At 34.0% G+C, this 61,335-nt stretch overlaps 2 protein-coding genes and 1 long non-coding RNA gene across 3 annotated transcripts; 1 reads left to right on the forward strand and 2 right to left on the reverse strand.

Moving 5' to 3' along the window:
- The first annotated feature begins 12,556 nt into the window (after positions 1-12,556).
- LOC107871147 lies at positions 12,557-20,638 on the forward strand. The gene is made up of 4 exons (XM_016717961.2): positions 12,557-12,997; positions 18,443-18,614; positions 19,847-19,971; positions 20,112-20,638. The coding sequence occupies exons 1-4, from the start codon at positions 12,911-12,913 to the stop codon at positions 20,493-20,495; spliced, it is 768 nt and encodes a 255-aa protein (XP_016573447.1). The 5' UTR covers positions 12,557-12,910; the 3' UTR covers positions 20,496-20,638.
- Positions 20,639-24,423: 3,785 nt separating this feature from the next.
- LOC107871148 (probable inactive serine/threonine-protein kinase scy1) lies at positions 24,424-42,406 on the reverse strand. Its single transcript, XM_016717962.2, has 21 exons — positions 42,082-42,406; positions 39,942-40,040; positions 39,638-39,789; positions 36,903-36,975; positions 36,246-36,368; positions 35,719-35,827; positions 34,052-34,131; positions 33,860-33,941; positions 31,857-31,996; positions 31,633-31,743; positions 31,387-31,503; positions 31,167-31,256; positions 30,523-30,576; positions 30,279-30,353; positions 30,042-30,117; positions 29,716-29,815; positions 28,216-28,285; positions 26,313-26,386; positions 25,807-25,919; positions 25,411-25,662; positions 24,424-25,131 (listed from the first exon to the last, which is right to left on the reverse strand). Exons 1-21 carry the CDS (start codon positions 42,205-42,207, stop codon positions 24,761-24,763), a joined length of 2,487 nt encoding a protein of 828 aa, XP_016573448.1. The 5' UTR covers positions 42,208-42,406; the 3' UTR covers positions 24,424-24,760.
- Positions 42,407-46,662: 4,256 nt separating this feature from the next.
- Positions 46,663-48,877, reverse strand: LOC124898755. The gene is made up of 2 exons (XR_007055523.1): positions 48,785-48,877; positions 46,663-46,960 (listed from the first exon to the last, which is right to left on the reverse strand). It is a non-coding gene; the product is annotated as an uncharacterized LOC124898755 (long non-coding RNA).
- Positions 48,878-61,335: the final 12,458 nt, after the last annotated feature.

Raw genomic sequence — 61,335 nt, forward strand, 5'->3', positions numbered from 1 at the left:
AGAATCATTATATATTGGGGCATGGTATGTAATTAAGTGAAAGTAGGTGGGTTTTTTAGTAATTACATGAGGCGACGAAACCAAGAAAAGAAATATGTATATATATATATATATATATATATATATAGTTTAGTTGTACGCGCCTCGCGAGTGTACCTCACTTTAATGAGTTCAAACATTACACTAAATAAGATATTTGTTTAAATTATAAAGACGAATACAATAATTAAATTCAACATCTTTTGAATATGTAAAGATGAAAAAATTATTTAATTAAACCTAACATTTATCAAAAAATCTACCACCTGTAAACTGCAACAAACCAATACGAAGATAGAGAATAAAACAATACAATTAAATCTAACCTTTACACAAAAATTTTCTCAAGGCCGTCCAACCGTTATTTAATACCCGTAAACTCTAATAAAATAATATGATAATAGATATATCAAAATAATACAATTAAACCTAACCTTTGCACACTAAAAAATCTCAAAGCAAAGATATCAAAACAATACAAACCTAACCTTTACCTAAAAAAATTCTTCAAAGCTGACCAACATTTATCTAGCACCTGTAAACTATAAAAAAAAATAATATATTAAAATAGATATCAAAATAATACAATTAAACTTAAATTTTATACACAAAAATTCCTCCAAACCGATCGACATTCATTTATAACCTGTAAACTACCACAAAATAATAAACTAATAGAGATATAAAGACAATACAATTAAACCTAACATTTACATAAGAAATTCCTCAAAGCTAACCGGCATTCATTTACGACCTGTAAACAACAACAAAATAATACAATAGTAATCACAAAGTTTTGATTTTGATGAATATAATTCTTATCTGAGAGAAATTTTGATCCTAAAGAATGACTTAAATGAAAACAAAGAAGATATATATATACACACATGTTGAATTCTATTATATTGACAAAAATAATAAAGAAGTTGAGGGTTAAAAAGTTAAGCATCCACCAATCTAGACATTAACCGAATCATTGAAACATACGTCCTTTGTTTTATTAAGTTGTAAATATTGTTTTTCCATGCAATAGAAGGCTAGAAAACCCTAATGAATGCAAGAAGAAAAATCTAATTAATCATCAATCAAAATCAAAACAAAAAGAAAATATAGAAGTAGAAGAATCACATGTATGTTTCTAGTAAAACTTATCAAAAATACTATTTAAATAAAATTGTTGATATTCTTTTTTATATAAGGTAAAATTCTAATTGATATAGAAGTGTTAAATATTATCATTTTTTGCTTGAATCCAATAATTTTTTTTCTTTCCATGCATTATTTTTTTGAAAGAAAATATATTTGCTTCCTAAAATTCTTACCTTAAAAAGTGGTAGGGCTTTTTTTTTTTTTTTTTTACCGTGAGTACTTTTTTACAAAAAAATAAAATTTTGATTCTTAAATGTTTTTTTTATCCTTTTCACGTTAATTTAATTCCTTTTAAAGATTTTAGCATAAACAATTTAACGTGCATCTCAATATTTATAGAAGTATTTCCTTAATAAGATTCTATTTTAGAAGTATTTTTTAATTCATCAAAGAAAAATATTAATTAATTTTCTTTCCATATATTTTAGGAGTCCCATGTATTTTAAGAGTATAGTTAATATAATAAAAATAATTAAAGAATAAATTAAAGAAAATAGTGAAAAGACAGTTTTGCCTAAAGGACAATCTTTTAATGAAGGGCAAAAAATTCAAATCACTTTTCTAAGGATGTTCACAATTTTAATATAATATAGATATAGATTATAGATATATATTAAATGTTGAACATCCTAAACGAAATTTCTAGATTTGCTACTGGCAATGTCCTTACCATGTACTCTTGTGAAAGACATCGTCCTACGTGATATGTGATCCCAACAACCTTGTGGTAGTGTCCACTCTTCAATTCTCTCACTCTCCACAATAAGGAACACATGTAATCAACGTTTCCACAAGCATCATGGTCAAGTTGTAAAGAATATGCAGAATTTAATTTAGTTAATTGAATGATACCAAGCACCCAATGTAAGTCATCAATATATGTGTAAATAACTTGATAACGTACCATCAATGAAACAAAGACAGTTTTTGTTGGCAACATTGATCGGTGTCTTCAAGAATAGATGATACGCTAGATAAAAGTCATGCACGCAATGTTGCATTGATATTCATATTCACCAAATATAGAAGAGATTTTTTTCATCAAGTAAAATTTTTTTCCACCAACAAAAATAACTATAATTATGATAAAAACTCAAAGCAAACCCTATAACAAAAGACTCCGAAACTTGAAAAAAATAAAAAGTTAATGACCAAAAAGTACTACATAATCTATTCTTCTAAATATTAAAGTATTGTGAAAATCATTTATATGGCAACCTATGCCATACCAATAAAATAGTCCTAAACCTAATTAAGGTAATACCAAAATTCGAATAAAGAAAATATTACATAATCACTAATAATAAAGTATACTATATAAAGTAGTCATAACTCCTAAACCTAAAAGATATCATAATCTAAATGAAGAAAAGGCACTGGTAATAACATAATTATGTAAAAAAAATTCTAATTCAAAAGTAAATCTTAAAACTAAATAAACAATAAATAATAAAAAGACATAAATTTTGCTTACTACTCTAACATTAAATTGTTGTTTTTTCTCTTTTCATGGATGAAATTCTTTTATAAATAGATGTGCTTTTCTAATTCTAGTAAAATTCTTTTTTCTTGTTAGTTGTTGCATAGGACTAAAAATCATATTGCAACTTGTTACAGAAAAACTAACACAACAAACTTCCTACCCAATTCATTTTTCTCGAATTTTTCTCTTAGCATATATTTTAAAATTCCATAATTTTAGAAATATATTTTTCCTCTTACCATATATTTTATATTTCATAATTTAAATATTATAAATAGCTAGAAATTTAATTGAGACAATAATAAATAATATTATCTACTGCGGAGTGTTTTAATGAAGAGCAAAAAGTTCAAATCATTTTTTAAAATTTTTAAAATTAATTTATTTTTGAAATATTTGTTTCCAATAGTATATTCATTTTTTTTTAAAAAAAAAAAAGAGAAGATTTGTTTGTAAGAAAAAGCTTGTTTGACCAATAATTATTAAAAAAAAATAAAAAAAATTGAGTAGCACCCATGAGAAGTGAATAAACTTACCATCTTTGACTTCCTTCCAAAGTGAAAAACTTAACTCAGCCACCAAGGATAACTAAATAAAAGTACAAACAAAACCCATAAAGTGTTAACCATTCAGCACACTCATGAGAAGTGAATAAAGCTCCCATCTTTAACTTTTTTCAACTATTTCACTTAAATCAAATGCTGAATATAGATGAACAAAGTTATAATCTCACAAATTGAATGCAAGAAACCAATGTAAACAAAGCAAAGAAAGAAAAAGAGTTTTATTTTTAAGACAAACTTATTAGATGTTAAAATAGAAGAAAAAAGAGAAGTTTCGAAAGAAAAAGTGAGTGTAACAACCTCATCGAGGTATAAGTATCATGGGACGTCAAAGCCTCTGAACGATATGATGCGCTAACCCAATTATCATGGGTAATTTCTCGTGGCATACGTATTTTCCCCCAACACATTTTTCCTTTTGAGAATTCAACATCATCATCAACAATTCCTGAATTAATAGTTGTTTTTGGTTTCTCTAATAAACTCTTGGGCTGAAGATGTCAACCCTTTTGACAATTCAACACCATCATTAATAATTTTTGAATTAAAAATTATTTTTAACTTCCCTTATAAACCTAAGATGTCAACATTAAAGATGTTGAGAGTGGATGTGCACCCAGATCTCATCCCTATCATGTGCGATAGAGATATTATTTTTGATATACTCTTGACTAAAAGTGAACGTTATCAAAGCAGGAATATTGTAAGAAAAATATAAAAATCAAACATCATGATATAAAAGAATTGATTTTATAATAAAACATAAATAAATAAAGAATTTGATATTATATTTACCTATCATGAACAAATCTAATCGCATAATTCTAGCATACAATCTAAGTCTCGTCCCTTCACCCTCGCATTCTTCAAAGTCTTCTTTACTGCAAGAGAAGATGAAAATCATCAAAGACAGAAAATTATGTTGAGAAATAATTCTTGTTAAAAGAACTCTTATACCATACTCGTGTATCTTATTTCATAACCAAAACATAATAAAAATATAATTAAATCACCTACCTAATTCATAGATCAAGTAAAAGTGTAAACTCAACCAAAAAGATACACAACTCCATTGATACTTAAAACTTCAAAAAAATATTCACGTATGTTTATGTTAATATGCACCAATATAATTTTTATGCGAATAACTTTAGAATAAATCACCCTAACCCACTTTCAATGGAGAAAGGATCAAGTAAGATGTCGTTTATGAACTTCACGTGCTTTCATTTTACGTCTATGCTCTAAATGATGGCGTCAGTCGTATCTCTTCATATAAATATAAGATAGAATGGTGTATTTATTTTAGAAGTCCAATTATGGTATATTTAAGATTCATATATTTTTATTTCTTTTCATATATTTATTTTATGTTCTTTTCATATATTTGTAGGTAATTTAATAACATAATAATTAAAGAAAAATAGTAAAAAGATGATTTTGTCTAAAGCAGAGACTTTTAATGAAGGGTAAAAAGTTCAAAACATTTTTTAAGAGTTTTCACACTTTTAATATATTATAGATTATGAATTAAGTAGGTCTTTTATAATAAAAGTCATCAACTGTATTATCTATTAAACAATGAAATAATTAAACACAATTCCATCAGTAAAGATTGCCACAATAAAGAGCAAATTTATTTGTCATCATTGTAATAGAGATGTAAGGGGACTGGATAAATAAATATATAATTTTTAAATCAATCGCTGGTGCAGTCAATAAAAAATAGAAAATGACTTCTATAATATTTACCATCGACGTCTATAAACTATCACAAGAATTGAATTGGTAACACAATGCTATCAACTATATTATCTGTTGATTTAATATACCATAATTATAATAAATTACAGTTTAAATAATTAAAATAAATAAAAAATAAAAAATAAAATGATCTTCTTCTTAGCCGAGGCACAGATATTTCGCTCTCTTTAAGGAGATTCAAGCCCACTACAACATATTCTATATCAATCCAGCAATATATTTCTTGACTTGTCCCCTCCTGGATCCAATAATCCATCAATGATGTACAACTCAAGCAACTCCGAATTAGTTGAAGAGTTCATAGCTCCACCATAAGAACACCTTCCTTCAACATATAAAAACTCTCTTTGTATAGTGAATATGGTTGTAGACTTAGAATATTTTTTTTGTCTCAACTCTCTCTTGCACTTATATGGTTATCCTCTTTTGTATAGTGAATATTGTTGGAGATTTAGAATACTTTCTTTGTCTCAACTCTCTCTTTCACTACTATATTTTTCTCTTTTGTATAGTGAATATAGTTGGAGACAGAGAATATTTTCTTTGTCTCAACTCTCTCTTTCACTAATATAGTTTTCAACCTTATTATTTTTTCCTTATTACACAACAAAGAAAGAAACACCTCTATTTATAAGTGAGGAATTCTTCCATGTAATGAATAGGATGAATGAGGGATAGTAATGTGGGTAGATAAATAGTCTTGATGTTACATATGTTAGATACAACTAATGACCATGGAGTTACAAGAAACTAATGGTCATATGAGTTACAAAAAATAATATGGTAGATAATGGACAAATAAAGTGTAAGAAGTTATACGAGTTATCAAAATATAATAACACCACTTTCTTCACTTTATGTCCTTAAAATATCATGCAAATTAAGATTTTAATTTTAATATTAAAATGCATAATAATACCAACATTATCTATAAGACAATGAAATAACTAAATATAATTCCATTTGTAAAGATTGACACAATATAGAGCAAACTTGTTTGTCATCATTGAATTGCCAAATATATGTTATCCAATCATCCATAAAAAATTAAATCATTAAAAACAACAAATCATTAAAAATATTATTTGTTTCAAGCTACCAAAGTACATGTTATCAATTGTTTTGGCTGACACCTTTCTTATCATTGAGTTCTTTAACAATGTGCATCAGATGCACTTTGTTTTCATCTTTCTTCTCCTTTTCTTGTACTTCTTTCTTCTTATTTTCTTTCTCCTCATCTTCCTCTACTCCTACTTCTACTTCTACTTCTTCTAATTTCTTCTATGTATTCTATTTCTCCTCCTCTTGTTCATTTACTTCTTCTTCATCAACTGTCTTTTCCTTTCTTCTGATGATGATGATTTCTTCTCACCATCTTTTTTTATTTCTCATCCTTTTCTTCTTCATCATCAGTTGTCATCTCTTCGTCTTTTTTTTTTTATTTCTTATGTTCTTCATCTGTTACCTTCCCCTCTTATGTTTCTTTTTCTTTCTTCTTTTCTTTTATTTTTTCATCTGTTGCTGCAATGTCAATTATTATGACTATGAGTTTTTTGAGATTTAATTGATGTTGGATATAAGGGAGACTGTTAACACGTACTGCATTGTTTTGAAAGGAATACAAAATTATGCAAATAAATTAATTCAGAAGAACAAAAAATAAATTAGTTTATCTTGATCTTGTTACTTCATCTTGTTCTTTTCAATTATCCTCAACCTCTCATGTAACGCCCCGAGTCTGTATCCCAAACACTCCACGGTGCTCATAATACCGAAGGACCATAAGCTAACCCATGACTAGTACCTATTGCAATCACTGAATAATAATACTGTATAATGCAAAAATTAGGTAAAAATTTGCCATAAGGTTCAAAACTGAATCATATACTGATACGTAAATACTGAATATCGAACATCTGACAATCATATCTGAAAACTAAATAACTGTCTGAAATAATCTAGTCTAAAAAGCCTCTAACTGAAATATCTGAAAATGGAGTTGATGGGTAAGTCCCCAACTAATCCGACTACTGATGATATACTGAAAATACTGAAATAACAACTCTGTCCTCAAACTGTGAGGACTCACCACTAAATCTGCTTCTGATAATCTGGGTTGCTAGGTATGGTCAGGAGCCCGTACGTCTGAACCTATGATATAAGACATCATAGCACAAAAGAAAGGTATGCGTCAGTACTTTGAATGTATTGGTATGCTAAGTGGTGTAGGCTGGTATGCATGGGTTCATATGCACGAACAATAACTGACTGAGTAACATGAATATAACTGACTGAGAATATATGTATATATGACACTATTATAAATACTGAATATGCAATGATATGCTCATAATTAGACATGTTGTAACTAAGATTTATGTTAATATTGGGTACTGAATTCCGATAACTGAATGATTGGTATCTGAGTTTACTGATACTGAGTTACTGTATACTGAATGACTATTTCTGACAGTCCTAATTCTGTAGAACTGAACTGAGTTCTATACTGAGCTAGGTGACTGTGTCTGACAGTCCTGATTCTGAAACTGAACTGAGGTTTATACTGAGTTTGAAACTGAAACTGTGGGAGTGTTCTAAAATTGAAACTGTGGAAGTGTTCATCTTTGAAAGTGAAACTGTGGGAGTGTTCTAAAATTGAAACTGTGGGAGTGTTCATCTAACCGACATACCCCGATTATAAACTGAGTTGGGGTCCAACCTGTGACCCCAATTGGAAGGGTATTAGCACCTTGCACAGGTATACTAACAATGGCTATGAGTTAACCCTCTCTGACATAAAGCTCTTTAACCCTCTCTGACATGAAGCTCTTTCGTCAACCTTCGCTGGAAGAAAAACTCGTATGAGATGTATCAATCCTAGACTGGCAAGACGATATCTCAACCTACGTTGGATACATAGTTCCGTAACGCAGGGATTGCTACTAAGGGTCAAACCCTTTACTGGCAGGAATACCTCCATCCCTAGGTTTACTCGGTGCTGACTTCTACTCCTAACTGAATAGACACTGAACTGATTTCTAGTTTGTACTAGGCTTGACTGAACTGTTACTGATTATGATGTCTATCTGAACTAAACTGAGTTCACTGAGTTCTATTAACTGACTGAGTACACTGAGTTCTATTAACTGACTAAATATGCTGAGTTCTGTAATTGACTGAATATGTTAAGTTCTATAACTGTCTGAGTACTACTGAACGTGATATTACTGAGACTATTCTGAAACTACTATAAATCTAGGTAAACAGCTAGATTGTCGGGTATTAAATACCCCTAGGACTCGAAAGCATAAACTGTAAAGCATAGCATGATCGTGAAAAGCATTATAATGTTCATAACTCATTCATAGAGACATTTTATCAAACACTTGTAGGATATAAGCTTGTACATATGCTAGCATGTCATGATTTTCCCATTCAATCCACATGAGCAATTTATCAAACACTTGGGGAACATAATCTATGCACATAATACTAATCAACATGTAGGCATCACGATTTCCAATCCCAACTTACAAATTCAAGGGCTTTAACATGAATTCATAAAATACTACACACATGTCAAATAAATTTATATGAATCTTGTAATAAATCATGAATTAGAAACCCAATTATCATCATAATCATGAATACATTCAAGCCCAACATGAAATTCATGAATTCAATAAACTTGAAGTTTTAAAAGAGGTTCTTGAACTCCAAGGGTGGAAGGAAACCCTTGGATGAACACCTAACATACCTTGGTGCTTGAATTCCTGAAGATTGATGGTGAATTTCTTAAATCTTGATCTTGACTTTGATGGATTAATGTTTGTTCTTGAGAGAATTTGAGAGAAAGTGAGTGTATTTTGCTTAATGAGGGCTGAATTTTGTGTCTTAGGGGTTGATTAAGGGTGAGAAAATAACCCAAATATCCCTCTGGACACGGGCTTTTAATGACTAAAAGCGTTCCCAGTGACGCACAGCTCGACGCGCCGTGTCGATGGCATCAACGCGATGACCAATGCGCCACGTCGAGTTCGTGTTAGTTCACTGGAATTGCACTGAAAACTGGGGGAAAATTAACTGTCGATGTGATGGGCGACGCGACGCGTTGAGATCGCATCGACCCACTATTTTGGTCACCTAAACTTGATTCAAACAAGGTCCGAACAATCCGAAACTCACTCGAAGTAACCTACTGACATTCCTGATCATGAATAAACCTAAAAATCGATACTTTAAGGTCATAAGGGTCGTGAAATAGGATCGCCAACTTACTAAGGCAAAAATACTTCTAAGTATAAACACTTAGCTGAAATTTTTAAGTCTGAGACCTCTTTTCAAACTCTAAAGGACTGAGTTAAGCTTACAATTTTACGGGGTCTTACATCTCAGCTCTAACATAAGAAGCAATATCCAACATAGTTTCATAAGAAAAGCAACACGTTCACGCAAATCTCCATCATTAGAAGTGCTCAATACAATTTCGTCCACTAGAATCAGCATAATCATAAACATGTGTTGGACTTGGAACATGATTGTGACCATCTAAATTTTCATCTTTATCTACGACCTCTAATTATGAAGTGAGGACAGTCATGTATTTTAACTCCGCTTTTAAGACATCGATGAATGTGTCCTTAACTTCGTCCGTGTATGGTTTAAATATTTCATGTAGGTCTGCTTCATCTCACGGATAGTAGGAATAAGGTATGAGTGCTATAAAAAAATATAAATCACACGATATTCATTAATTTAAAATATTATTATATAATAATAAGTAAAATCTTACCTTTGTATTGTTCCCTCTATACTTAAATGTGCCATCTTTCATTAAGTTGTCGCTCTTCGATGTGTGCCATATAAGTAGACGGAGAATGGACAAAAGAGAATCCATTGACTTTCTGATATACTTTTCAAGATAATAAAAAGTCTCATATATCCACACCTGCAATCAATAGAAGTATAAATAGATCTGTAGGGTCTATGTATCACTGAATAAATAGGTAAGAGTCTGTAATAAATCGATAAGATGGTAGATAATAAGTGCCAGAAATGTCAAGGAAAAATCGTATAAAGCATATGATGCATTATTCTTCTTGACACATGCTTCTTTCTGCTTACTCAAATCAATCTTCTTTTTCAAATAGCTCAACGTTATCCCAAACTACTCTTTTCCCCATGGATAACTCTCGAAGAAATCTAAATCAACTGCCATCTTGATGTGGTTTGAATCCACCTTCTTTGATGAGTCCTTTGCCATCAGTATTGTCACAACTTAAGCCGGGGCCCTCGCCGCAACGGACATCCTGAACTGTCAAGGCCCGAGAGACTCTTGTAACGACCCAATCTACTTATGATATTGTCCTCTTTGGGCCAAGCCCATTCGACTTTAAAATACATCACTAGAAAGTAAGACTTGCTTACTTACATACCCAGCATCCCTCTTGTGTTTTGCCGATGTGGGACTCTTTATCCTAAGTTGAGGTGTTACATACAACCCCCCTTATGGACTCAGTGTCCCTCCTTATGGACTCAACGGACTTAGTATCCCCCCTTATAGACTCAGTATCCTCGCTGAGATTTGCCCCAGCGAATGGAATTTATCTAGACTCATGATTGAGGTTTGTCTCGCCTTACCGGGATTTGCCTAAATTCAGTTTGAACTCTGGCCCACATTGATAGTGCTGACATAGGAGCGAATTTGATACCATTCTTGTCACGACCATCTCTAATACTATTCTTTTCATGACCTGAGTTGGGGCCCTGGCAGCGACGGGCATCCCAAATCATCAAAGCCCGAGAGACCCTTGTAACGGCTCAACCCACTAGTGATATTATCCACTTTGAATCCAGGCCCGCACAACTTTAAAATGTGTTACTAGGGAGTAAGATTTGCTTACTTACATACCCAGCATGCATCTTGTATTTTATTGATGTGGGACTCTTTATCCTAAGTCGGGGTGTTACAAGTATCAAGTGCACGAACCAAACTAAAGAGAACTTCAACTTTTGTTACTTACTCAACCTATTACCTTTGATCAAGCTAATCAATCTTGCAACATTTATATTCTTGCTCTTCGTCATCTTAAAATAAAACTTTTATCATTTTGAAGGACTTTGTTCATTTTTTAATCATGGGGGTATCCTGAACAATTCTACCCCATAATTAAAACAAATTTGTTTAAGTCAAACAAGCCGACAATCGTTCACACATAATCAAAATTTATGTAATTTTTTATTATTTTTGATAGGTAGCAACAATATATAATGAACCATCTGTTCATTGAATTTAAAATGTTCCGACAAATGTCTCAAACGTCCAAAACAGGTTTGCTTAAAATCAACATTGGATTTTTGTTCAACTAAAATCTTTCTAAACTCCCGATAAATCGCCATCCTTGCTCTTACAGAAATCTTCGTTGGAAAAAAACCTAACTCATCCATCCCCGTAGTTAGGTCGTGCAACTCAATGGAAATATCTCTTGCACAAATTGGTAAGGACAAGGGATCATCATCATCCCTGTATTCACTATCTCTCATGTTCTGATCTTCACTGCTATCACTTTCACTTTCTTCTTTGCTTTCCCCTTCACTGTCCTTAACATCATCACTCTCATGTGCACTATTCCTCATATTTCTCAATCTCGACAATGATTTTTAATTCACTTTTTGACTCGAATTCTTCAATTATAATTTTTTTCCTCGATAAAGTTTTGAAAACTTCTTCGGCATTTCGCTTCCTACTGCTTGAAGCAGTCGAACCATCCCCTTTACTTGCTCTATGGACATTATCCATTCATGATTTACAAGTAAAAATAAATTTATTGTGGTCAATCTATCGATCACTGGTCTATTAACATAAACAGAAAAATACCTCAAATCAAACATGCAAATTGAGTAGCAACTATTTCAGAAATCAACAATGCAATTGACAGCAACAAGAACACCTTTAAAATTGATCTAGTTTAGTGAAAAAATTTAAAATCGATAGCCAATATAAATATAAAAAATTAAAATTTTTCTAGCCATTATCTAACATAAACATAACTAAATATGTGGAATTAAGAATGAACTAGAAACTCTCAGATTTCGACTAATTTAATCAAGAATGATGCAATTTTCATAAAAATCCAAAAATCACTATACAAAAACACATAAAAAAATAATAATAAAATGAATCTAAAACTGTTTGGAAAAGAAGATTAAACTTATTGGAACAAAAAAAAGATAAAAGATTTCAACTTTGGAAGGAAAACTGAAGAAATACATTTGAATTTCTTTGTGGTTTCAAGAAAAAACGAGAAGAAAAAATATTTGAGGAGAGAAAAAAGTTGTTGGATTTATTAAATGAGTTTTAAAAAGGACAATATTTATTTATTTAATAAATATAAAGAAAACCTTATTTTATTTTTACAAAATTATATTTTATCTCTGACTTTTAAAAATATTAAACAGACCCCGGATCCCACAATTTTATTCCACTTTTTATTTTTTTATATCTTAATGTTAAAAAATAAATTAAAAAAATCAAATAAGTTTTCAAAATGAATATGATACAGTAAATATTCTCATAGCTTTTGTCCTTTTTTCTCTTTGATTGAACTCATAAAATTCCAACGTATAGATTTATGTTATCGGGTGCTTACCGTCCCAAAAATTTCTTTTCCGAAGAATAATTTATTGTTTCTGGTTGTCGTCGTTGACGCGGTCATTTGTTTACTCTCTTTTTCTACGTCAACCCCTTTTTGGGGTTTTACCTCTTTCTCTTCTAATCTTCCAAATATCTTTGTTCTTTTTCTTCGTTTTTCCAAATTTATTTATTATCATTTTTGCTCTTTCTGGAAACCCATATCCAAAGAAGTTAAGGGGTTTTGAATACAGTGAAGTACTATTACAGTGTGGAGTAAAAATGATGTTTTGGAGATTGGTTGTGTTGCTGATTATGTTGATCTTGATTTCCTTGGAACAATCTAATGCACGCCCTTTAGATAATCAGGTTTTTATACACACATCACGCTATATGATACCTTTTTTTTTTTTGCATATTAAACATCCACCGGTTATTTTTAGCTTAATCAGTTGTCTGGATGACTATTTACGTTAATTTTCTTTTTAATTCTTGGGATCTTCACACAAACAGTGTCTAGCAAATATACATATATTATACATCTGGCTAATTTTAGTTTAATCAGTTGGATGGAGGGGTTTTTATTGATTATGTAGAAAAACACAAGATTGACTGAATATTTTAGGAACAATTGAGGCTTTTATCATTGAGTTTCAAAGGTGGACATGCAATAGCTATCATATTCAAGTGCTATAATATCTTAAATTTGACAATGAGCATGAGTTCTACAATATGTATGACTAATACATTGGTTTAAATACAAACTTTACAATAGCTATCATATTCAAGTGCTATTATCTCTTACACTCCCGATCTGGTTCAATCTCTTCAACACTTCCCCTCAAGCTAGTGGGAGGTGTAATAACCACTCCTAGCTTGCTTCTAAATTGTGCAAACATCTCCTTTGTTAGTGCTGTTGTTGTGTGGATGTCAGCTAACCAATCCTTTGACCTATCAAACCTTGTGACAAGCTGTCGACAGGCAACCTTTTTCCTAACAAAGTGATAGTCCATCTCAACACGTTCTGTTCTGGCATGCATGACTGGATTGACTGTCATGTATAGTGCACTCTAAGTTATCATAGAACAATGTAGATGCAGCCTTTAGATGTACTCCAATGTGTCTGAGGATGTATGTTATCCATGTCATTTCAGCTGCTGTTGAGGCTAGTGCCCTATATTCTGCTTCCACACTGGACCTTGCCACTGCATGTTGTTTCTTGGATGTCCAAGATACACAATTTGCTCCAAGGTAGATGTTGTAGCATGTAGTTGATCTTATAGTCATATGACATCCCTGTTCCCAATCTGCATCAGAGAAACCATATAGCCTAAATGGAAAGTGAGACAAGATCCTCAAACCAAACTGAGTTGTGCCCTTCACATATCTAAGTATCTTCTTGAAAGCTTGATAGTGTGTATTTTTGGGACTTTGCATGAATTGACTTACCAAATTTATTGCGTGAGTTATGTCTGGTCTTGTTAGTTTCAAGTATTGTAGACTGCCAACAATACTTCTATATAATGAAGCATCGATTGGGTCACCTTCAGCTTCCTGCAAGCCATGTTTTTGTGCCAGTGGAGTGGTGTGCTTACTGATTTAGCAAGGGCCATACTAGTTTTGGAGAGTAGTTCTGTTGTATACTTACTCTGATTTAGATGAATGCCTCCAGTAAAGTAAGTGACCTTAATTCCTAGAAAGAAATGCAAGGAGCCAAAGATCCTTCATAGAAAATTCTTTCCTAACTCACCAACAATTTCTGAAATTAGTGCAGTATGAGTTCCAGTGGTAATTATGTCATAAACATATAGGGGCAGTAGAATTGTTCCTCTTTTACAGTGTAGTACAAAAAGTGACGAGTCTGCGTAGCTGCACTTGAATCCAAGGTGAAGTAGATGTAAGCTAAACCTGTTAAACCAAGCTCTAGGAGCTTATTTAAAACCATACAATGCTTTCTTCAGTCGACACACCCTGCCAGGATATCTAGAATCCTTGAAACCTGGTGGTTGAGTCATATACACCTTCTCCTGGAAAAGTCCATGCAAGAATGCATTCTTCACATCTAGTTGCCTGATACACCAGTGAAGGCTAACGACAACTGAAAGAACTATTCTTACAGTAGTGAGCTTCACAACTGGACTGAAGGTTTCTTCAAAGTTTACTCCTTTAAGTTGTGAGTATCTCTTGGCAACTAATCTTGCCTTGTGCCTTTCTATGGATCCATCTGCCTTCAGTTTGGTTTTGAATACCCATCTAGAGCCAACTATGTTCATGCCAGTTGCCTCAGGCACCAATGTCCAAGTATTGTTTAGGTGAAGACGTGAAGTGCATCCATCTCCTCCTTCATAGCTGCAAACCACTTTGGAGAGTTAAGTGCTTCACTCACTGTTTGTGGTTCCTGCACTGTGGATTTCTTGGTTGCAGTAAGAGAAATATGACTCAGTGGCATGGATTTTGATTTTAGCCTTATCATCGTGTGATGAGTTTGCGCATTTGATGTCTCAGTGGCAGGTACTTCTGCCGTCGGAGTCAGTTCCTCTTGATTGTCACTAGTGTTGAAATGCGGTGACGGATCTTCTTCAAGTTGAATGGCCTCTGGGTCATGCACTCAAGGAGCATTTGTTGAATCTCCCTTGATCCAGCGAACCAAGGCGCACTAGAAGTGTAAACTGCAGTAATGTGATCATCTTTGATAGGAATAGACTACTTGACAACACTTCCCCTGTAGATATTGGTGGTGTAGTATTCAACATTTCCTCGGAACATATTGATAGTGCAACACTTGACAACACTTCCCCTGAAGTAGAGTGATGCTCAATTGAGTTTGAGGCACCTTGCAACCTAGAAAAAAACTCAGAAAAGGTAGCAAGATGAGTGTAATCAGTCGAACCAACTAATGGCTCATTTGGTTGAACATAAGGCAGTGTATGTTCATCAAATATCACATTTCTTGAGACAAACACTCTTATGGTAGAAGGGTGATAGCACCTATAACCTTTATGAAGGCTATTGTATCCAATGAACACACATGGATAGGTCTTTGAAGAAAATTTAGTATTGCCTTTTAGATAAGGAAAACGCTTTCATCCAAATATTTTAAGACTGTTATAGTCGGAATGTTCTCCAAATAGCTTAAAGAATGGAGTTCTCATTTTCAACACTGATGAGGGCATTCTATTGATTAAGAAAGTTGATGTCAAGAAGGCTTCAACCCAAAGAAATTTGGCAACTTTGCATGAAATAGTAAGGTCAACCCTGTTTCCTTAATGTGCCTGTGCTTTCTTTCAGTGACCCCATTTTGTTCAGTTGTGTGAGGACATGAGATATGTCTAACAATTCCACAATTGTCAAGATGCTTAACAAAGTCAATATTATTAAATTCACCTCCTCCATCACATTGGAAAATCCTAACGGTTTCTGTGAATTGTTTCTCAACCATCTTTTGAAACTTAACAAAGACTTCATAAAATTTAGATTTCCTCTTTAGTGGATATAACCAGGTTTATCTTGTACAATCATCAACAAATATTACATAGTATCTCATGTGTTGAGATGAAGGGGAGCCTTGAAGTAACTGGTAAAGTTGCTGCCATGTGACCAGGAGGTCACGGGTTTAAGCCTTGGAAACAGCCTCTGGCAGAAATGCAAGGTAATGTTGCGTGCGTGCAATACACCCTTGTGGTGAGGCCCTTCCCCGGACACCGCGCATAGCGGTAGCTTTAGTGCACCGAGCTTCCCTTTTTATCTCATGTGTTGAGATGACTCAACAGGTGCCGGACCCTAAAGATCACAATGAATTTTAAGCAAAGGCTCTTTTTCAATTTTATTTCTCAATTCAAAGTGAAGCGTACATCCTTGTCCTAACTGGCAGCTAACACATACAGTAGGAACTTTATTCCAGTACTTGACATCAACATCAACAGACTTATTACTACAAAGAATCTTCAAAGACTTTAAACTAAGATGGCCTAATCTAGCACGCCAAGTTTTGTTTGAGTTCTTCCACTTCTTGGTTGCAGATAGAGCATAAAAATTATTGTCCTCCAATGCATACAAGCCATCCTTCCTAAATCCCTTAGCCAGAAGTCTCCCTGAGCTCTTGTCCTTACAGCAAATTCAGATTCATCAAAGAAAAGTACACAAGAATTGTCCTTAGCAAGTTTACTAACTGATAACAGATTCTTTATCTTAGGAACAACAAGAACTTTCTCTATTTTTAGTCCAGACTTAACTGTATTGCCAGTATGTGTGATGTCAAATTTTGATCCATTTCCAACTATTATCTTATCAGGGCCAATATAAGGTTGAAGATTTGACAAGTTACTTGTTGAATGGGTTATATGACTGTTTGCACCAGAGTCAACATACAGGGTCTCATCCTCACTTGTCGTGTTCTGCAGATTATCTGCAGAGAATACTTGTGGCAGATCCTCAGCAGTTTGTTAGGAATAGTCTCGCCTATAGAAACACTTCATGGCTGTGTGATTGTTCCAGCCACATATCTGGCAGTTTTCCTTGTCCTTAGCTTGGTTTGCTTTCTCAGCATTTTGAGAAGACTGACCAGCTTTGTTGTTGCCTTGCTCAGGAGGTCTGAAACCCCGGCCTCTTGAGGTAAAGTTTGAGTTTCCTCTTTTGTGAGAGTAACCCCACGACTCTTCCTCTTTGAGCAGCAAGGGCCATGTTGTTATAGCCTTGTTGGACTACTTCTTCCTCATCCTCTCTCGTATCAAACCTCTAAGTGAACTGACAAATTAGTTAAAGGTAGGATATGGTGCTTTTCCCAAACATGACAGTTTTAAAGGTCTTGTGTTTTGGACCAAGTCCTCTAGCAAAGTTGATATCCTTGTTGTCCTCATCAACAAGCATGTGTATGGCTGAGAGGCCATCATATATGCTTTTGAATTCCTTCAGATATTCATCAAGCTTTTTGGATCCCAGCTTGATGTTCTACAACTGTTGCTCAAGTTGAAACTCCTTATCTTTGGTTGCTCACAGGTATGCTTCCTCCAAGCATTCCCACATTCCTTTGGCAGTTGAACATTCCACAATGTGGTACATACTTTCCTCTGTTATTGCGGCAGATATCCAACTCCTAAGTAGCACATCCTTCTCCCAGGCAGTTTTCTCAACAACTCTCCCGGTTCCATCAGTGGCGGTGGATGTACTGCCTGTTTCTGGCTTGGTCTCATTGATTAGATAGGATACCTTCATCACCTGAATTAGTTGGAGTATTTGTGTCCTCCAAATCAGATAATTTGAAGGCTTCAACTTAATGGGACAAGCGGCAATCAAATGGTGTAGCGAGGCAGGTGACAAAAACAAGGACAAGGGGGTTGAGGATGTTGTTGAGGACATGTTTGATCTAGTTTCTGGTAGAGGCAGCGTAGCTTTAGATAGCTCTGATACCATGTAGAAAAACACAAGATTCTCAGAATATTTTAGGAACAATCGAGGCTTTTCTCATTGAGTTTCAAAGGCAGACATGACCTGTATTTAGACAAGTTCAATACACTAAACTGTGACCTAAGTAGACTCTTACAATATCTTAACTTCTACAATGAGCATAGAGTTCTTCAATATGTGTGAATAATACATTGGTTTACATACAAATTCTACAATAGCTATCCTATTCAAGTGCTATTATCTCTTACACTCCTGATCTGGTTCTCTTCAACAGATTCTTCTTTTTTCCTAAATAAAATTGTTAGTCGAAGCTGCGGCTTGGTGCCCTTTTGTTCTAACATTGCCCATGTTTCTGTTATATGCTCTTTTGTTTGTTGATTGTGGAATTTTAAAGAACATATGTTTATTCAGGTAGCTCCATCACCAAGCTCCGTTGCTGCAGCTAACGCGAATTTAGGTACTAATCAAGTCCCTGCAGTTCAGCCAACGGCATCTTTTGGTAGTGGTACTTGTGCCGGAGCATCTAGTAAGTGTCAGGATGATCATGTTAGTATGATTGCCTGCGTTTTTCCTGCCCAGAAAGGTAATTGTGCATTTCCACTTTTACTCGATACAATTATAGTTCCTTGTGGTTGTGTAATTTGAGTTTAATGGTAGCCTTTCTAATTGCAAGTTTACTAGTTTATCCACATTTGGTGCTAAAATTAGAACTTAGCACTTCACTATGGCGTTTATTCTCATTTTCCTTCATCTGTAATGGATGAATTATTAGGATCTATAATGTTATGAACAAAATGCTGCAATTTTCCAAGCAAGTTCATGTGAATATGGGCTCGATAAGCATATTTGGAACTTTCTGGCATGCTATAGCTGTTAAAGTTCCTCGACAACATGAATGGGAGATTACTTGTAAGCCAGATGCTTCACGAACCATATTCAACTATAAGGCATTTCATTGCACTTTAATCACCCCTGTAAAGAGGCGAGCAGGGTAGGATTCTAAGGAGTAGCTTGAATGTTTGTCAGAGTTGCAATTAACTTTAAGTAACATCTTATTTTAGATGAATTTGACTACATAGGAAAAAAAAGGCAGCCCAGTGCACTAAAGCTACCGCTATGCGCGGTGTCCGGGAAAGAACTTGACTACAGAGATCTTTCTAAAATTGTGTTATTGTGTCATTTTGGATGCCTTCTTATAGTCGAGACTAATTGTGGGCCCTTGAAAAGCAAGCTATTCATGGCACTTTCCTCAGCTTTCTTATCAAGACTGGCACTTGGGGCCAAATTTTTTGCCTTCCCAAACTCTTAAAGAATCTAGTCTGTTTTCTTTCGATCCAAAACTTTCCTGGATTTTAAACTTGTAATGCAGATTTCATTCTAATTTCAAGCTTTGGATCTGGTGTCCTCTTGTTTAGAAGTTTCTGGTATTTAGAAGTTTCTGGTATTCTTTTTGCCACCTGTCCTTCCCTTTGTTCGTGAAACTATTTTGGCTTTTTTCTTTTGTTTACCCTTTTCCCCCGTAATATTTCTCCTATATATGGTTTTCTGTTGATCGTTTATTATTTGGTTATCGTTTTAATTTGCAACAAGGGACGTGTTGGATTATCATGACATTTCTTTATTCTTTACAGTGTCTTTTTATCAGTGACGCCTTTTCATATGCTGACAATCTTCTTTCTGTATTAATCCATATATGTCATTCTGCTTTGGTGTATATTTCATCTGTATCAGACTATGTCATACTTGAATGATCGTTTTCTTGTCATAACATCTGGGATTTGGCTAGACCATAAAGCTTATGTTATTTGCTTGTAGGACATGAAGAATCATTTCTTTTCGTTCACAACACTGGTGAGAACACTCTGATGTTGAAGGTCAATGTTTCATCTGCAAACAAAACTTCTGAGAATATTCAGATACCAAGACATGGTGTCAAGCAGGTAAAGAAGAATTCCTTTCTGAATGCCTGGCTTTAGCCTGTACAAATTCTAAGATTACAAAATGACTAGGCGAAAGCATTAAATTGAATCTAATGTACTGCCTCTGAATCCTTGTTTTCGATTTCCCATTTTGTAACCAGATTATTATCCCATCCAAACTTGGAGTGAGTTCGTCAATTACGCTAGACGCTGGAACTGGGAAATGTACTATTGATATTGGACGTTCAATATGGCAAGGCTACTTTAACATGCCATCGTATACCATGTATGTGACCCCAACATATGGGGTGTACTTGCTAGGTACGACTGCTCTTCTCATAGGAGGAATAATTGTCTGCTGCAAGTTAAGAAAACAGGATCGACATGTTGATGGTGTTGCATATCAGGAACTTGAACTGGGACAACCCAAACCTCATTCTTCCACTAAGTTAGAAATTTCCGCTGAAGGGTGGAACGAGAGTTGGGACGATGACTGGGATGACGAGAAGGAAGTGAAATCACCGGGTGGAAAAACCATATCATAAAACTAGCCAGTGGTTGACCATTCTGATCTGAGTTTAACATAGAGACCGAGATAGCAGGTACTCCATGGAATTAGCTGAGATGCATGCCAGCTAGTCCACACTTCAAAAAAAAAAAAAAAAAAAAGACAGATTTTGTCCATTTTGTTGAAGATGTTCATAGGGAAAAACTGAAGGGTGAGATGAACTAGATACATATGATACAGAAATAGGAAACTTATATACAAGCAATCAAGCATACAATTTAGGCATGTTGACTTGTGAGCACTTCAAGTAATTTACAAAATTGGTTGTACTTTTAACCTTTTCACGTCCGTGTATAACCATTTTCCTCTTTTTATATTATTGAATATATCTGTAGTTTTTTGTCTTTCTTTTGCCTGTTGATTGCCAAAAATATTATATATATATATATATATATATATATATTGCTTTTTGGATTGGATGTTTAATGCAAAATGTTAAGTTAGGTGATTAGTGATTTCTTCTTGTTTAATCTTGTCTCTATAGCAGCATTATTTCGATTCCTTTTTATCAGTTGCCAAGTAGCCTCATGACCACATACTTTTCCAACCAAATTTTGTTCTTAGCGAGAAAGAGAAAACCACCAAGGAGGTCACATATTCCAATTGTGAAAAAGCTTTTTACAATAGACCATTGTGATCCGATCCTTCCTTGACCCAGCGTATAGTGGGTCGTGCGCCGGGCTGCCCTTTTTATTTGTGGCGACCTAAATGTTATTTTTTGTATCGACTACGAAGGTAGTCACTAAAACTACCACTTTTAAGACAATCTTTTGAAGGCGACACAAAAACCTTTACTTTTTGTAACGACTACAAGGGTAAATGATAGTCACTAAGATTTATGACAGTAATTGCTTAAAATATTTTATTTCCTTCAATCTTTTCGGCGTCAAAAGTAAAGAACCAATAATCTAAAATAAACGAACGGCGTCAAAAGTAACGAACCAATAATCTAAAATAAGCGAACACGTAAAAGGTAGCAAATATCCGATGAAATAGTTAATATGGCACAAGTTAATATGAATTTCACCAACAATCCAAATTTTGCCTTATTATGCATTCAAGACCAAAAAAAATGTTTCTAAGAATTGAGACTACTAAAAATGCTTGTGATGATGGTGATGATGGTGTCTTTGTTCATCCCATCCAAAGCATTGCAATATAGGGTAAGAAGCCACAAATAGGCACCTCCTGATGATAGAAAACATAGAGGAGACTAGCAAACAAGGGCAGCAACAACATGCCAAGAAATGATATTCATCATATGGACTATTGCCTTCACGGTTATGAGAGTTGTGGTGGTGGTGATGGTGATGATGGCCCATCTTTCAAACTTTGACCTGAATAAATAAATTAGTGCTTACTCATAATTCAGGATGTTGCTCAGAATCTTTAAAAATGTCGATGGGTATGTGTTAGATCCTCCAAAATAATGTATTTTTGAGGATTTGACACGAAGACGGCAATATTTTTGAAAAGTCTGAACAACATGGAATTTAGTCTACTAGCGTAATGAAAAATGCATATTTCGTTGCAATTTTTATCACTGAATAGAAAGATGAATCTTCAGGGAAAAACATAATGGGCGTTGAATGTTGATGGCCTATTTTAGAGGCGAACTCAAGATCGGAACTTTATGGATTTGGGGATTAGGGGGTGTTTGGATGGTTTTTTTTAGTTAACTTATAAGCTAAAAGTCAAAAGTAGTTAATAATCTATTTTTGGCTTTTGATTTTGTTTTTGTTTTTTTGGTGTTTTTTTGCCTAAAGTGAAGTGCTTAAAAGCATTTTTTGTGTTTACCAAACACCTCCAGAAATATTCCTTCCATTCGCTTTTATTGTCACTCTTTTCCTAATTAAATTTTTATTTTTACTTGTCATTTTTGACATATTAAGAAAACACTGTCATTTTTGACATATCAAGAAAAGATTAAAGAATTTTTCTTATTTTACCCTTAGTATTAATTATTTATTCTTCAAACAATTTTTAAGACATATTACACCAACCATCAATTAATAGTGATAATATAATAAAATAATCATATCAATAATTATTTTTTTAATAAATATGTCATGTTGAAAAGTGACAAACAAAAACAAACCAAAAAGAGTAAAAAAGTACAGCCAAAAAAACTTTGAAAATAAATCAATTGAAACACTCTATTAATACTTTTTAAGTCAATGGGTTCTAAATTTAATAACTTATACTCTTGACCCTGGCCGCGAGCCATCTTCTTCTCGGACCTTAATACATAAACCTAGTGATTACCCAATATTGTCCTAGCAAAATAATAAATGCCCACTTTCTTATAATTCTCATCACTAAATAATAGAGTGAATGGCAAAACACACACATTAATTATCACTTTATACGAGTTTCATATCCAACTATATATATTTGTTTCCTTTCTATACATAAAGTATCACCATTTATATATTAAAATATACTTCAAAACTTATTAGGGCAACTGTCAGTAGTTTCATTTTTATATTTGAACTATCACCATATAGATGTTTTTTAATAAATAAATGGTTATAGATCACATAGAAAATAAAAAAGCTAGCAATACTTCAAGTAGAAAAAAAAAATTATAATTAAAATGTGAAACTCGCAAAAAAAGAAAAAGTGATAATTTATTAGTTAAATCATTATATCTAAAGAAAAGGATGAATCTTTAGGAGAGAACATGGTGGTGATGATCTATCTTCTTTTTTACCTTAATACATAATTATTCTACTAGTAAAATTGAAAATGCTCACTTCCTTATAATTCTAGATGAATCTTGAATCAAGAAATCAACGAGCTTACAAATAAATTATAACATACCTTGTGATATGAACTCCTTTATCTTTGTTTGATAATTCTTTGGAGATATCTAAAAAGAATGCAAAAATTGATTGGGATCTGAGGTGGTGTACAATTAATACTAGAAGAAGTTTAGTTAAACTCAATAACTTTTACTTAAATTTTGTATATCAGTAGAAAATTTGTTAAATATATATAAATATTAAATTTGAAATTCAATAATTTAAGCAACCAATTAAATTTGAAATTCAATAATTTAAGCAACCAATAAGTTCAACAGCGTCACAAACTTATGAAGTTCAAATGCTTAATTGTCTCTCGTAATGGTTGAGTTGAAGTTGGAAAATTAAAAATTCTAAAGGCCAAATAACTACTTTTAACACTTGCTATTAAATATTGACCGACTTATAACATTTGCTACCAAATATTAGCAGCCACTGTTTTTAAAACTATTAAAATACTATGCTGCAATTTTTTTTGTAAGACTTGTTCAAGACATTGCCCCTAAATTCAAAAGAATGTATCATGAGTAATACAGCATAATCTCTTTCGCGTTATTTCGCCCATAGTACTGGTTAAAACTCCATCACATTGTCCTTGAGTTTTAAAAAAGTGTGATGCCACGTAGATGTCATGTAGAAAGTGTTTGTCTACTATACAAGCGTCTACTCGTGCATTTCAAAAGTTGCAGGGCATAGATGTAAGCTGAGACCAAGTTAATAGGCATGCTACGGAATAATGGTGAATGTGTTCAGCCGCTTACGATTTTAACTTTCATCACCTAATGCTTTTCTTTTAACTCCTAAAGTTTAGATTATGAGGAAACTACCCATTCAATCCATTAGGAATCTAAAAGCAACTCGTAGTTCGAGGGTTCTTCAATTACATTCTTATTTCATGTTGCATTTGATAAAAATAACATAGCACCACATACCCATTATAATCCCACAAAGTGGGCCTGGAGAGGTGAAGAGTACACAGATCGTACCTCGTACTTTTTTGGAGGTAGAGTGGCTGATTTTGAAAGACCATTTAAGTGAGGCAAATCAAAGTAGTAAAGGAAAGGAAGGGGGAAAAACAAGACAGCGAATAGGAAAGCAGGCTGAACTGTAACATAAACTCATAAATAATACCAAAAGATTGCAGATTCAGTTGCAAATAGAAGAGCAAACTACAAACCACAATGTTGAAACAGCATGTCATGACTCTCACTAACTACAAAGAATTTGCATCCAATTGTTTTGTGTAAAAGAATACAGTGTCTACACTATGGGGGGAAATGATGCCCATTTCCCCATGAACCTTAGAAGAATACATCTGGAAACAAACACAACTTTCAATTGTATTTCAGCTGAACTTTTACTCACCTGATGAGGGGGAAATTTTACAGCGCCTCATGAAATATTCTTCAAGTGTTGACCCTAGTTGTGATTTTCTAATTTACATTCCAGACGATGTTCGGTTTATTCTTTGGGCACCCAATTTAGGTACTGTAGGTTTGTTTCCTCTCCCTCGCCCAATTGAAGGTCTGGCTTTAGTGGTTGTTGGTACAGGAGCTGCAATAGCAGCCCATGGGTCATTATCATCAAGTGCTCCACCTTTTTTCACATTCAAAGGCTTTGCTGAAGGAGCTGGGGCGGCTATGGCGCCCCATGGGTCATCATCATCACCAACTGTTCTACTCGATCTAGTGCTTGATGGCTGGGAAGAACTAGCTCTTGGAGCAGGAGCAGTAGCAGGTACAGATCCCCATAAGTCATCATCTTCATTTTTGCTTACCTTCGGTGTCATACTTCCACGTAAACCAGTAACTGAAGCAAATGTTGTAAGAATGAGGAAACAAAAATAATATAGAAATGAGACTGATCTAATTGACACACAAGGTAATATACTTCCAGGGTCTTCCTGTTTTTGTTTGTCTACACTTCTTTTACTTGTAATGGACCTTGTCATTTTTTGCGAAGGGGAAAAGAGTTGCTAGAATTAGTCAATTGCAACCGATAATATAATTAAGAGTTCCAGCAGTAATAGACTACTACCCAAGAGCATAGCCTCTAGAGGAACACACATTTTAAAGGTATTGTCATTACCTTGTGGTTTTGGTTGAGAAACGGGACGTCTTTGAGCAGCTTGGATATTTGCAAGAAAGGGAGATGGTTTTGGCTCTTCTTGGGGCTCAATATCATCCCAACCATCTTTATCATCGTCAGGACCACCTAGAATTCCATTTTCGAGCTCTCCCCATCCATCATTTGATGTCGGGGATACTGGCACATGCTGATCTGTGAGATCCGTGCTGGAACTACTGACGTGAATTGGTGCTATACTCGAACTATCTGCAACTGTTTAATTCAGAAACTAGTATCAAGTTGGAGATGCATTCATCGTCATAAGCATTTAAGTATATTTGAACAAAGCAACATGGAAATTATCATTATCAATCAACCCCTGAAGCATATTGCAAAATAAATAATTGGAATGCATACTTGAGCTAGAACTGGGGACTGCAGAAGTAGGAGCCATGCTTGAGCTAGCTGGAGCATATGAACCCTGCTCAGAGGATTTACTACCTTTAAGGGTCAGTGAGCTCATAGCCCAACTGCAATATGAGAATAAGGCCATATTACTGAAAAATATTACAGAAAATGAAAACTGTAGAAGGGAAGGGTAAATGACAGAGCTCCCACAACCGCAAGGGATGCATGCTTCAACAGTCCTTGACAATATTCCCATAGTAATAGTTAGGAGATGGAAATATTTTTAATGCTTCACTAACACCCTCAAAATCTTCACATCAGTTAACATAAATCGGGATGAAGCTTAATTGGGGAAGGAACTTATAAAGCTTAATTGGGAAAGGAATTTATAAAGCTTAATTGGGAAAGGAACTTATGATAAATTGATTATATCAGCTGCCTGCCCAAATGCAATGTATAGCAAATAATTTTACAGTAGCAGCAAATGACCACAATATGCTCAAATGTTTACATACCCTAGCAAACTCGCATTTCCAGGAATTGATGAAGTTCCCATGCTTGTGGTGCTGCTATCATCTCCAGTGCTAGTCTAAGAGAGGACAATACAGAAAGGAGTGTATAAATGCACAAGGGAGAGGATAAGAACACAAGCGAGACTGGTAGAAAGAATTAGGGAACAGAGCTGATGGTAGAAGAAACGACAGCATAAAGAATAAGAACATCGATACACATGTAATTAATGTGTGTGCATGCATGTATATATGAACCCAGTTGCACACTGAACTACGAATAGAAAAAAGATGTATTCCTTCCTTTCCATTTTTAATGACAGTATTTCATATCTGGTATATTCGAATATGCTAAATACCTCTTAAAAAAATGGCAGTCTCTCCTTTTTGGTTCATTCCAATACAATAAACACCTCTTCATAATTGAGAACTCTTTAATTGTTTATGTCCCCATTTTACTCGTAATGACATGATCTTAGAAGAATGACATGGCTTGTACAAAACCACAAAATTGTAACGGAACTTTTGGTATGTTAATATATTTGTCAATAGTAGTTCTATCATTCTTAGTGACTCCGATTAACAGTCAAACACTGTCATATAAATAAAGCGGATAAACTAAATGTTTATTTCTAATCCAACACAAAAAATATGTGAGTGTTGAGTATCTGAAGGACTGAGAAATTCATGACAAGCTACTTAATTTTAAAGTTAATAAGCCAGGAAGGGCACCTAAGAAGTGGCGGAACTCTATCGCCTGCTCAGTTTATGATAACATGAATTAACAAGAAGAAAGAGACATCTTCTTCTAACTGTACTAGATTATATTCATGCCAAATATAATCCAACTTTTATGATGTCAATGGGCACAAGAAACTTTTTTTTCCCTTCTCATTCCAGCTATTCCAAATAATACCCTTTTTTCTTTGAGAAAGGTAACCAATATTATACGACGTATCTTTAGCACAAAGGCTGTGCTAAGAGCGATCATTACAGTTCAAAATAAGCAAAAGAATATGTCCTTGTTCTTCTTACAAGGACTCTATGATATCTAACAATGACTCCACACCATATACAAAATCTTCTTTGAACCAAAAGTACAACAAATGAAGGCAATTCATTCATCTTTAATCTTTTATATAGGGATGTTTGTTCTTTCAAAGCACCTTGCATTTTTTTCCCTCCATATAGTCGGCTACCTTAAAGGTGCTTTTACTTCCAGACAGACATCCAATGCCATTCAACGAACTGTTACCAAATATTATTACGAGCTATGTAGGATGACTTCACTGTGTAATTGCCTTTACTATGCCTTCGCCGTATCAATCTATCATCTTTTGTGTTCGTCCCTTTAAACTGTTCCAAGGTTATGAAAAAAATCAGCAATTCTAGGGACCTCCCACCCATTCAAAAACTCCTGAAATTAAAGATTCACCCCTGTTGGTTCAGAATCTACCAACCGTCGCACCAGGTCGTAATACCAGACAACGAATATTAGGGAACAATTCTTCAAGGGGCCCATGAAAGAAACAATCCCCAATTTTTTTTTATAACTGTTGTGTCCGGAAAGCTTGTGCGCACCTCGTCTAATTCCACAGGCACCTGCTACCTGCTACCTCCCACCAGTACAGGTACTGAGTAACTCTGTCCACCAAGGCCAGATGGAAGAAATCTAGTGTCCACCAGTACGGGTACCGAGTGACTCTGTCCACCAAGGCCAGATGGAAGAAATCTAGTGTTTTTGTCTCCGCTGGGATAATGCCCCAAGTTTTATGAGCCAAAAAGTGGAAAACCATTTTTCAAGCTCCAGGTGCAGCTTCATACAAGGCAAGCTTTTCTACCCGAGGCTAAAACTGGGACAGCTAATGTGCAAATTAAAAATAAAATAAAAATGAATACACTAGAATACCTTCTCATGGTGCTGCTTGACTAATTGCAAAAATTGATCAACTGCTTGGAATGCTTTTGATTGAACATCACTGTTCCATTGAAATGAAACAAGTGATGATAGAGTACATGCACAAACACAATCATAACAGGTTTTCCAAATACACATAACAATTAATCAGCTCCAAACAACAAAATGATTCAGACACAACAAAGTATTGAGAAACTACAAACGATGCCCAGACAGACAAACCAAATGCATTATCTTTGATACCATTTTATCTGGGGAAAGATTCCAAACACATGACAAATGGCAGATATTTAGGATTACCAGTCTTCTATCTGTAAAATGAGTTTACTTTTCTTCTCAAAAATGAGTAGACTTCCACACAATGACGAGCAATATGCTCCACAAAGTAATAAAATCTACACTCTAATAACTACAAGCATGTGTTACTTTCTGAAAGATTTTACAATACAGAAATGCACATAAATCATCCAGATAGCGACAGAACTCGTCGTGTTTGAATCCATTAACATGACATGCTTGACAGCTGAATGTGTCAGCCTAAGCATCCATCAAACCGTTAAACATGAGGATTCCGGCAACCATAGCTATCCAATAGCCTAACCGAGGCCTAGTATCAACAAGTAAGATCGAAAGCCACAGAGAACCAAAGCCATGGAGTTCCAAGTGCATAGGTATTAATCTATTTAGGCAGGCAAGTTCCTTTTTTTTCAAATGAAGTAGTCAAACTTTACTAAAAGGAGCAAAAATTGCATATATACAAGAAGTATACCAAAAATAGAAACCTCAGCAAAAAATATGGTTTTCTACGAACACCTAATTTTCTATGCTTATTGAATCTCATGGCTGCACCAAAAAGAAATAAGGGAAGAGGTTATTCCTCAAGTATACAAGATCCTTCTCTATTTCCTCAAAAGCTCTCCCTTTTTATCTTTCTATATGGTCAACATAAGTACAACTGGAGGCTGGAGCAACATCCCATGCCCTGCATCTTTCTTTTTCGTCTTCTAAAATCCAGGTGAACATTACTTCTTTGAATATTCTAGTATACAAGATCCTTCTCTATTTCCTCAAAATCTCTCCCATTTTATCTTTCTATATGGTCAACATAAGTACAACTGGAGGCTGGAGCAACATCCCATGCCCTGCATCTTTCTTTTTCGTCTTCTAAAATCCAGGTGAACATTACTTCTTTGAACATACTAGTAATGGCAAAGCTTAAAAACTTCTTATTTTTATAGGAGCTAAAGCAATCCCAGAATGTGGCCCTTTGTATATTGCAAAGAAATGGGGTCAAATGCAGCAAGATGGATAGTAAAGATTCATACAGCTGACTGCGACTAGAGATTTGATTCATAGATGTAAAGTGATCCCAGAAAGAAAAAGTACTGAAAAACTAGCATAAAGAGATTCCATGTGATATCAGATATCCCACGTCCTTAAAAGGACAAGTTTTCAAAGAACAGTAAGTGCAACTATTTAAGAGAAGAAAACCTGTCTGGATCAATGGTAAATACAACAATATTCGGTAATATGCGGGTTGCGATCTCAGTCACGTCATAGTAAGAACTGGTAGCCGACAAAGCCATAATACCTGCCAAAACAAAATTTAACATCCATTATTACAGAGACAAGGACAAAAAAGGGAAGAGGAAGCAGAGACAGACTCAGGAATTTGGAGAAGATCACTAAAAAACCTCAGGAAAAAATCGGACTCAAGAAAGTTATCATTACAACAAAAACTACACCTCAGTCTCAAATAAGAAAATTATCATTAGCTGGCCAAAAAAACATTGGATGCAAAGCATATATTGTGCTACCTGCTGCTCGGGCAGGAGCAAATGTATCACGCAAGGCACGAACAGTGAGTGCATTTATTAGCACCCTCTTCCTTGTCTACAGGCAAAAAATTTCCATTAATTATCATGTCAAAGTAAAACAAATCACGAGAAGGATAGGCTTACACTCTTTTACTAGTAAAAAGCCGATAGACATTTAAATATTACTGTCACTTGTTTAAAGTTTGGAATGATATGATACTCAAGATAGTTCCTTACCCCCTCATTGAGGTAACCAGCAATATTTCCAAGCAATATAGTAGTGTTTGTTCGAATCGCTGGTTCTTCATCAACCTACATACACCACAAATAGAAAAGCAAAATCTAAGGAGCAAACAAATAAGCCTAGACAAGAGAAATATGTTCTGGAATACCTGTTCCTTGAACAGATATTTCAAACACTATGAAGCAAAGAAATAATCATACACAAGAAGACTACTAGCTTTGCATGTACGATTCACACCTGGAGCTTGGATAGATATTTCAACAAAGATCCCGATATAGTGCGTTGTGAGAGCTGCAATAACATTTTGAACATGCAATAGTCAGTGACTTAGTGATACTAGGAATTGACACTATATGGAACTACTTTGTTAAAGACATAATTAAGTAAATAAATGTATACTCTCTCTAACAGCTTAAGGTTTTAGAAGAGATGGTACAAACTTCAACATGATATTACAACAGGCGGAGGTCTTGAGTTCGAGTCTCACCCTCATCCATTATCAAAACAGAATTTCACGGCTTAAACCATGAAAAAGAATCAGGCTCGTACATGAGGAGACGAAGACATAATTAAGTAAATAAAACAACATTCTCTATAACACCTTAAGCTTTTAGATGAGATGGTTACAAACATCACCATACTTGATCCCTATGAAACAATATGCACTATAGCATCAGACACAAATTTTAAATATCAATATCAATGCATATAGAACATCAGTAATCAGACTTCCAGAAGGAAAGTTAGAACATCAAATACAATGGCATGTTCTAGTTCAGGTATACAGTAAAGCGCTGGCTGGACAACAAGGTCAGTTAACCAGATATTTGTTCTCAAATGTTAAAACATAATTACAGGACCTATATGCAAGATGTGCGTACCTTAGGAGCCAATACAAGCATAGATTTAAGCGTCATCTCCCGGAGAAAAGCAGATGTGTCAGAGAACCCAGTAGCCACATGAGGGTAAACCTGATCAAAAGCTTTATCAGGCAATTATACTATCCAATTGCTAAAAAATTGTGAATTATTAAGGATATCCCTTCAAATATAACTGTACACTTGAAAAATTATAGCCATAATTCATCTGATACTTCCATACCTGCTCATCAACAATTTTGGCAGATAATGACTCCCCATATTGATCAATATGCTGCAGAAGAGCCACTCGAATGGACCGATCATTGGAGGCAAAAAGTTTTACAATTGTAGGCAGTACCTATTATAGATACCCACGGTTCAAGATACAAGTTAAAACAGAAACTAAACACTAGAAAAAAAGATGTGGTCAACTCTGCTGGATGAAAGAAGTACTTAATCTCGGGAAAAGCAAGAAAAGAGTTCAAACCTTGACACTAAACTCATCTGTTGAAAGCCAAGAACCCATTTTCAACAAAGCTGTTAAAGCAGGAGCAGCAGCTGAACCAAATTCTAATGCAGAAGCTAGCAAAGGAAGCAACTGCAAAGAGAAAATATTAGATTTGGTCATGCAATTAATATAATTATTGACTAAATTTTTTTATTTGCTTTATCTAATTCGCTAGAATTTTTAATGGAAGAAAAAAGGATTACCTTCTTCAGCACTATCTCGCGAGGAAGTTGCTCTGCTAGATTTGGAAGCTTACGGAAGAAGGTGTCTTTTTCTACACTATCCTTAAGATTAAGTATTTCCATGAATTGAATGGTATCCACCAACTTATTTTGGAAATATTCTGCCAATGCATGATTAGCATATTTAGTGGAGACGGCATGTGAATGATAAATTGGAAAGAGTATTAACACTATCACTTAAAGTCAGTCAAAAAGTGAATAACAAGACTGATAAATCCAGGGTAAAGTGATAATTAGAAAATCCTAGAAGAGTAAAAGCAATAAATGTGCCCATGAAAAAGGAGCAATGGAAGTAACATCAAATTAATAAGGGAGACTTAAGCATTAGCTCCACATAATAAATTCTACTAAGATGATTATAATGGTTTGATCTGATTAAGATAGATTAAGGTTCATAAAGGACATGAAACCAAAAGAAGGTTCAGAAAACTTGGAAAGGTAAAGTATACACAAGGAAATGGACATCCATATGTATAACGCGAATGGCTATATTGTAATTCTACTTTCATTTAGTTATGCCAAAAGGCTACCCATTTAATTCATCCTGATTGACCAACCAAAAGGTGCATCACAAAAATGCTAAACCAGTATGCAGCCAGGTATAAGATAAGGTTATAGAAGGCAAAGCGTCCACATATACCAAATTAGACTACCAAAATGACAAGCAAAATACAGAAAATTGACATGGTTCTCTTAAGTGAACTAGATACCAATCGGAAGTTAAGACTCATAATTGACATATAATAGAATTCCGCAATCATTCTTTTGTATGAGCTTAAAGGTAAATTCTATACAGTGGCAGTCCGTCCGGCCATATTGTATGGAGCGGAGTGTTGGCCGGTTAAGAACTCTCATATCCAGAAATTGAAGGTGGCGGAAATAAGGATGTTGCGGTGGATGTGTGGGCTTACTATGGGAGACAGAGTTAGGAATGAGACTATTCGGGAGAAGGTGGGGGTGACTTCAGTGAAGGACATATTGCGGGAAGTGAGGTTGAGATGGTTTGAGCATGTGATGAGGAGGGATACTGATGCCCCAGTTTGTAGGTGTGAGAGGTTAGCTTTGGATGGTCTCAGGCAGAGTAGTGGTAGGCCGAAGAAATACTGGAGGGAGGTGATTAGACGAGATATGAATCAGTTACAGCTTACTGAGGATGTGACCCTAGATAGGAAGTTGTGGAAGACGCGAATTAGGTTAAAGGGCTAGTACGGGTGGGTGGGGTGTGGCTAGTAGATAGGAGTGCTTTGGTGTAGCCTTGCTATTAGTTGTCGGAGGATTGTAGTGAGTGGTGTGCACCCGGTTTGATAGTGTAGGGTATTACTGTGTGGTTTTAATACATTGTTACACTATTACATCCTGTTTCGTGTTTTATTTCGATTTTGTTTTTTGTCTTTTGTGCTGAGCCAGGGATCTATCCGAAACAGCCTCTCTACTTCTTCAGAGGTAGTGGTATGGATAACGTACATTTTACCCTCCCCAGACCCCACTATGTGGGAATACACTGGGTATGTTGTTGTTGATTCTTTTGTACGAAATATATCACAACACATACAACCGGTTCAAACGAAGCAACAATGACCTCTTGTTCATGGGTTGTAACTAGGGCGGAAGAAGAACATCATAAAATAGATCAGCATTAAAAAGCTTTGTCTGAATTGCCCATGATGACTAATGATTATCTATTTGTGCAGAACAAAACCCACTTCAGCATCAATCCTTGGATTCAAAACGTCGACAACAGGTAGATGGTGTCATAACACATTCCAAACATATATTGAGCTCACATCTGCTACTAGAAGACTAGAACTTATTGAAATATATACCCGTGATCAATAAATTCAATGAGAAAATAACAGTTTAACAGTAAAATAGGAGAAAAGTATCCGTCGTATGACAAAAGGTACTTGGACAGCTTGAGAACTCTGTTAATCTACAAAAAAATAAAAATCTAACAACAAAATTACCACTATTTTCAAGAAGCTTTGATGAATTCAACCTGCGAGGGGGCATAGAGCTCAAGAGACGCTGATAATCTGGAAGTAGAGACTGTGAGAAAGGAAAATAAGCCAATTGCAAATGATATTTTTCAAATCTGTCAGAAGATAAAGAAGAGAATACTGGGAGAAGCAAATCAATCAGTGAATGTTGCAGCATACCTTTGGAATAGAAGCAGTATTGCACAGGTCCTCTGTTTTGCTCAACTTGGTACCAGAAAACAGTTCATAGATAAGACAGCCTAGAAATTCCCAGCATCAGAAGATTAATTTGTGGTTGAACATAAACATTTAACAACTCTGGAGTGTTTTATAGATTAGAGAAAAGCTCTCCAGTCCATTTTGTATCCAGAAAATGGTGATTCCATAATAAATACTCAAGCCTTATAACAATGATAATACATAAGAGAGAAGATACAGCAAATGCAATCATTTCAATAGCCAAGGAAATGCTGGATGCTAAAGCATTTTAGTTTTTTATTTATGATCTAAGTGACATGGTAAGGTCCATAACCTAAGTTGCTCAGACTCGGCAATTTCGGTGCCGCACCCGTGTCGACACGACACTGACACAGGTAAGGGCGTGAGATCGCGAGTGTTGACCAACAATTCGGAGAAAAATTAAAATTTTGATATCTAAAAGTAAAGATTTGAATAGCTCGGAAACAAAATACCTTCAATTCTGCTGCTACATAGTAATTTATACCAGTCCTTTTGTCTCTTTTGAAGCTTTTTTCTAGGTAAATCTTGTTGTTCGTGTGGCTGTTGCAGGTTTTGTTCATGATGTTACAGGTTTTTGAAGCCGAGAATTGTCGGTGCCATGGTGGACAACTAGATTGTGCACATCGTGATATTGTATTGTATTGGAAAGAAAAAAGATATGTAAAACATGTAGTTGGGGACGAAGATGGAGGAGAGAAGACGAAGCAGAGGAAAAGATGAAGACGACTGTTCAGACACCTAACACTAATTTGTTTTCTAATTGACCTGCACTCCTTTAATAGTTGCCACATTCATTATTTGTTGTTAAGAATAAACACTATAATTTTTTAAATTAAATGAGATAAGCTTTCCATATTTAATAGCTGCCTCTTTGATTATTTATTATTAAGAATAAATAATTTATCTTTATTTTGATTAAATGAAATAAGCATTGTATATTAATTAGAGTTTATAAAATAAGGATAAATATTATAATTATTTAATTATAAATCAAAGATTAATGTATATGCTTTGAAAGCACACATGTTTTTAACGAAACTAAATTTAGCGGAAGTATATATTGAACATATTAATATTCTCATTTTTCATTAGTTTTAAAATGCTTGTCAATTTTGAACAATATGTATAAATTTTTAATTTTTTTTTTGCCGAGTCCCCGCACACGTATCCGTATCCAGATCCATATCCCCAAATCTTAAAAAATCAATCATGAAAGATCCGACACTCGGATCCGCACCCAAGTCCGACACCCGCACCCGAGTCCGAGCAACTTAGTCCATAACTGCAATCTATATCCCACTATCACTATAGTGAAACCTGAATGCTAAAGCATTTTAGGTTTTTTTTTTTTTTAATCATCTTAGTGACATGGTAAGTTCCATCTATATCCCATTATCACTATAGTGAAACCTCAAAAAACAGAGAGCCAAAACTTCTAAGTCTTATCATTCTATTACCACTGAATAATGACTACAACCAATACCAATACCGATACCAATACTAGTACCAATACCAATACCAATACCGATACCAATACCAATATCAATATCAATATCAATATCAATATCAATATCGATAACAATGGCAGTAACATAGACAAGACTTACCCAAACCCCAAGAATCTATAGTCCAAGGTGGAGACCTTCTGATTGTTGTCCAGTCAGACTTCAGCAGCTCCTTTGGTTTGTATTGTGCACCAATAAGCCAATCATATTGCTACACACAAATAAAGAAAAACAATTAACCTGTATTTTTTTGTGTGACAAAGGAAAAATGAAAAATAACAGTAAAGCATGAGATACTGGAGAATAGCATCAAATATCCATCAACTGCACCTCAATCCCAAATCAGTTGGGATCAACTACATGAATCCTCTAAAGGAAAATACAGGTCTTCAGCTAAAAGGGGATATTAAGAAATTGTTTCAAGATATAATTCGTTTATCATGCAGTGTGCCTTACAAAACAGAAAGTAGGTTTCTTTTTTTCCTATCTTTTCCTTAAGTGCCATCCATAGAGATCCATTAGAAAATCTGTAGTTGACCACTCTGTTATTCACAGTTAAAGATGAGGTTTGGTATGGAATAAAAGTGAAAAGAATGGTTGCCAGTGGTTAATTTTGAATCATAGTTTACCAGCATTGGACCAACAGAAGATTCATTGTGTCCATCAAACTCAGAAAGAACATCAAAGGCGTGCAATTTCCAGTCCAGAGTTTGTGTAACAACAACACTAGCCAAGCATACATTTCCATGAACCTGCATTAGTAAAAAATGAAACTCAAAATAATCCATCAAATATTCAAATGATCCAGTAAAGTTTGCCCGCAGAAGATTAAATTATCTCAAACATATACCAGTACGAAAGAAGTAATAGATACATCAAAGATACACAATAGTTTCTCCTAACCATTATCAAAGGATCAGATCCAAGCCAACTCTAGTTTAATAGCTAGTACATGGAAGCTTTCACCGCAGATGAAAGAAAAATATTTCAGGCTTTAAAGCTATACACTTCATAATAAGCTTGGCCCAAGCTCACCATTTGGATTCATCAATGACTGTATAAGGAATCTAAGGATCTAACTTATGTGTTGCAATCTCTATGTACAACGCCAAAAATCGATATGGCTCAGGCATTAGATATTTATAAGAAGCATCAATAAGCAAATCTACAACAAAAAATTTCATTTTATCCTAATATTATGGATTCCACTTCCTCAGAAAGTAGCTTTAATAGATGCATTCTTTCAACATAAGGAACAAATGAAATCTAATCAAAAGCATACTTACAAGTTTGCAGTCGTTATTTAAGAAGCTCACAGCTTTGGCTATTCGATGCAACCCCCAGGCGTAATACTCGTCCCTGTCACCATCAAATGAGGTGTAAAATAAACTTTAGTCTTCAAAACTATACAGCACAGCTTCAGAGTGAGGAAACTTAAGTAGTATCTAGATACACCAAGGAATTGCCAAGATTGAGAAGGAAGACATGCCCAATAATTTAATCTGAGATATACAGAATGACATTTATTGGAAGTTTTAAATATTTGAGTTCGAGCGGACATTCTGATTGATGGTTTGAAACTATGTGGATAATGCCCCTACCTTTCTCCACCTAAATACCAGGCTTTTGTCTCTAGCAGGGTTCAAACCTGTGATATACATCTAAACCCACGCTCATGACATGCTGCTGACTGAGGGTTCTAAACTTGGTGAACAATGACCTCCCCCAACTTTTCTCCACCTAAATACAAAGCTTTTGTCTCCATCAAAATTTGAGCTCGTCACATATGTCAAAGTAACCCACGCGTCCAGTGCTACGTTTTTGCCACTAAATCGAAGCCCTAGGGGCGTATCAAGAAATGAAATTGATGCAAGAACAACAACAACATACCCAGCATATTCTCCCACCAAGTGGGGTCTGGGGAGGGTAAGTGAACGCAATCCATACCACTACCTCAATTGTGAGATAGAGAGGTTGTTTCCGATAGACCCCCGACTTAAAATATAGTGATCTAAGAAAAGATAAGATAAGGAATAGTAATAGAACAATATACAATTGAAATTAACATATACAATAATACCAAAAGCAAGATACTCCAAGTATACACCAAAACATACAACATCCTAACTCAGACTAACCTTCTACCCTAATTCGCCTCCTCCACAACTTCCTATCCAGGGTCATGTCCTCGGTAAGCTGAAGTTGCTCCATGTCATGCCTAATCACCTCCCTCCAATATTTCTTAGCTCTACCTCTACCTCGCTTGAAACCATCCCTAGCCAACCTCTTACACCTCCGCAGTGGGGCATCCGTGCTCCTCCGCATCACATGACCAAACCATCTCAACCTCACTTCCCTCATCTTGGCTTCCACTAAAGCCACTCCCACCTTATTAACCTTATTTCTAATCCTATCTTTTCTAGTACACACACTCATCCACCGAAGCATTCTCATCTCCGCCACCTTCATCTTCTGGATGTGGGTCTTCTTAACAGGCCAACACTCCGCCGCATACAACAAAGCCGGTCTAACCACCACTTTGTAGAACTTTCCTTTAAGGTTGGGAGGTACCTTTTTGTCACACAAGATACCGGAAGCGAGCCTCCATTTCATCCACCCAACCCTGATCCGATGAGTGACATCCTCGTCAATCTCTCCATTCTCCAGATCATCGACCCCAGATACTTGAAACTATCTCTCTTACTGATAGAATGAGTGTCAAGCTTAACAACCACATCGGACTCATGAGACACCTCGCTGAACTTACACTCCAAATATTCCGTCTTGGACCTACTCAACCTAAACCTTTTAGACTCAAGAGTTTGACTCCAAACCTCCAACTTAGCATTAACTCCACTACGAGTCTCATCAATCAAGACTACATCATCCGCAAAAAGCAAACAATAAGGCACCTCATCCTGAATGTGCCGCGTCAAAACATCCATCACCACGGCAAAAAGAAACGGACTAAGCGTCAATCCTTGATGTAACCCATCAAGACAGGAAAGTGCTCCGAGTCCCCACCCCCAATCCCAACCCGAGTCTTAGCTCCGTCGTACATATCCTTAATAGCCCTAACATAAACTATAGGTACACCTCTGGCCTCCAAATACCTCCAAAGAACCTCCCTGGAACCTAGCATAGGATTCTCTAAGTCGATAAACACCATGTCCAAATCTTTCTTCCGTTCCCTATACTGCTCCACCAGTCTCCTGACGAGATGGATGCTTTTGCGCCCTGGCATAAATCCAAACTGATTTTCAAAGACGGTAACAACCCTCCGCAACCTCAACTATACCACCCTCTCCCAAACCTTCATAGTGTGACTCAACAACTTGATACCCCTATAATTATTGCAATCCTGAATGTCACCCTTATTCTTATACAACGAAATCATCGTACTCCACCTCCAAGGTTCAGACATCTTCGTCGTCTTGAAAATTATGTTAAACAACCGAGTCAACCACTCCACCTGCCCCTCCTGTGCACTTCCAAAAATCCACCGGAATCTCATCTGGCCCCTTCACTCTACCTTTACGCATCCTACGAATAGCCCCCTCAACCTTAATGCGCCTACAATAGCCATAATCTCGAAATCTCTCGGAATGCTCCAAATCCCCCAACACAATGCTAGTATCCTTTCCATCGTTCAGGAGCTTATGAAAGTACAATTGCCATCTCTTCCTAATATGACCCTCCTCCACCAAAACTTTGTCGTCCACATCCTTAATACACTTCAACTGATCCAGGTCCAGAGTCATCCTTTCCCTAACCTTGGCAAGCCTGTACAACTCTTGATGCGTCATAATAAAATGAATATGAAAGCGCATTAAGTCCAGGTTGAAACTCTTGAAGCTTATGAGATACTACTGGCAATAAAAGTAGAAGATTATGCATTTTGATACAACAACTGTTCAAAAATTAACTCATGCTACCATTATGGTAATTCAGAGAAGTCATGTAATCTGTCTATCTTAGGGATAGAATGGTAAGAAGTTAATGAACCACGGTAAATTCATACCTCTGGGTACCTTTTAATCCTAATTCCTTAAGCTTTTCGGAGAGTGGCATGACAGGTTCAGTAACAATATAGATGGTAACCTTGGTAGAAGAACCGTCAAAATTTTCAACCTCAGTGCTGTGAAGGAATGACAATATATTTGGATGCCTAACCTGAAAACAAAAGAAGAAGACATTAGCATCAAGGAGTTCAGTAACTAGGAACGAACTATGTCCATAAGCTAAAAAATGAGAAGTAATACCCTGATTGTACAGTAAGATGAAGTGTCAATGAACTCATAATTTACAAACAATAGTTAGCTTACTGTACGAAGTCTCTTGACTCCATTCCGCCCAGCCGCTAGATGTCCATCATTTGTGTTACTTCCTGAGAGAGCAAATACCGACACAGGAGTCCCATCATCCTGTTTGAAGAGAGAACCAAAAATGAATTGCTTAACATGAACCAACTGATCTGCATACTGGAAAGCTGAAAATTACCCCAAAATAGCATATAGCTAGTGCTAAGACGTGTTCATCTTAAAGTTTATTGATTTATAATGTTTAAGCACATGGAATCTCGCAAGTTATAGTCACAATCCTGTACATGTAAGGATGTTAATTTGTGGTTAAGTCGCAAGGATTCTACTATCTTCATAAACCAAATCCATCCTTCATATTCATCTCTCATTGTATTTTTTTCTCTTTTTTCTTCTCTTTCTTTTTTTTTTAACCCCACTTATGGAGGGAACTAGGGCAGATATTGCTCTATTTGTTCCAGAGAAACATACAATTAATAGCTTACTTGAAATATTGAGGAAAATAAAACAAGATCATCCAATTTTTTATGATAGGAGATTTATGGAAAACATGACATTGGCCACAAGGGAATCAAGGAAATCAGAATGTTGTACTTGGAACTGCTTCATCTAAGTATGAAGTATGAAGTATGAAACTTTTATATGACACGCCTAACAGCAGGCCTAGCTAAGTCATTGGAAGTATCCTACTGCAATTTAACAGTTGTACTATGTTCGAAGTTGTGCATCTTTCCGACTTGGATAATCTCACACTTCTTTAAATTGATTCCCGCAGACTGCCGCTGCTTGGAACCACAGTAATCACTTGTCTCAGATATGTTAATTGAGATTCATTAGCATAAAGAAAACTCTGTCATTTGCAAATAGTAAGTGTGACACTTGTCACTATCCAGCCCATCACTGGTTGAAGACTCTTCAAATAGTGTTCCGTTACAACTCTATCCATCATCTTATGAGAAATCGTGTCACCCTGCCTCAGTCCTTTGGAACTACCAGAGAAGCCAAAATGACTCTCATTTACTATATAGAGAGAACTTTGCCATCAATGTTCTGTACATAATTCACCTCCTCCACCTATCCCCAACGCCTATCTTTATTGTTACAAAATGCAAATGTTATCAACTCACGTGATATTATAAGATCTTTCAGCTTCCAGCCAAGTAAACTTGGCTTCCCTTTCTTCTTCTTTTTTTTTGGATTGACAGTTTCCCTTACTTTCTTCCTGAACCTACCAAACTCATATGCCATTAGCATTGACATCTAAATGCAACACCAACACTACACATCAACAACACATTCTATCCTATCAAGGTTTTAAAATGAAAACGGTACCAATTTCTAAACATCAAAATCATGTTTAGAAATTCCAATCCAAAATGCTTTCATGCACCTCGACTAGTGTACGAGGTAACTAACTATGTCCACCAAGGTTACATCATAATCATGTTGTTCATTTTTTATGATCGTAGCGTCCGAGCCAGATTTCGTGCACCTCGACTAATTCCACGGGATACCTACCACCTACCAGCAACAAGAACTAGATAACTCTGTCCACCAAGGCTACATCATAATCATGTTGTTCATTTTCAATGACTGTGATGTCCGGGCCAGATTTCGCACACCTCGACTAATTCCACATAATACCTACCACCTCCCACCAACAACAAGTACAAAATAACTTCGGCCATCAATGCTACATCAAAATCAATTTATGACTGTGGTGTAAGGGCGTGCACCTCGACTAATTCCACAGGATACCTACAACCTAACACCTACCACCAGCAACAAGTACCAAATACTTCCGTCTACAAGGCTACATCAAAATCATGTTGTTCATTTTTATGACTGTGGTGTCCGGATCAGATTTCGTGCACCTTGACTAATTCCAATCCAAAACACCTTCGTGCACCTCAACTAATCCCACTGGATACATGTACCAGGTAACTATGTCCACGGAGGCTACATCAACATCATGTTGTTCATTTTCTAAGTCCGTGATGTCCAGGCCATATTTCGTGCACCTCGGCTAATTTGACAGGATACCAACCACCTCCCACCAGCAACAAGTACCAGATAACTCCGTCCACCAATGCTACATCAAAATAACATTGATTTATATGTATAAATAGAGAAAAAATAGGCAAACCTTAGAGGTACCACGATAATGAACCCAAGAGCCCCAAGCAGATGAATAAGGTTCACCGATATTGTACGGCAGATCTTTGACCCCTGTACCAGATCCACTAACAACGCCTTTTAAGAAATTGAACATCGTTGCAATTCTCACCGATCTCCGATCGCCGGCGACGAAGAGACGGCACCGGAAAATGAAATCGACGGTTGATCTGTTAAAGGGAAATGATGGAAAGTGGATAGTGATAATAGTGATTTGGTTTTGATATTGTTCGCTCCGCGGTCTATGATGGAATTCCTTTGTTCCTTTGCTCGAAGTATAGTTGGCAGATATTTAAATTTCAATATAAATATGGAAATAATTTTAAAGATGAAAATATTTCATATAGTAATATCTTTTTGTTGTAAATATTTTAACAAAATCTTAGATCTATTATTGAAATTTTAGTTATTGTTACAGAGGGTTAACTTTGCAAAGATCGTACAATTTTTTATTTATTCTCTGGACAACTTACACATAGATCAATTAATCCAAATAGGTGGATGGAGGGGCATTTTTGAATCAATAGATGGAAGAAGAGTATTTTTGAGTCATTTCTAATACATTAAGGACATTTTTTATCCTTTTCCGAAATTTCAAAAACAGTCTTATATTCATGATCAAACACAACTCCAACTTCAACTTTAACTCCAACTTTAACTCTGAAAAATTATGATTTTCATGGCCAAATGAGGTTTCAAGATAGAACAGATAGAAGAAAATCACCTAATATTTGCCTTTAGTGGGAACTAAATCTGAAATCTCATCATAATGTTCAATCCAACTTTATTAAATCACTAGGTCGCAACCTTAATTGCAAATATAGCACTATTATAAATAGGGTTGTTGTTCTATGTAAGAAATTGTTTAAAAAAAAAGCAAAAACATAATATAGACTTGATTGTTATGATATTATTATTATTATTATCAACCGCTTTCATATCACTATCAATTACTAGTATCATTATAAGCTCTATTATCATAATTAGTTTAGTTGTATGTGTCTCGCACGTGTAACTTTTGATTATTTAAAATTTAATGATTTTGTCTTGTGAAGGTTTTTAATAAAGTACGAAAAAATTCAAAACATATATTTTATTGTAAATACATATATATTTTACCACCAGAAATTTCAAGTGGTTAATGAATTATTATTTTTGCGTTTGTCATGCAATACCTCTTTTTCTTACTGCTAGAGGCTACAAGAGACGCATCGATTTGAACCATATTTGTAGTACGACTATTTTTTTTTTTATTTAAAAAACTTTCTTTATTTTTAAAGCTAAATCTTTAGAAAATATTTGATTACTTACTTAAAACTTTTACAAATTTGGTGTTTCTTAGATTTTATTTTTATTCTAATACGTTCATATTTAATTCTAATTTTTTAAAATCTTCTTAAAATCAACTTTAGTTGATTTAGAATTTTTAAACTAATGAAAAAAATATTAATTGTCACTAATTCTGAATTCTAATAAGAAGATATTTACTATAATTATTTAATTAATTTTCAAACTTTTAAATATTAAAAAAATAGTGAAAGGACGATTTTGACTAAAGCAGAGATTTTTAATGAAGGACTAAAAGTCAAATCATAATAATCTCTGTGGCCCTTCGCACTTTTAATATACTAGTTGGCTCTGTCATGCTACGCACGGGCCCAATATTGATACTTAAAAATTCTATGTTATGTATAATCTTATCATTCAATTAAAGACTTTATTTGTTTAGTTAATAAATTCGTAGTTAGACATATATTATTATATTTAGATTAATGAAATTTATATAAGAAAATTTTAAGCTTTTATATGACACCCATAAAATTTTGAGATACAATCAAATATTTTATATTTAAAATTTTTTTAATTATTGTGACTAATATACTTTTTACATTTTTTTTTTGAAATATATAACAAATTAATTATTTTTTTTTAGATATTTTAAATTGTTAACTATTGCAATTAATAAGTCATTTTTAAATAATATATTTTTTGAAACATATAATAGATTAATTATTTTTTAGATATTTTAAGTTGTTAACATTGTAATTTATAATATATTTTTAATATTATAATTTACTATTTTAAGTTGTTAGAAAATTTATAATACTCTCCTGGTTTAAACTTTTGTGGCATTGAAAGTCAAATATATTTTAAAATCAATTTAAATTTTTAATTATTATAATTTATAATAATTTTTCTTCATTTCCAATTTAAGAAACACTGATATTCCACTGGAGAACACAGCTGAATCAGAAGAACATCAAAAGGGAGGAGTTAGATACATGAGCTAACAAAGAACTACAGCAACAATTGAGCTTACTTAAGCAAGCTGCAATAACAACCCAGCAACTTCGGCCAAGGAAACTCACCAAACACCCAAAATCGAAGCAAGGTGAACTAGTGGTGCACAAAGGGAAACATGGCTACAATACCAGCTACGGCGGAGGAAGCAAAGTGGAAGTGAGAGCTCAATTTGGAAATCCTACCAGGATATTTGTTGTTCTTTTATTTATTTGGCAATTGGATCGGGTAGGGGACCGATTGGGCCTATCGGGTTGGACAAATATTCTACATGTTCGTTTAATTTCTTAATCAATAAAATTCTAAAAAGTTGTCCAAAAAAAAGCGATACTCATATAATTTTGAGAGTCAACCAAATACCACGATTGAATTATTGAAGTAGACATGTCTTAAATGACTTATAATAATTAATTAGAAGTGATAGCAAAATTATTATAAAAAATACTTATGAAAAAAATTTAAGTGAACCTCATATAAAATATCAAATTAATTCAAAATTTCAAGACTTAATTTATCATTTTGCATCTATTTTATCCTTTTTGTTAAATATTGTTATTTTTTTAATACTTAGATGACTTATAATAATTAATTAGTGGTAATATAGCAAAATTACGATTGAAGTAGCTGAAACAGAAATGTCATAAATGTCTGTTTTACATTTTTTATTAAATATTTTTTTAATACTTAAATATTATATAATAACTAATTAGAGGTGATGTAGTAAAATCACAGAGGAAGCAGGTGACAAGCAGCTCCACTCCCACTTCTTATATAGGAGAATTATAAATTATAGATTATAGATATAGATAAATATAAATACGTATCAAGCAACTATGGTGGACTGGTGGCAGCTTATATGCTACTGCCATTCTCTCGACGTAAAAGTTAATTATCGAAAAGAAAAAATATATGTTAGTGTCATTTCATTATGTAATTTTCAAGCAAATTTGATAAAACAATTAAGATGAAGTGTAAAACATTAAAAAGAAATGCACACATATGCGATGTACACATAGAGCCCGTGAAACAATAAAATTAGAAGTCCTTTTTCTCTATCTACACAATTAATAATATTTTCTTTCTTACTGTTTATTTTAGGACTATAACATTGCAAATAAGTTAATTTAAAATTATTAATTGCATCTGAGTCATTAAAAACAAAAATCACAAATTACTTATCAACTAACATTTATCTATCAAGAATACATGATTAGTTAATAACTTCTCAATTAACAATTGTCTATCGAGAATAAATGATAATTTATTTATCGTAAACTTCAAAAATATACTAAAATTTTTAAAAACTTACCTCAAATCACAAATAAATTTATCTTTATGATAGATACTATCAAGATTTCACTAAATAAGAAAATTCTACACATAAGCTTATTTTTTCCTTACGTATGTTTTGGAAACTGCAAAAATAAAGACAAAAGAAAGAAGTAAGTGAACTGAAAATCAAATAAAGAAAGACAAAGAGGATGATGACAATGAACACAATAATATGACTTGAATCAAAAATAAAATAAGAAGAAAACTAAACATAAAATAAGGCAATGTTTATATCTCTTGTAAAATTTGATTGAAAATATTACTTAAATAGAGTTGTAAAAGTTCTTTTTATATAACGTGAAATTTTAATTGATTTAGAAGTATTAAATATTATGATTTTTTATCTAGATGAAATAGGGACTTTAATTAATTTCAAAAATCTATATAATGTATAATTGACTTTTTTTTTTTTAAATCCCAACCTAAATATTGTATAATATTAAATTATTTAAAAACAATAATCTCAAACCAACTTTGATTTTTTAGAAAAAGTCCAAAAAAAAGATATAAAAAGCAGTTTTGTAAAATAAATAAATCAAGTCTTAATTTTATACAAAGCAAAAATAATATACATCACAAATAATAGTAACACGTACTATGTTAATATTTGGACAACTTTACAAAAACCAATTTTAGTTGTTTTTAAACTATTACTTTTCTAAAGGTCTTCACTTTTATTATATTGTAGATGTAGATTTATAGTTTTTTAAAATTTTCTTAAAATCAAATTTAGTTGATTTAAAATTCTTAAACTAATCGAAAGAATATTAGTTGTCATTATTTTTTATGATTTCTAATAAGGAAAGTTTTGACCATTAATATATTTAATTATGTCATGACCCAAAAGGCCATGAGTGACACTCACACTAATCTTCCTCTGGGAGAACCATCTAAACCGAACCATTACTCAATCACTTAGTCAATATTAAAACGATATTATCATAAAATCAACTTACAATAATCTGGAGCTAATCATTCAACAAGCTACTCACTGAAATCTCCAAGACCCAAAAGTCATCGTACAAGAACTCCTAACAAAAATCATGTCTAAAAGAGATCCAAAAATAAAGTAAATAAAGAATGTTTCATTGCCCGAAAGATAGACAAGGACAACTAGGATGACCCATGGCAGCCTGGAGACGGAGTGCGCACCCTTGAGTCAAGATCTGCTATCAAGCTCTAGAGGTGAGCTCGTGTCTGAGCCTCTAGAACGCTTTCTACACTCAACAAAATAGTATAGGGTAGTATCAATACAAACCATTATGTATTGGTAGGTATCATAGACCAACTCAATTTAATAGCATGTACACAACATAAATCAAATAACAAGTAGACACGAATCGTCACATAAAATATTCGATGAATCAACAATACAGCAATAACAGGTCAAAGAGTGATCACAAACAAACCACATAACCATCAAGGGTATCAACTATACAGTAAACATCCACAGAATCAACAACAAATTCATAAATAACAACCACATCCTTATAAAACTCACAATTAGAACATCAGTAGTTCATTATCTGCTTAATAACCCGTACAAACTCTCAAATTCAACACAAATATGTACACACATGCTATGATACTTATTCTTATCCAAATAGTCATGACCTGCAGGGAACAATTTATGTTCATGTATCATACCGGCGTGGTACCCGATCCTCAATAACAAGTAATATCAATATCATATTCGTACTAGCGTGGTACCCGACCCTTCATAAACAAGTAACATCAATATCATATTCGTACCGGCGTGGTACCCGATCCTCCATAATCAAGTAATATCAATATACATATCTGTACTGGCGTGGTACCCGGTCCTCCATAAACAAGTAATATCAATATACATATTCGTACCGATGTGGTACTCGATCCTCCATAAACAAGTAATATCAATATGTTATCCGTACCGGCGTAGCACCCGATCCTCCATAAACAAGTAATATCAATATCATATTCGTACCGGCGTGGTACCCGATCCTCCATAACTATATTAGATATGTTTTATAAAATTCACACTAAACCTCAGGATACAATACGATGTACTAAGTTTACAAGTACACTTAAAGTCATAAGACAATTCCATCAGTTAAATTTTCAATAATTATTTATACAAATCTTAACAATCCAAATATCATCAATTTCAAGCATGTCCTAATACCAATCAACAAGAATTCAATTTAGGAGCATACACACAATTAAATCGAGTCTAAACTCTAATTAAATCATAACCCGCCTCAATCGAAGAACTCAAAGGCAAGCTACTTTGCAAGGGTCTTGCCTTTTCGTAAAGCTTCCGGATGATCAAAATCTGTGCAAATATATAATCTACATAAAAGCACGAACTAGTACGTTAAATTTCAACTAAAACGGGTCATCACTTGATCTGCAATTTTAGCAAATTTTTTACTCTAAGAACTCTAGACCTAAACCTCCATTCTATAAATTTTGGAATCTACGATAATACACGAACAATAGTGAACTGCAAAATCATTAACAACGCTGAAATCTATTAGCCATAAATCAATTATATCACTAATTCTCAATTGTCGTCGCTGCCTTAGTAAATTAACTATAGCAAAAATTATCACTTCGGCCATGTTGCGTCAATTCCAGTAGTGAAATTTATAATAACTCCCAACAATTTTTCTACTAATCCTAACAGACAACACTAACTCCTAATAATTTTCCACGAATCCTAACAGACTACCAACTACTAAATACATTATATTTATATAACCTTTCTAAACATTCCAATTCAAATCTAATCTTACTGATTACTATATTATTATATAATATTACTAGGTAACCCAATTAAATACCGATATCATGGAAAGCTTCACCAATTCAATCCTATGCTGATCACACCAAAAAGAACTAACAAATACAATTGGGTCATTGTCACTCATGTTACTGTCACAATGCTTTATTATGGTGCTTAAACTACTAATCCGTAGAATTTTAACCTCATAGCCTCTAGATGATTAAGGCACTGTAAGCGTAAAATCAAAACCACAAAATAAAACTTATCAACTAACCTCAAGCTAGTCTGAGAGAGATCTCCTTCAAGGCTCCTTTGTATAAATGGTATTGTCGTTAACCATCTGCCTCCCTCTTGCCCTATATCTGATTTTATTATTAGTGTATATGGTAAACCCTAACCACTTAATTTCATCCTTATATTAATCACATAAGTAAATAAATTGCTATTTTGATCCATTGATTTATTAATTAAATAATTATTTAAAATATTCAAAACTTCCAAACACCTCAATCATTGATACGACTCATCTCGTGAGTTATAATTCGCGTACACCAACTATAGGGAGAGCTAAAATAGGAAAGATGAAAAGATTTCACAAACAACCGGGAGAGTCGTTACATCATATATCAATTAAACAATAGTTCATCCTCGAATGGGTAGACAAGTGACAAGGTGGGGAAAGAGGAAATTACCTGAATCGACAAAAAGATGTGGATACTTGCTACGCATGTCTGCTTCGGTCTCCCATGTGGCCTCCTCAATAGGACGATTTTTTTATTGACCTTCATAGGCGCAATCTCCTTAGTCCTCAACTTACGGACGTCTCTATCAAGAATAGCAATAGGTCCCTCTTCATAAGAGAGATTTTCATCTAACAAGAGCGAATCACAATGAATTATATAGTTACCATCACCCTGAAACTTCTTTAGCATAGATACATGAAACATAAGGTGAACTCTCGACAAACTTGGAGGCAATGCCAATCTATAGGCCACCGGTCCCACACTCTAAAGAATCTCAAACGGCCCAATATATCTAGGACTGAGCTTACCTCGCTTCCCAAAATGCATGTCACCCTTCATAGGTGAAACTTTGAGCAATACTTGCTAACCCTTATAAAGTGCATATCTCTAACTTTTCGATCCGCATATTCCTTTTGCCTGCTTTGAGCCGCTATAAGCTTCTCCTGGATGAACTAACCTTGTCCAATTAGTCTCTCAACAGATCAGTACCCCATGATCTCACCTCAAAAGCATCAAACCGCTCAATGGGAGATCTACACCTCCTCCCATATAATGCCTCAAACGACACCATGTCGATACTCGAATGATAACTTTTATTATATGCAAAGTCGGCCAAAGGTAGGAACGAATTCCAATGACCTCCAAAATCCATCACACACGTATGGAGCATATCCCCTAACACCTTAATCGTTTGCTCAAACTACCCATCGGCCTGAGGGTGAAAAATTGTACTAAAGTCCAATATTGTACCCAACTCCTCATGCAACTTCTTCTAAAATATAGAGGAAAATTGAACACCCCTATCCATAATAATAAAAATTGGGATCCCATGCAATTGAACAATCTCTTTAAGATAAATCTTGGCTAACTTTTCTGCATTATAAGTCACCTGAACCACATAATGAAGTGTGCAGATTTAGTCAATCTATCCACAATAACCCATATAGAATCATAATAACCCATATAGAATCATACTTTCCAAAGTCTTGAGAAGATTAACAACGAAATCCATAGCTATCCCTCCCATTTCCATTCAGGTATGGGCATCTGCTGAAGAGTACCATAAGGCTTCTGATGTTCGTGCTTTATCTGTTGCAACTCTGATATTTGGCAACAAAATCAACTATATCATGCTTCATTCACCCCCACCAATAATGTTGTCTCAAGTCACGATACATCTTAGCCGCTCCAGGATGTATAGAATACTTCGAACAAAGAGCCTCAGCTAGAATAATAGGAATCAAATCATCAACACGGGGTACACAAACTCGCCCCTTAATCCATAACACACCATCACCATCAAGAATGGCCTCTTAGGCCTCACCCTGCAAAACCTTATCACTAATCTTGCTCAACTTAGCATTCTTAAATTGTTTAGCCTTGATTTGATAAAAAAATGTGGACCTTACCTCAATGCTGGCTAGAATTCCTCCTCTCCCAGTCACCTCAAGTCGAATAAACTTGTTAGATGGAGTCTGAATCTCTCTAGCCAATGGTCGCCTGCTAGCATTTAGATAAGCCAAACTACCTATACTTGTTGACTTCCTGCTTAATACATCAGCGACCATATTAGCCTTCTCCGGATGGTAGAGAATGGTGATATCATAATATTTAAGTAACTCCATCCATGTTGTCTCAAAGTCAAATCCCTCTACGTGAACACATACTATAAACTGTGGTGATCAGTGAACACTTCACAACGAACCCCATGTCCAAACCTTGAACTATCTTTCTATATCTCTTCATGCATTCTTTGTACAATAATTCTGCTATGTTCCAGTATGGATCTCTTTTTGTTCTAAAAAATTCTCGTGTTTCTTTTCATAGTATATATGTGTTGCCTGCGCGGCTAAAATAAAATAAAGAAAAAATGTTAAAAATATAAAATAAACGATAAATAGCAATATCAAATGTTAGAGCACCACAGTCACCAAGTTAAAGTTGTTCTTTTATTTTATAATATATATATATATATATATATATATATATATATAGAGAGAGAGAGAGAGAGAGAGAGAGAGAGAGAGAGAACCAAAGTAAGATTGAATATCCATTTGGGATATCCCATGTCGAATACAATCTGCCTCAATATATATCACCATGATAGAAAATGCATGCATGCTGATCGCACCATTTATAGCCAACAATCTCCAAGGTCACCTTACCCTTGAATACTTTCCTAACTGTCTAAGGCAACAACTTTCTCAATTAATTCAAGAATTCATGTGACTATATAATAATTTAATTGTTAAGCTATTATAAATAATAAAAATTATTTGAAACTTTACCCTACAATTACGATCTGGAAATTCACACTTAATAAAGGAAATAGGTACATAAGATAATCAAACTCACTGAAATAATAAATTTTGCTATTTAGCAAATGTTTACTGGTATTTCAAAAGTTTGTACTTGACAAAAATAACAATAAGAAAATCTATGTCACTTTGACATGAAACGTGATTTGAAACAAAAGGAACAATTCGGTAGCATATCACAAAATATCTCTAAATTTATCAATCGAGAGAAGAGAAACAATCACAAAACGACAACAATTACTATTATAAGCAAAAGGGGGAAAATCAATTAGTAGAAGAATAGTTAATCAGTAGAAATAAAAGTGTAGGAAATCAGTTAGAACAACAATACAGCTTGTTTCAACATGAACTAAAGCTATAAAAACATCCTTTCAAATACTTCTAAAATTCATATGTTGGCTAAGAAATAGATTGAATTTGCTAACATTCAATTTATAATTTTATACAATAAAAGCTTTACGTTTAGATTGAGAAAATTGAAAAGTTTGTGAGTTTGTACGAGCGAGATAGTGGGCATTAAAGTAGTACCTTTTCATATGCCCTAGCGGTAGTTGAATGATCAAATTAAAATAGAGAACGTTCGAGTTTTTAAAAAGGCTTTTGATGAGTTTTGCATAACTGAAAACACTAAGTTCTTTTATTTATTTTTTCGATTGAGCAAATGAATTAAAATGAAGAAAAAAAGTCAAAAATCTGAGATAAAAGATAAACGCAATACCTAAATATTTGAGCGCCACGTCACCGAATTAAAGATCCACCTTTATTATTATATATTAATTACTAGTATACGTACCCGCACGATGTACGGATAAATAACGTATTATTTTAAATAATTATAGATTGCAACGTCTTATTTTAGTATGATAAATAATTGTACATTTATGTTTAGTATAATAAAATTAAATTATTCGTATTTGATTAAGAAATTGTTGTTTGATTTATAATTAATAGGGGAACGGACATAATTAAAATTTTGTTTTGAAATTATTGACACAAAAATGGATATTAATATTTATTCAATTTTTTAGTCATTTATGAAACTAAAAATACCATTAAATAGAATAGTGAAAATGAACTATTTTTTAAAGGTAGTGGCATAGATGTTTAAATTTATTTGTAATAATGACATGAATGTGCATATATTTTTAATGTAGAAATATGTGGAAAATAAAAGATTTAATATTTATAAGTTCAGTGACATATTTATGTTTTTAGTTAATATTAAAATATTTTTATATTAATTATTTAGAATTATAGTATTTTCATATTGAATGTAATAATATTTTTTATTTTATGATTAATTACATTGAAAAAAATTAGAAAAAGGTTAAAGAATGATAAAATTAAAAATTTAGATTAAATTATAAAGAGGTGTATATGCGTGCTTGTGTATTATTATTTTTTTAAAAAAATAAATAAATTACAATATTTTTTTTCTTCTTCAAGTTAATGTTTTATGGAAAAATTACACAAATCTCAAACTTAAGACACCATATTACCAAATATCCCTTACCCTTTTAAAAATTACATAAAATCCCTTTTTGTAACTTTAATATGTTGTAAATCTCATACCCGATTTTCTCTCCTCCATTAACGCATACAATATTTTTTCCCCACAAATTCCTCCCCTAAAATCTCTCCCATATCAGCAAAATTTGAGTTAACTTCCTTCTCCACTACTTCAACTGATTAGAACTGTAATCTTTCTTCATTAAATTTCAAAATTTGTCAACTACTTCAAAGAGGTTAGCTGTTTGTTTATGTGGATTTTAAGTTAGTTTTTAACAATACAAGTCAATATTCATATATGTTTTAAGTTCTTTTGTGTTAATTTGTTTGATCTTCAATGGCTAATGAAGATTTACCCTTATTCAGCTTGGGAATTTCTCAAATTGAAACACAAAAAGGTATTCCTGCTAGTAATCAACACTACTAGAAAACATCATTTTTCCAACAGCTGCTGTAGTCGGAATGTGGTCAGAAAATAAGGTAGTTCCAACTACTTTCCGACTGTTTCATGGTAATCGGAATATAGCTCGTCGGAAAAATATTTTCAACTACTTAAGTCAGAAATTTTTGACTACTATAGTCGAAAACGTAGTTAGAAATTTAATAAATACTTATTTAATAATTATAAATATTTCAACTACTCTAGTTCAAAATTTAATAAATAATTATTTAATAATTATAAATCATCCGACTGTGGTAGTCAGAAATTTAATAAATAATTATTTACTAATTATAATTATTCCAAATGCGGTAGTTGAAAAATTAATTAATAATTATTTAATAATTATAATTATTCTGACTACTGTAGTCGGAAAATTAATAATAATTATTTAATAATTATAATTATTCCTACTACTGTAGTCAGAAACTTAATATATATTATTTAAGCCACTTTAATCAGAATTTTAATAAATAAATATTCTTTCCGATTATTGTGGTCAGAAACTAATAAAAAATTATTTAATAAAATAATCATTCCAACTACTATAGTCGGAACATTAATAAATAATTATTTAATAATTATTCTTCTGACTACTTTAGTCAGAATTTTAATAAAAATATTCACCCAATAATTATATAATTGAATCTTGCATTAGCTTACACTGCTCTCAGATTATAAAAAACATAACTAATGTGTTTTCACAGTAGGATCAAACACGATAAAAATTTATAAATACAACCACTTTAAAACATCCAAAATAAACATCAAATCAAATAGTTTAAATATCTAAATGTCACAACCAAAAACAAGAACAATAACTACAATCTAATTATCATCAGATTCACTCTCTTCCACATCATGAAATACTTGAGGCATGTTCTTCTTAACCAACTCCTCAAATTTAGCAAACTTAGCATCGTTAGCTTCACATTCTTGCGTCAATTCCACAATTTTTTTTTCATTGCTTCCATTTCTTCCATAGTTTGCAAAGTAGAAGAGGAATTACAAAACAACGAAGGACTACTCAAGGATTGGAGAACCACTGTCCCGGAGGTTTACCTTTCTTTGGACCACCTACCACAGTTGTCCATATATTAGTCATATCTACAAGTGATGGTTGGACTATGGTACCATCCTCTGAAGTAGGTTGGGTTTGATGCCAATCTTCTATGCTTTTTGAAATTCTTCCTGAAAGAAAAATTATTTGTCAGTACATAAACAAGCAAAGTTGAGTAATAAAAAAACAATGTATATAAAAGTTATTATTTTACATATGCATCCTTAGCACACATTTCGACCCAATCTCCTTTTGTACCGTCCTTCTTTTTCTTCCTATGCGTCTCTTCGTAGACCTCAAGAAAAGTGGACTCTTTTCCCCCATTTTCATATTCCTGCAAAATTTTAGAAAAAGAGATAATGCAAGTATGAACTCATTGGTTTCTCAAACAACCAGATGTGAATTGAAATCCAAAGCCAAAAGTGGTAGAAACTAACACTTGTTTAGGAATGAGGCGCAGTAATTGTTGTTGTATATTCAGTTACATCTCAGTTTTACAAAAGGATAATATTGAACAGTACAATATTTAGAAGCAGTTAAATCAAAGTCATATCACACAAATAAATTAAAAACTAACATGAATTAGTTGCTAACACATTCAATAGATACAAACGCTCATTGGTGATAGACAAGATAGTGACAAAAACAAATGTGGTTTTCAAAAGTTACTCTCACAAGATGCATGAACACCACAAATTGAAAAGTTTCAGTAGAATAGCTTAGGAAAACACAACACTCAGTAGCAATCAACACGCAGATTATATGAATTTATTATTGAGGTAGACACTGCTTATTGTGTCATGATGAGGACTTCAAGTTTTAGAACTATAGGAAAGAGACTGATGTAAACGAGATTGAGCACCCATTTCAATCATCTCTTCTGTTTTTGCCTTTTATCTTCTTCAACCAACACTGTACCAATCTTTTAAAGGCTGGGGGTCCAAAAACCAGCTCTTCGATTAATTGCTAATTAAGGCCTTTCTCATTATTACTTGAGGTCCCCATTGACATAAAATTAGGTGCTCTTTAGTTACATGTACTAATCACATCAAGCATTAACTCAACTCACTAATCAACCTTTTCTTAATAATGATTGTTGTTGATATTCCATTCCCTAATTAAACTTGTGTTCCTAAGAATACTTCTCAACTTCAGCCTAAGCTTAAATTTCATCCCTACTGATAGGTGGACAGAACCATCAATTCCCTCAATCAGACAACATTTAGCTTTTTAATTTTCTCCTCTTTATACCTTCCCTAATTGGAATTTTTTTGCACAGGGTAGGGTCAGAATTATCAATATAATGCAAACTGAAAAACATATCTGGAGGAACAACTAAAGTAAGAAAGTGTCCTTGTGTATTTCATAACCTTTTTGATTTTTGTCTTCAGCTAAAAAGAAGCAGATCAGCTCTGTATGTTCCCTATCTTAAACTACCTAAAAGTAAAACATTCAAAGAAACCAAGCTAATAGTAGTTCTTTTGCTGGGAAGATAGAAAAATCAGATAGAGCTACACATACTGCTTAAGAAAACCATCCAAAAGACTTAAGAATTTCCTCCACAAAACTCCCCACAATCTCAAGTTATTTCTCTTTGGAGGTCATAACAAGCTACCTAAAGCTGCTAGTCACTTCAATCCATTTTTCTCAATCAGCAAAAGAATCCCGAAGACTACTAATGTTAAGAAGTTGGATGACTTGTATAAGGACTACTATTAACAATGGCATCAGCCTGATCACATTAAGATTCATGAAAGAAAGATCAGTGTCAAAACTGTAAGGAAATATCAAGGGATGGCTGAAGGAGACTATAGCGAAAGCCAGAGGAAACTTGCAGTGCAGTTTGGTATTGAAGACAGAGAAAGAAAAAAGAGAAAGAAAGATGAGAAGAAAGAGTGCGAGGTCTTATCACGAAGTACAAGTAAAGGGGGTCTCACTTTACTACAGAAGATGGAGGAATTGGAAATGGTGGAAGGAAAAGATATAGATCATGTGCTAGATATAGAAGAAGTGCTCTAATGCTACTCTCTGCTAAACAACCCAGTTTATGCTGACATAGTTGACATATTTTTCATGGACATATACACTGAGTTTTCATTTCGAAAACCATCATGTAGTGTCAATAGTTCAATGAGAAGACTTTGTCCTCTCTAGCTCTAGAAACAAACAAGTACGTTTTGCATGTGTGTGCCTCTAAGATTGTGAGTGGTGGTGCAATTCACATCTTTTTTACTTCTCTTCCTATTTGCTAATTGTTTTTCACTTTATATTAATTAAAATGATCCAAAAATGTGTGTATTTATTTACTATTTTGGTTGTATAATACTATTAGATTCAGATTAATCTACTCAGTTGATATATATAGAGTCAACAAGGCCAACTGTTAAAAGTGCCATAAAAGAAATAATACTACTAGATTTATGTCTTTTAGGCCTACTTAATTCTTACAAACAAAATCAGAACACTTGGACTACTAAGCACAATGATATCATAGTATACCAAAATTGCAATAGGCTAAGCAAATGACCTAACCATTGAACTTCTATCAGTATTTTTTCATTACCCTCCAAATGAAAGGAAGTCATTTACTATAGTGATTCAATTCATTATCATTGAATGCATACAGTAAACAGCTTCATGGAGTAAACTGGTTAATATCAACTAGCCAAAATCAAACCTTTCCTTTGACAATAAATAATTGAAGTATATATCTCACACAATATCATTTAACATTGATGTCAACACATTTAAAAAACTCTCAACCAAACCATAACTCAAATCGAAACTTAATTACTCCACATTTGACAATCTTACACCCCATAATAGAGATCCAGTGACAATTTAACATATCGACATATGAGTTCTCAGTCCCAATCAGTGGGAGCTCATGCGAACTTATATTTTAGAAGATTAAGTTGAACTCTATAGAGAAAGATTCTAAACTAGGTACCCACAGATATATATATATTTGGCAAGATCAATCTAGACACCAATCAACCATATACAGTGCAACAAAAGCATATATATTTGGCAAGAGATTAGTACTGATTAGAACATTGAATTGAATCGAACAAATAAAAAATTTAAGATAATAGTACCAGTCTTCGTTGGTGGGTATCGAAACTCATTGAACCTCCAGTGTGCAACGAGCCAACCGTTTGAGATGCTCTATTTGCCTTTGGTCGTTCCCTCATCACCCTATATTTAGGAGTATCCCATTTTTCCAAGAACTTGACCCACACATCAACATTCAGCCAACCAGTTTTTTCCAAGTTCCTTCGGGCCTCATACACGTGTTCTTTGATCCGTAGAGCTGCTTTCAACTTGAAAATGCATTGTATTTCATTTTTATGACAAGAATTCTATACACACTTTGTCTGCAAAATAGTTTAATATAAAGTCATGAAATGAGTTTATAGATACAAAGGTAAATTCATCATTGATAGCATACTGAAATGGTAAATTCTTTGATTTTGATTATACCATAAACTGTTTCTACATAAGAATTCTGATGTCGAGTTGAATCTCATTCCAACTACCCCACGGCTCTGTATAAAATAGTTTAATTTCTTATATAACCATATATACGGCGCTATATGCGAGAATGAACCTGCAATAAAATTATATTAAATCATCTTAGCTTTAAAAATTTTAAAAATTATGGAAAAACATAAGGGTTACTTACCCATTACCATCAGGGATGATAATTAGCCTCCTATTGCCGTCATATTCTACTATCTATTTAAATTTCAGAATCTGGGAAGCAACTGCTATAGCATTAGACGCTTTAGCACTATCAATCGATGGCGATGTTGATGTGCTAGGACCTCTAGCTCTCAATATCAAAAGGCTAGGTATGGATGGTATCGAAGGCATAGATGAAGAGCTACTGTGCAGACTATTATGGGGAGAAGAGGGCTAGAACTAGTGGGACGGTGGGAGTATGAAAAATGCATTTGGTAGTGAAATAGTTGCCCTTTGAGGAGGAAGAACATTTGTAGTAGCTGGTTGAAGAGTTATGGTAACAGGTGGTGGTGGTGGTGTATATTGACCTGCAGAAAGATTATTAGGCCCTTTCTTACATTTCTTATGCCTTCCATTACCATGACCTTTTGATTCCATTGATTTTCTTTATTAACCACCTGAAAAAAAAGAACGACCAAATTAAACAGAACAGACAACACACAGAAATATGCCCATGCCATCACACAGAAACTATACAATATTTCATATGAAAAATAAACTTATATAATATAATATCATAGAATTATATGTACTATATATGGTCATATAATATCATTGAAACTCTGCCATCACACAACCCATAACAAGCCTTAGCTTAGATATCTCTTATGATTCTTCTTACTGTTTTCACTATTGCTAGCTGTTTTGTCTTTCCATTTTATGTACATAGAAGCATGTTGAAGATTCCTGAAGTCATAATGCATATAATTCTTCAAATAGAGCATTGCTAAGGTTTGCTAAGGGATTCTCTTCACCAGTTTTGTGTGGGGAGGAAATTGAGTACGGGGTTGTGTAAGCCGCATTCCAAGTAATAATTTCTTACAAGAAGTTATTTCATACATGCTATGCTTCAGGTAAGAAAAACAATGTCACATAAAACATTTACTTGATTTATAGAAAGTTCATAACCAAAGAAAAGTTTCACATAAAATATTTCTCAGAGGAACCTGATTTCATACATGCAACATTTACTTGTTAAACCAAAATATTTCTTTTCACTTTACTAACAGAATGCGGCATATTGCCCAGACTGTACTAATATCAGGTTCCTCTGAGATATCTATGATAGTATTCTTAATATCTTACATTTTGGAAAATGACACTAAGATATAGAGGATAACAAAAGCACACAAGTTTTCATTATTAGCTCAGATATTTGTATATTCTCCTTCACCTATTTTTTCGATATAGTAATTGTTTCCAAAGTTTGAACGTAATAGCAATTGCAAAAAACAGTGAAATGCTTTATCACAAATGGCATGTCATAAATTTCAGTATTCCATATTTGAATCCAAATGATCCTGAAGGTATTGTAATCCACCAAGGCAAAATCAGAATAGAAAATGCTTAAAAACAATAATGCTATGTAGAATTAACTTTATGTTTCAGTTTTTAGTTGATAAAGTAGAAAATGTTAACATCCGAAGATGAAAGCTTTCTTACCAACTTCAGTTGATTAGCTGCCTCTGCAGAATTGTAAGACCCCGTAAAATCCAAGTCTAAAATTCAGCTCATTAAGCTTTACAAGCTCTAACACTTAGAATATTTTGCTAAGTTCTCAAGACTTAGTCTCATTTTTATACTTCCAAACTTTGGGGATTTATTTGGCGACCTTTCCGACCTCCGTTTTTCTATTTTCAAGTTGCGTTACGATCGGTCAAACTCTTAGTATATCCCGAGTGAGTTTCGAAATTTTTATAGTAGTGTAAGGGCATGTTTGGTTGCCTGAACCAGTAGCTAAAGGCGTTTGAGCCACGGAGCCCTCTTATAGCCTTTGTACCTAGTTTTTTTCAGCATTTCAGGATCAACTTCAAATGATCATAACTTCCTGTATATAATAAACTGGGAGAACTGCTATATATCAATGGAAAGCTCTTTGAGTCTTATTTCTAATGCAATTATTTTCATCCAATTTAGACATCTGAGTAAAAAGTTATTATCGATTTACTTCAGCCTATCAGACAGTCAAATTAGGGACATATTTGACCTTATTTGTTTCCCTAGGGGTATTTTGGTCATCTTCCACCCCTATATATACCATAAACACGCGATTTTTGCTCAATTACAGCAAAATATACTCTCCTCTCTCAAAAACCTCCCAAGAACAAGGCTAGGGTTTCAATAGGGAATCCAAATTCAAGACTCAAATCCAAGAATCTCTCCGTCAATCTTCTAAAAATCAAGAACTAAGGTATGAGTTGTGTTGATTTATGGATCCCTTTCATCCATAAAGCTCAAAAACCCTCTTTTTCATTATAAAGTATGATTTTTCTATTGTTGGGTGTTGATGATCATGTTGTTGATATTGGGTGATTCCTAAGATGGAATCTTGATATGTTTTTATGAATTCATGATATCATATGAGTTGGAAATATGTAAATTTGGTTGTTCATGATTTATAATTTGATGATTTTACCTATGCTTAAGATGTGCATGTAAGGTGTTTGATAAAATGCCTAAGAAACTAGAAATCATGCAATATAGCTAAATTGTGACTAAGTGAAGGATTCATGATATACCCTTACGTTCCAATGACTTCTATGTTGATAATGTGTCTTGTAAATATTGTTGGAATACTATTCTTATGAGATTATGCTATGTTTACTTGCAAATCCTACTTATGAACAAGATGTATGATAGCCATGCAATCCACATGAACTTCCATGCTATTGGTATGTGTTGCCAATATGATTATGCAATGAACATGATATTAAGATTGTGCAAGTACTTCCATGTGATATGAAATCCTTTCCATGTAATACATTGTTGATAACCATGCTTAGTATGAGATCCCTACTTATGATATTATAAATTATGGACTCTACTCTTATGATCAAGTCAGTCATGTGTGTCAGTTTCCTTCCAACGAGTCCTAGGGGTACTTGTACCCGAAAATATAGCTGTGTGCCTAGAGCCATGTCATGTTTTCACGATACTCTCATTCAAGCCATATTCAGTAGACTTCAGTCAGCTAACATAACTCAGTAGCATTTAGTCAGTTTACAGAGTTCA

The sequence above is a fragment of the Capsicum annuum genome, chromosome 5 (genome assembly GCF_002878395.1).
Source record: "Capsicum annuum cultivar UCD-10X-F1 chromosome 5, UCD10Xv1.1, whole genome shotgun sequence".
NCBI lineage: Eukaryota > Viridiplantae > Streptophyta > Magnoliopsida > Solanales > Solanaceae > Capsicum > Capsicum annuum.

Excerpts from the sequence above, each read along its gene's own strand:
- LOC107871147 (XM_016717961.2), top strand. The coding sequence starts at position 12,911 with ATGATGTTTTGGAGATTGGTTGTGTTGCTGATTATGTTGATCTTGATT. Across the intron at positions 12,998-18,442 it reads CACGCCCTTTAGATAATCAG|GTAGCTCCATCACCAAGCTC; the intron begins GTTTTTATACAC and ends ATGTTTATTCAG. Across the intron at positions 18,615-19,846 it reads CGTTTTTCCTGCCCAGAAAG|GACATGAAGAATCATTTCTT; the intron begins GTAATTGTGCAT and ends ATTTGCTTGTAG.
- LOC107871148 (XM_016717962.2), bottom strand. The coding sequence starts at position 42,207 with ATGTTCAATTTCTTAAAAGGCGTTGTTAGTGGATCTGGTACAGGGGTC. Across the intron at positions 31,257-31,386 it reads CCAAAATTGTTGATGAGCAG|GTTTACCCTCATGTGGCTAC; the intron begins GTATGGAAGTAT and ends GCTTTTGATCAG. Across the intron at positions 29,816-30,041 it reads TGCTCCTGCCCGAGCAGCAG|GTATTATGGCTTTGTCGGCT; the intron begins GTAGCACAATAT and ends TTGTTTTGGCAG.